Source organism: Humulus lupulus, chromosome 6, assembly GCF_963169125.1.
Source record: "Humulus lupulus chromosome 6, drHumLupu1.1, whole genome shotgun sequence".
Taxonomy (NCBI): Eukaryota; Viridiplantae; Streptophyta; class Magnoliopsida; order Rosales; family Cannabaceae; genus Humulus; species Humulus lupulus.
Genome location: NC_084798.1, coordinates 65,089,993 through 65,162,081, shown reverse-complemented (window position 1 = coordinate 65,162,081; position 72,089 = coordinate 65,089,993). Strand labels below are relative to the sequence as shown.

Here is a 72,089-nt window from a genome sequence, read left to right as displayed (position 1 = left end):
CTAGCATGCCACGTCTCTCATCTAACATGGCACTCTGGTCTAGCATGCCATGTCTCTCGTCTAACATGGCACACTGAGCTACTCCTAAGCCAAGTCACTTTATCACAACTCTGAGGAGCCAATATATTTATTGACTATTAATGTGTCTCTTACTCACCATGCACTGCCACTTGTCACCTCTATTGCCACGTCATCAATCTCCAATTTTTGGGGATAACATATGTATTATTCTATTCTGTCTGTAATCTCATTAACAGAAAAGAAAAGAGAGACTCTTCTCTCATAGAGATACATATTATATAGGAAGATCTAAACCCTCTATGCAATCTCCAACAATGGCATCAGGTTAGTGCTTCCGCTCTTGTGTTAATCTTCTTCTTTAATTAAGCAAATGATCTATAGAATTATGATTTAAGATTTCTCATATATGCATTTATAATGACATGATTTTGGATTATGTGTTGGAGATTATTATTTATTCATGTTATTTGAGTGTATTAGAAATTCTAACAGTTTGGACAGCCACTGTATAGGGCAAATGAATCCAATTTTTTCTAAATTTTTGTGGACATAGTCTTGGAATAACTTAGTATTCCACAGTAAAATTTTGTAACAAAATTCTAAACAGTTTGAGAGTTATTAAGTTCCAAATTTTGGTAAAAATAAGGACTTGAAAATAAGGTCATTTTTTTACCTCAATGTTTGGAAAATATTTTCACCAATAAAAAATACTCATTTTCACCTAAGATTTACAAAGACCTAAATGGAATACCAAATATGAAATTGAGAAATTTTGGTAGCAATTGGGTCAGTGAATTTCAAGTTATGACCTAACAAAGTATATAGTTAAAACTGTGAAAAATGAGGTTTTCACACTTAGTGTAAAAATGGGATTTTGGGAACTTAAGATAAAAGTGCATTTGTGCATATTGCAAGATAAAAACTTGGTAAGTCTTGAAAACATTTTTGACCTATAATACCACTTTGAGATTAGTGAGAATTATTTTTATTAAAGAATTTTTATTCTTTCTAAAAATTAAAGATTTAATTTATTATTAAGTTGATAAATTAAAAGAGGGTTTAAAAGCCATATATTTTGACAAACTAATTAACTAAATTATTTTTCTAGTAAGTAAACTTGATTAATTTTCTTAGGAGGATTGGCTAGTCAAGATAAGAAATTATTAATGATTTCTCCTAATTAAGTTAAAATTAGGCGATTTTCTTAAAACGGTTTTTAGAGATTAAAACCTTTAGAAAAATAAAAGGAAAATTAAGATGTTATTTTCTTGAAAAATAATTGAGGAATTTAATTAGTATTTTCTGGATATAATACCAGCTAAAATCTTTTATATATTTAAGCGCTTGTTGAAAGTACGAGTTAATAGTGGAACTTTTAAAGAATAAGATTTTTAGCAGATTGTGGGAAAATACTATTGCGATACCCGAGCCTAAGTATCGAGATCATGGGATAGGTCTCCCTGAGACTTAGGATTTAGTCTCAAAATTTTTAGTACGAAATTCTTGAATCGGTTTAAAACCAAATAAGGATCTTTAATCCTTACAAGTGATTTTTTTTAAATGACCAAACCGCCCAAAATAATAATAATGAATTATGAGTGTCATAATAAATCCGAGTATATTGTATGGATAACTACAGTATTGGCTAAGCGTAACTGGACTGTATGTTGGAGGGTGAAATCTTCCTGAGAGGTAAGGACTCCAAGTAAGTCAACTTATATTGTGTGGCTACAACATGAAACGAATATTGTATTATATGTTAGTATAGGGACACATGCACATATATACACTGTCGTAGAAAGTTTGCATAGAGACGTTAGTCTAGTGGGTGCTAATTTAGAAAATATGACCGGTAGATAATTGTCATATTCTGACGGCTGATACTACAAAAACGGGCTTTCTCGACAATTTTTAACTGTCGCTATTGAGCAATAACAACAGTCGACTAACTGTCGTATTTACCTATGTCGGTGTAGGGGTAGCTAGGCCGACAATAAATAAGTGTCTTCATTACTGGCTGTGCTGACAGTTAATAGGTGTCGTCGTTGCTGGCAACGCCGACAGTTAATACGTGTCGCTGTTGCTGGTAACGCCAACAGTTAATACGTGTCGCCGTTGCTGGCAACGCCGACAGTTAATCGCCGTTGCTGGCTACGCCGACAGTTAATAGGTGTCGCTGTAACATTAAATTTATATATATAAATAATAATTTTTTCGATATATATTTTAAAACTTTTAATTATATTTTTAACAATTGAAGTTTGATATAAATTTAAATAAAAAAATTACTCACATAATTAATTATTATTACTATAATTTGTAAAAAAAAATTATATTTATCATAATAAAAATTCATTTACATATAACATTTATTCATAAAATTGAAATGTAAATAATACATCAAATCCCCATGAGACTAAATAATTCTCAATAAAAATTCATTATTCTCAATGTAAATAATACATCAAATCCTCAGTGTACATAATTCTTACAAGCAAGAAAGAAAATAATGTCCAACAACTTGAAGAAGAATTTCTTGTTGCCTTGGTTCTCTTGGTTCTCTTAAATATCCAAGTAGAGTTTTAGCCTACAATATAGAATAAACACCATTAAAGTCAAACCAAAACTAAAATAAATAAAGAACTTGAGGTTGCAGAAGAAATAAAAAGAATAACTAGTTTTTAGTCACAACAATGTTTTTAGTCACAAAAATGATTTATATAAAAGTTGTATTTTTCTTATCAAACATAGCCTCTGGCCATGGAAGGAGTACATCGATCGTTGTGACTTATTGTAGCTATTGCCAGAGACCACTTCATCGGCTTAGACATGACTCAAACTATACGACTCTAAGCTACCTTGGGAGGCCATGGAAGGAGTACTCTAGGACTGTTTACATGCAATCATACATTGGGAGTTTGGTGTCATTGGTTGGGTGGTTGGAGTGGAATGGCACATTTGGATTGGATACCCTTTTTTATTTTATGGAGAGTTTGAGAATTATGGTCCAGGTTCTAATACTGGTATGAGGGTTGATTGGCCGGGTTTTGTTCTGATGAGGGAAACTTGGTTGCCTGACACTGATATACCTTTCTCCGAAGGATTACTAGAGTACAACTAGCTAGCCACTATAAGTATATCATCTTAATTTGTTCAATATTACTAATCATGGAATTGTGTTATTATAATAATTTTTTACAACTATTGTTATTAGTTTGTTACACATTCGAACATGTTATGGCCTCCATTTCAAAAAGAAAAGGAATTTGATGAGGGAGAAGGGCCAAAATCGTCCTATAGATATGTATCTTGGCCAAATGAAATATTAAATATCATTATCAATGAGGTATTAATAACCCAACATAGTGTACTTATTTTATTCAACATTGCTCATAATAATAATGAGTACATTGTTTATCATTTGTTCATTTGATCAACAAAGGACTATTGAAGTAAGCAATGATTTGCAAATTGACATTCTATGGTTTGGATGATTCGAAAGTTTGAATGATTTCACACAGCCATACTTGAAAATCCCAACGAGAACCTGATAACATCCTCATTCTCTTTTTTTGTTCTTATTCGTGACTTTTTTTTTTATCACTATGTTTATTAATAGATTCAATTTTATTTTATCCATAATAAAGTGGAGCTAAAAACCTACTTCCCAGCTGGATATTTCTCATGATCACCGGTGGTATTAACCAAATTTACCTTCTAACTATAGGAAATCGTGGCTATAGACTATAGTCAGGATAACTTGTTTTTTTATTATTATTTTAAAGTTATTAAAATATGTATTATTTTATTTGAATTTCTCAAACATTTAGATTTCTATGAGAGGTTGATTTTTTTTTTCTTTCTAGTGTTGTGATTAGTTTACAGACAAACTTACATAAATATATATATATATATATCAAGTAATAATACCAAATTATTTCAATTATTACTTTGCTCTTCACTAGTCGAAGTTCCTCAGAAACTGCAACCAGGATGATACACATGGTATTTAAAATTCTAACAGGGACTTGAAAATATACATCCCAAGAATTTTCCCATCTTATGTTAGCGCATTTAAATTATAAAAGAAACAAAATTAATAAATAATAATGGCATACCTTGGAGCCCCGGCTAAGTTTGCCAGCCAAAGAGTACTGGGTATTCATCCACAACGTAACTTTGGCCAAAGATTATGCCTTGCCGAGCAAACCCAGTTAATTTTAACTTAGCACAACACTTCAAAAAGAAAAACAAATTGGTAGGAATATTACCAATTTTGTGTTAGCTGTCAACAAAATTAACAAATTGGTAGGAATATTACCAATTTTGTGTTTAAACAAAATCAGAGGAAGGCGATTTCTGACAAACTCACTCACTACATGATCGTTCGGTCCATGACCATCAAAACTCCATCTCCTTCTCCCGCTCCAAAACCCTAACCAAACCAAAAATTCAGATTCAGATTCACAAAAAAAAAAAATTCAAATCTCAAAACTCGATAACATCAAATTTAGATTCACACAAAAATGGTAATGTGGAGGAGGCTTGGGGTAGTCGGAATCTTACAGGAAAGTACAGGAGGTGGATGGATTCTCACCGTTGGTTGATAGCCCTGGGCGGCGCATACTGTGGTGAGCTCGCAGGGGTCGACGTTTCGAGGGCCAGCGGTTCGACTGGGCTGGCGCGTGTACGGCTCCGGCGAATCATTCGGGCCTGGCTGAGGCAACACAGTAGTGAGAGAGAGATTCGGGGAAGATAGAGAATAGAGGGAAAGGGAGAGCTTTTTAAGTTTCAGACTTTTCATTTTATTTAAACTTTTCTTATTTATTTATTTATAAAAAAAATCTGACTTTTAATATATACATTCATATTTAATTAACACAGTTTTTTATTCAAATTAAAAGCATCTTGGTATTTATTTCCAATAATAATATACTAATGAGGTGTTCAAAATTTCTTTTATTTTGATTCTCATAATTTAAAATATAAATATTTTGTTCTTGATAAATCTCATTTATCAAATTTAAAGATTTCTTATTAATTATTTCTCAATAAATAATAATGAAATTCCGTTTTTAGTAATTACCAAATTAATTAAAGTGCAGAATGGTAATTAACTGTTTACACAGATTCCAGTTCTGCCGGGACAGGATCCGAACTTGTCACGACAGAAACTGAACACAACAAAAAGACATTGCAAAAACAATAAAGAACACAACGAATTTTTACAAGGTTCAGAAACTCTTTCGGATAACCTACTCCTTGGGGCCACGCCCAGAGAATAAAACCAATTAATAAAGAATCACAAGTACAAAATATTGACTTAAACAAAACAAGACTCCCTCTTGAGATTTGCCGCAACTTTGTTGTACTTCTCTTCACTAATCTGATCTTGATTGAAACGCTCAACCACTTGAACTCCCTTCAATGGTCAGCGAGTGCTTGCATCCTCCCGACGCAAGGCTTGTAAAAATATTCTCCGAAAGACTATAAATGTTGTGTTCAAATTACAATGTGTATTCACTCATGAACATGGTATAAACTCACCACTAAAAACTAAACACACATATTTCTACAAGATCACGTGAATACTTATGATCTTGAATACAAAGAGGAACTCCTAATAAAGTCAATTTTCGTGTTCATAAAGGCTGAGAAAGAATCTCCTAATAAAGGCAAGAATAATTGAAGATATTCTTGATTGATGAAGAGTTGCCTTTTTTAGAAGATGTTGATCCAACAGATACGGTTTTGGTGAGGACAGCTCAGACCTGTGTCGGATCAAAAACAAGCTCAAAAAGGAAACAACAATTAATGACTTAAGGATTCAGTTTCCTGTTTTTCAATTCTTGAGCTGCACGAAAATATATAAACAAATATTCCAGAAATGACTTTGGGTAAGTACTGAATATTTGCAAGATATAACTTCCCTTTATAAACAAATTGGGACAATATAAAGCTAAATAAGGAAGCTAATATAATCTGAAATTCACAAAAAGGGAAAGTGAATTTCCAAAAATGACAATAGAGGGAAACAACCAATTAATAAGAAGATATTTCTATAAAATATGTCAATTATAGGATTTACAAATAATATAATGTAACAAAAGTTAAACTTTTTAAATTCAATCTATCCTCCATTTCTAAATTTTAATGTCACTTACTAATTATTCCAATAAATAATACATAATTTGAGACATAAATCCATCTATTATCTCATTATATAATTAAATTTTAATTTTAATATCAAAATTATTATAAATACAACAGTTAATAATATGACAAAGTTAGAAAAAAAATTAATTTTAAAAGTGTTTAATAAATATATATAATTTTCATAAATATATATTTTAAAAAATTAGTTTATTTTTAAAATTAAACTATTTATTTATTATATTTTTAGATTTTTTATTTGAATTTCGACGACCATTTTATAACTGCCGGTATTGGATTTTTATTAACTGTCAGCGTTGAGGTCAATAACGATAATTTTTAACTGTCGGCATTGGTCTTGAATTAACTGTCGGTGTTGGGGTCAATAGCGACACCTTTCAACTGTCGGCATTGGTCTCAAACTAACTGTCGACGTTGGGGTCAATAACGACACATTTTAACTGTTGGCATTGGTCTCGAATTAACTATCAGCGTTGGGGTCAATAGCGACAGTCAAAAGAAACGGTGACAGTTATTAGTTGTCAACGTTGGTCTCTATACCTACAGTTTTTAACTGTTGGTGTAGAGTCCCGCTAAGCAATTACGACAGTCAACAGAGTTGACTGTTGTGGTTGGGTGTCGGGAAAGCCCAGTTTTGTAGTAGTGGTCACACTGCTTGATTTTATTATGTCCGGTTCATTACCGCGACAAGTGGCCAAGAGGTGAGGATTGCTGGTTTAAACCTAGGAGAGCCAAAATGAATGGGACCTAGGGGCCCTCATGCTTACTTAATCATTGAACGGTTAGAACCCGAGCAAGTGCTCTGATAAGTTATTCCCGGATAGTAGCCGTGAATATAGGCCATTCAGTGAGAGTGCCTAGAGATACTAGGGGTTGCCAAGTTTGAGTGAGGTTGAACACCCTAGGGGCAACTGCTCACCAGCACCACTGATTAACATAAAAATCTCTGTAAACCCGTGTACCTTCAATTACACTCTTGAATAGTAGCAATGCTCTAGGTGACTTGATGGTTACCCTTATGAGGGATTTACTCTTGGATAAGTAGCGATGCCCTAGGTAACTCGATAGTTACTCTTGATGGGGATATTTATTGGCTAGATCTTAGTGCTGAGACTCGATTCTCTCTTATAGATTAACATTTATGATGGAGGGCGTGTTTACGCCAGAATTGTTGGAAATTGTCGAGCGTTGGTCTCGAATTATATTGTGATATATTATACCTGCTTGCTCTGGGATTTTCTGATTGCATGGATTTATCTGTTTATCTATAATAGTTTTTCATTGGTTATCAGGCATGACCATAAGTTTGACAGGACGTGTTTGCGTTCTTAAATTGATTGTTTAGGATCCGGATGGATCTGGAACCCTAATTCTACTAAGATATTGTTACCAGTGGTCAGTGACCACTTGTCTTCTGTGCATGCTTTTGTTTTAAATTTGAACTTACTAAGCGTTTTCGCTTACCTAGTTATTTCCAGTTGTAGGTAAGAACAATGGCAAGGTAGAGCAGTGAGCGTTGGAGTCTACCTTGTGAATGTACATGTGGACCGACCTTTTGGGAAGCTGTTTTGTTTTTGGAAATGTGATTTTATTTTCATAAACTAAGCTCAGTTTACTCTTTATAAATTATGTTTGTATTAAATGTTAAGTATGGCCATACGACTTTTAAAAAGTTTTTTTATACGGGTTTTTGAGACATTTTGTTAAATGAAAACGTTTATATTTCTGCATTATCGAGTCTTGAAAATCTGGGTCGTTACAGTATGCATGTCGCATGCAAATACACTTTTACGTTTCAACCATATGATTTTTACTTAAAAACCATGCATGTAACATAGGTATAATTTGCATTATTCTTTTGGTGATTTTTATGTGTAATTATGGCTATTTGGAAATCATGAGTAGTTTTCACCATGTTTGCATGGTCCATGCACACATGGGGCATATGAGTTGGGCACAAGAAAGTATTATGTGATGCTAAATAATGCTATTTGATTATGGTTATAGACTCGTTGTGAGGTTTGTCAATTTTTGCTTTGCTTGGACCTGAGGTAAGGAAGTTAGATATAATTTTGTTTATTTATGTTGTGAACAGTAAGATTAGATTGTATGAATAAGAATGTTATGTACGATGATACGTTATGCGATATGAAGTATGAAATGATATTTTGTGATGATGTGACGATGTTGATAAATCATGAAATTTCCTTTGTGTTGATATGACTGGGATGTATGTGTTTGGATGATGTATGATATGTAATGGTTGTTAGCGTGACGAACGCGACACAACAAAGGGGTTGCTAAGGATATGAAGACGTAACCCGAGTTACTAAGGATGTGAAGATGTAACTCATAGGGTGGACGCGCCGAGGTTATTCAAGGACCAGATATCCTGTTTACCTCAAGATGTGACATGGACAAGTTAGTGGACCATGTTCATAAAGATATGATGATGATGCTTATGATGATAATGCTCATGATGATTTTGTATATGATGATGATGGTTATGATTATAATGATTATGTTTATGATAACGATGGTTATGATGTATAACGATGTATGAATATGAATATGTTTTTGTGTGTATACTTGTGTGTTATTTGTACTTCCTTACTAGGATTTTAGCTCACCCCCCTTACTTTCCCTTTAAGGTAGAAAATAGGTTTTCTCTGTGGCACGCATGGTGATGTGTGGAGTTCCAACGTCAGGGTGTGTATGGCATGGGGGCATCCTATGGATGAGAAAATGATCATTTTAATGCCAATTTCTAAAGAATAATGTTATGTTTATTTTTAACTTTTCAGAAATTGTCAGTGGACTTGAACTTTAATTATTTTTAAAACGTTGCATGAAAACTATTATTTTCTTTTTAAACTGTTGGGTCCAACTTGCATGTTTTAGCAAGACCCCATTTTCATATAATAAGTGGCTTTTCTTCTATAAGTTTATGAGCATGTAAAAGTTTTACAAAGTATTAGATTACACCGTTTTACAAAGGCAGGTCGCGGCGCGCCTGCAGAACAGCAAGCCCCTAGGGCCTTCTGGGGCACGCGGGCCGCGGCGCCCATGAACTGGGTCGCGGTGTACCCCCGTGAACCTAGAATTCTTTCGGTTTCTCCAGCACATTCCCAGCTCAATTTAACCAAAAATCACTTACAACCTTCAATTAAACCCAAAACCGAGTCTAGGACCCTTAACCACATAGTTTAGGCATAATAATTCACCCTAAAACCTACTTAAATTAACACCCCAAATCAGAACTCAATTAACATCCAACAACCAATCTGAACTCAACCTAACAGTCTAAATTCCCAACATAAACAAGATAGAATATTTACTTCAATTGATAGCCTTAATCCACATCAATTACTTGGCTAATCCCAGCTTAATTTCCCAGAATTCCTTGCTAAATCGCTTGCCTTTTCCTTCATAAATTCCCCCAGCATCAAAACATTCCAAAGGGAGAGAGAGTGAGAGAACGTGTAAAAGGGAGGGATAGAAAGTTTGAGAAATTTCCACCCAGTTCTGATTATTTCAGCCTAAGTATAACTCTTCCCATCTATATCTCTTTATTTAAAATGACCAAAATTCCCCTTATGCTAACCCAGCCTCCTATTTTCCCTTGGGGACAAAATGGTCATTAATTCCTATTCCCGCTAATTCCTCGAGTCATCCTACCAATTCCCAATTAATTCCGACATGTCAAACTAATTATCAAATACTTACCCATGACTCAATAAATCCCAAATATACATTAAAACTTTCCAAAATACCCCTAGGCTCACCCCGCTGTGACTATTCCGCTAATCCACTCACTAGGATCGCCTCGAGCCATATACAACAAATATATCAACATAATAATGTGATCTCAATCATTTACACACATATAATCACATTTATGCCCGCAACGGGCCAATATTACAGATATGCCTTTACTATCAAGAATGGGCCCACATGCATATTTAATACACATAAACATGCATTTAAATCCATATTATTGTATAAATCATGTATGCCACATAATCACACATTTAATCAATTAATTCAACATATATATATATCCCATAATGCCCTCCAGGCATGGTAATCTGGCACTTAGCCTTAATAGTAAATTCAAGTCGTTACACCTTGTTTTGAAAGATGTCTTTCGTATGTCCTCATTCTTGATCATCAGCTGGTGGTATCCTGTTCGAAGGTCAATTTTAGAAAATACCCTTGTCCCTTGAAGGTGGCCAAATAGATTATCAATCATCGACAATAGATACTTGTTCTTTATCGTCACCTTGGTGTCATCGACCATATTGACTACGTACCCTAAGCACCCATGTTACAACATCTCCTAAGCCTTCCTCGCTGGAATAATAGGAGTTCGAAGTTCCTTGCTTGTTCCCCTGAACTAAAATAGTTCCTTGCCTTCCAATGTAATGACCACCTTCTTCCTCTTGCGATTGACACTTCGTATTTTGTCACAAAGTCCATACCCAAAATTACATCAAAGTCAAATAGGTATAAAACAATTAAGTTTACAAACATTTTTCTACCATCTATCCATAAAGGAATAGCTCTCAGCCAATTTCTAGCAATTACAACCTCCCCAAATGGCAACATGGTCCCAAACTCCACATTAAACAATTCAATAGGTGCATTCATATGATTTACAATTTTACTAGCAATAAAAGAATGAAATGCACCCGAATCGAATAAAACTTTACATGTGGTATTGGCCTAAGCTTCTGCCTGAGTGATGGCATAGACTCTGCCCAGAATGAACTTATCATCTTTCTTTGGTTCATCTTTATTTCTGATATGCTCCCACAGTGGCCAATTGCATTTAATGTGCCCTTCTTTTCAACATTTGAAGCATGCCTTGGCTTGACACTCACCAACATGGTGTTTGGTACATTTAGAGCACTTTGGAATGCTCTTGCCATTACCTCCACTAGGACGGTGCTCGTTACCACATTTTGGGTCATTTGTCTTACTCGAACTACCTAGACTGTTCATGCCCGCTTTTCTTGTAAACATTGGAAGTTGTTGCCCCTCTTTTCTTTGGATTTCTCCTGGTGACATTCTCTTTCCATAGTTAGTCCTCACTTCTCTCAGCAGTAAGTGCCATTTCTATAACTTGGGCGTATGTCAACCCGCCCCTTAAGACAATTTTGACATCTCGAGCGATCATGGGTTTCAGACCTCTCAAGAATTAATTTGTCCGTACCTTATCATTAGGTACTAATTCTGGAGCAAACTTTGTCAATCGACCAAATTTTTGTGTGTATTCAGTAATGGTGAGACTCCCTTGAACCAATCTGGTGAATTCATCCATCTCTACCGCTAGGACTGCAGATTTATAATACTTGTCCTTGAATACTTGTCTAAACCCATCCCAATCTATTCATATCTTATGCTTGTTGCACCATTTCCCACCATATGCGTGTTAGGAACAGTTCCTAGTGCGCAGTGAAAATTGCGGTAATGGTAGTATTGTATACAACAATTTTTTTTCTTCATATAAACAACTTTATATGAGGATCTTTTAATATACAATATGTTAATCAATATATAATATGTATATAAAAAATAATAATAAACGATTTACCTCTTGTAGCCTATCAAGAATCCTTGAATCTTTTCCTACATATTTCGATCTTCCAATCCTCGCTAGAGTATTCACACCTAGATCCTCCAAGACGTTCTCTACACCTCAAGATGTGGGTGGGTACTTAGAGAACAAGGATCAATTTTGTGAATCAAAAGTATTCTCAACTCTTGATTGTAGGCTAGAGAAGAGTTTTTGTTTCATGAAAAAGATGATAGTTTTTCTTCTCTGTAGAAACTTGTTGTTTCTATTTTATATCATATAGAATATATAGACATTATTACCATAATAATAATAATAAAAATAAAAAATTAATCATCTTTTATAATAATAATAATAATAATGACAAAAGACAATGTCTAACATTCTATTTTAAAACTCTTTTTACAATATTTTATTAGTTAATTAAAAATAAAAATAAATAAAAAATCAATAATTGATTACATCATAAGTGCCTCATGCATAGAGCAGTCCATGCCCTATGCGTGTGGCATATCCCTGAAAATGGGATTTGATTTTTCATTTGTTTTTTTATTTTAATTAATTAATAATTAGAAATCCAAATAAAGTATCATCTTTTTAAGGAAAAGATAACAACTTAAATTTCAATATTCAAAATTCAAAATTTGAATTTCCATTATCATATTATTAATTAAATAAAAATAATAATCAAAACTAATTTTGATTATCCATATTTATCTATTCACACTTAAATAAAATAATTGATTAAAATCATTTTCTTCTATTTCTACACAATTTTAAAAATTACACAAATGCAATAATAAATTGTGCAACTTCAATTATCACATAATTGCACATTTATCCCAAAGAATAAATATTCTCTCAAATAGTTCATTCACACTTTAACCCTTGTATCGACTCTTGCCTTAATTAGTGTTGATAGAATCGCCCTGGTGACGTATGGACTAATAATTCCAAGCTCTAATAAATAAAATATTATTAACCAAAACTCTTTGATTCAATAATCATATTTATTAATCTCATGATTATTCCACTATAACTATGAGACTGAACTCTTGAAAATTAAATACATATATTTAATGAGTACTTTATTATAACCATAAAGTGTCCATTGATATAATCATTACATACAAATTAATCATCTATTGATGATTCATAATTAAGTGGGAATAAAATTACTGTTTTACTTTTTTAATTATATCTTGATTCCTAATGTACCATTGACTTTACTAGTGAAGGTTAATTCATAATTTGATTATGAATTTGACGTCAATAACTTTTTCAGTTCCAAAATCCAACCCAATAGGGAATCATCATTCAATCTATAAGAAGGTATAGATTTCATGTATGTTAAACTATATCCCCAGCCATATACATCATTGAGTCCCCAAAACAATAGTTCTTAGCTTGATCATTCTGACAAATTGAAACGCATGAATCAAATGATCAAATGACATATATAGGAGTTCATAGTAACTTCAGGATTAAGATCAGTTTGTATATGATCATCAATTGATGTGTTTTATAATACTATGAAACGGTATTTAAACAAGTATTATTAAATCACATATGGTCCAGTTCTACATACTCTCAGGATGTAAAGTACCTACACTAAAGTATCCTACTAGACTAGTAACCCGGATCTAGGTCACATGTATTCATAACACCAGTGGACCGTACTAGCAGTAATTAATCTAAAAATTCCATAACTTTATTTTACTGCGAACTATTTAAGTTCATTATCTCAATCCCGATCCTTTCACATTAATATGAGAATGAGACCACATAGATGAACTTGAGAATTTTATGATATTTACTTAATATTATTAGCAATAATATAGTACATAAGCTACATATATACAATAATTCAATTCATTTAGTTATTTCATTAAAACCATTGTCTACTAGATCTACTTTAAAGGCACAATTCCCAACAATGCAGGCATCCTTCCTTAGCATATAGGATGCGTACACCACTTTATCATTTCCTTGAACCCTCATCATGTTCAGTATGCTTTCTATGCGACTGATCCACTCCTCTGCCTCAACTAGACCGATGTTTCCCTCATATACAGGTGGGTGTTGTTTACAGAAGCTTTCAAACAAGGGCTTAATTATTTCCTCTACAGCAGGAACTACCACCATAGCTGGTGGTTGTCTATTCTGTGGCTCTGCCAGCCTTTCCTATGTTGGCGACACAGCTTGATGCCTCATTTGGTTGATATCTTCATTCTACCTTTGGATGATCTATTCCATTCTAGCGAAACATTCCTTACATTCTTGTGGCTGTGGTGGTAAAGCGTTGTTTCCCCCTCTACCCCTACCATGACCTGCTCTGGTTGACCTTCTAGGAGACATTTTCTAACTCTTGAACCATGCATACCAACTAAGCATAAGAAATGAATGTTTCGACGCTAAAAAGAAAAGAAAATAAGCATTCCAACAATAAACTTGATAAACTGAAGGGAAAAACTTAATCGCAAATTTTCTAAATATTCAAATCAGCTTCAACTTAATGTTATAAAATTGTTAGCTAGAGGATCAAACTTAGTTATCTAACATGCTTCTCAACCCAAAACTATTATGTGCATAAACTTAAAAGATAAAATTCACATAAGTAAGATTTACCACATATAGTACAGTGGGTCGAGTTCATCTCTTAGTGATGAACTTTATATGTTAGGACTTACCACATACTATTTAGGACCTTATTTCTCTGATACAAAATTATAATGCCCTGATCTTCTGAGACATTACATATGAAAGTCCGTTGAAAATAATAAAGACTTAAAAAAACTCATTTATTGAAATAAACTGGGCATGAGATCTCATTATTTAAAATAAAAACGTTTTAACACTTAAAACCATGAATAACATAAGTATATTAAAAAAAATCCTTAACAAATTCATAATCGTAAACTTCAAAACTCCAAATCTTGTGATTCTTCCACTAACATGTAAAATATATGCCTTGAGTCTATCTTACTCACTATTTCGCTTTGCCTTTACCTGCATGAGCTAACATCCAATAAGAAGAGCCATCTGGGACATAACTCCCCCAACCAGATAACATAACATGTCATTATACAAAACCATATGGATATAAAAAAAAATACCACAATGTATAAACACAATGCACGCTATGCTCATACACATATAATCAGTGTTTCATATCGCACATTATACTCTCATACGATAGTAAAATATACACTCATGTTGATCATACATGAGATGTGAATCGCCCTGCCTCGTGCTATTCTCACACATGGCATCCAACAGGGAATTTCCTTACCATGAATTGTACTCACCCATGGTTCTATTAGAATATCCCTACAAGTGTTATGCTCACACAAGCAGCAAAGAATAAAATAACCCAACAAACCCTAACACATATATTAATCAACAAACATATATGCTAACAAGCCAGCCAACCCTAGCACTATTCTCATGCTAACAAACACTATCTCATAATCACCAAATACAACTTAGAAGTTCACATACTAACAAACCAAACAAGATTGTATATTTTCACATACATTCGGTGCACAGATGTCCACTCTTCTTACCTTAGTTGATGATAACTTATTTTTGCTTCCTCGAACCCGTTGAGCTCCTTTATTGAGGTCAAGACCCTAGACACTAAACAATATAACGACGCAGTCAAAATACATTCAAGTAGGAAAATTAAGGTTTTAAACACACATAAACCCTAATTTAAAACCATAGGCCGAAAACACTACACAATTCCCATCTTACTTTGCATGGCATACTAAACCTAAGCATATATATCATAATAATTCACGTCATGCTCATGCATGCACTCATGTAAACACTTTTTACATAAAACTTTACTTAAATACCCATTTTAAGTATATAATTAAGGGTATATAACTATTTGGTACCATGTGTTTTATCGAAATACACACTTGGTACCTTATGTTTTCAATAATGCTCATCTGGTACCATGTAATTTAAAATTGTACATATTTGGTACCATGAACTCAAATTTGAATAGTAAATTTTTTCAATATGACAAAATTGCCTTCAATTATATGTAATTAAGTAATTAAATTTGAGTTTGAAACTTATATAACTGAGGATAGTTTGGTCATATTAACAAAATTTTATTTATCAAATTTAAGTACATGGTACCAAATATATACGATTTCAAATTACAGGATACTAGAAGAACATTATTGAAAATATGGGGTACCAAGTAGAGTAATTGATGAAAATGACCTCTTTTTTTAAGTCATTTTGCACTCTAACATAGTTTTGATAAAAAAATTTTGCAAAATAGCCTCTGTCTAAAATTTCGACTAGCTGTCTGGAGTGTCGGATGTCATTTTGCAAGAAATTATCAAAACTAAGCAAAAGTGAAAAATGTCTTCAAAAAATAGGTCATTTTGCCAAGGGATCCGTAACAAGTATGTATTTTGATAAAATACAGGATACCAAATGAGTATTTACCATATAGCTAATTATAACCAAATAATTCGTGCATGTGAATACAATTAATTCAAACAACCTCTAAGTTTATTTTATTCCCATAAACTCATATTAAAACATAATTTTAATATAACCATAGATTTTCTAATAATTTTTATCAAATTAATCATAAATCAACATAATAATTCAATACACATTATAATTACCAAACTAAACTCTAACATGCTTTCTGACAGTTTCAAAACATATTGAACTTCAAGATAAAACACTTTTATTATACATGCAATTTATCATTTTAATTCATGCATAAAATCCAACTTTTAAATGCATAAAATTGCCAAATGATTATACAATTATTAAGTAATGCTCTATCATGTATCTAAATCGATTACAAACATTTTAATACTATTTTTAAGTCATAAAAATAACATTGAAACCGTAAGTAACACCCAATTACAAATTAATTATTTAAACTCTATCTATATAATAAATTTTCAACAATTAATTAAAATATAATACAATTAACACCCAAGCATTCATTCTCAGTTACTAAAATAACTTTAAATTAGTAAATAATACATCAAAAATATCATTGTTGTTAAATTCTCATACATTTATAAACTCATAAATATGTAAAATGACAAAAAATACACTCAGTGGTTAAAATTACGAAACTACCATTTCCGATAAAGCAGGTATTACAATTGGCCGATGTCATTATTTTTGTTAAAAAAATTAGGGAGACTGATTAAAGGGAAAAATTTGTAGAGGACAAGTATATAATTAATATTTAACATTTTAGTACTCGGATGTCAAATGTTAAAAAAAAATATCATTCTTTGTTTGAAGCTTTGAAAATAAATTCAATGTACATATGTACAACCACAAGAAAACAACACCGAGTAATTAAAGCTTAACCCACAAAACTTGATCGAGTTTCCTCAGTAGTCTTTAGAGAGTTCAATCCAAAATAAAAAAGTATAATTATATAAGTTGTAATATCATTATTGATTCATGCAAAATTCATACACTACTACAAAACTGGGCTTTCCCGACACCCAACCACGATAGTCAACTCTGTTGACTGTCGTAATTGCTTAGCAGAACTTTACGCCGACAGTTAAAAACTGTAGGCATAGAGACCAACGCCGACAGCTAATATCTGTCACCGTTGCTTTTGACTGTCGTTATTGACCCCAACGCCGACCGTTAATTCGAGACCAATGCCGACAATTAAAATGTGTCGTTATTGACCTCAACGTCGACAGTTAGTTCGAGACCAATGTCAACAGTTAAAAGGTGTTGCTATTGACCCCAACGCCGACAGTTAATAAAAATTCAATGCCGACTGTTAAAATGTGTCGCTATTGACCCAACACCGACAGTTAATTCGAGACCAATGCTGGCAGTTAAAATGTGTCGCTATTGACTCTAACGCCGACAGTTAATAAAAGTCTAATGCCGACAGTCATAAAATGTCACCAAAATTCAAATAAAAATCTAAAATTGTAATTAATGAATAGTATAATATTAAAAATAAACTAAATTATGTAAATATATATTTATAAAAATTATGTATTTATTAAAAACTTTTAAAACTTGATTTTGTTGTTTCTAAAATTTTCATATTATTAAATTTTTATTTATTTATAATAATCTTTATATCAAAATTTAAATTTATTATTCTTTAACATATTTATAAAAAATTTATTAATTAAAAAAAGTTATTTATTAATTGGAAAAATATTGTAAAAAAATTAATGAATAGTATAATTTTAAAAATAAATGAAATTATGTAAATATATATATTTATAAAAATGATGTATTTGTTAAAAACTAGAATAAATTTGTTTCTGAATTTTTAATATTATTAATTTTTTTATTTATTAAATTTTTTATATTAAAATTTAAATTAGTTATGATATAAAGAATAATATACTTAATTTTAATTTAATTATATGATTCTTTATGATATTTATAAAATTAGTATTAATTGAAAATAAGTTATTTTATTGATTTTTTAAATATTGTAAAATAAATTAAAAAAATTTATAAATTTATTAGTTGTAATTTTTTTTATTTTATATTTTATAAATTAACAATAGAAAAATTAAGGATTAAAAAAAATTTCCCAAATCAAAAAGTACCTAAGCTCATCATTTTGGGATAACCCAATTTTTCCGTCTCAAACCCAATTTTTCCCTCTCAAACCCTCACCTCACGGCTCATCTTTCACTCAGCCGCACACACTCACTCACTTTCTCTCTCGAGAACACCTGAGAAGTTTTGTGATAAAAACAATTTGGGGATTCGAATTGGGACTCTAGGGTTCATTTCTCATCAGCCACAAAATTGAAGAAGAAGAAAAGTAAGGAGAGAGAGGCGTGCAGCTGAAGAGCTCCTGTCGATGGCGCAGCGGGGTTGGGCGGGCTCCTGTTCTCAGCCATCTCTCTTTCTCGTTGGGGTTCAACGGAGCGAGGCTTGGTATATATGGCTGAGCTCGTCTTCCTAGTGAGGCTCTGTGAAGGGTGATGCATGGACGACTTTTGTTGGGGTTTAGAGAAACAAAGCTCAACACTTGGTTGGTTTTCTTTTAATCTTTGAAATTATATCATCTTGTTCTAAATCCTAAATATGCTTCTCTGGTATTGATTATTGTTTGAGGCTTTTTTTGGGTGAAATGGGTAGTTTAAGATTTCAAATGATACTTTTGTAATTTCGGTTAAAGCTGTGCAACTATTTCACTCGTATGATTGAATGACATGCTCTTCAATATTCTTGCATGCCATTTGTTTGATGAATTTCCTGACTTATAATCATAACTTTTTTCCTTATAATCCTTAAAAAAGATTCTAAAATCTATGAAGTTTGCTTGGAGTTATTGTTTGATTCATGATTCTATTCAAAAGAGTCTATATTATGTGACTAAAATATAGTCCCTCACCATCTCATATAAAGCTTTGAGCTATTTTATAATTAGTTTAGAAGAGAAACCATTTCTATATGATTTTAACATGCCCTTGGAGTGCCATTGGTATATTTGTGCAAAACAATTCTGTTTTCTATTCAGTATAACTTGTCATATGATGTTGTGTGTGTATATATTGTAATAAGCATCATGATGTAATTGATCACCATCAAATACAATGAAACTCATTGCACAAATCTGAGTTTCTTAAAGCACTTACATAAATAGGTAACTGGTTTTTTTTTATTCATTTATAAGTTAAGATTGTCTCTTTCTAGTGTTTTTTGATTACTGTTAATCATTGTCCTTGGTTTCATTATTTTAATATATATTTATATATATATGTGTGTGTGGGAATGTTTCTATATTGCTGTGTTGGTATAGTGGTATCTGAGTTGTGCCTTATTTTTTGGTGAAGTTTATGGGAATTTGGCAGTTGCAAACTTCAAGTTTTGATATTCTTCATTTATTGGACCGATATGTGTATATATATTTTGAAGTGAGTAGATATTTAACTCTAGTATATAACTAATTTATTATTTATACACACAAATATGATCACTACACCAAATATCTTTTTTTACAACACATGAGTATAAGACTTAGAAAAATATTATAATAACTAATCTAAAAGTTGGTAAGAACTTATGTATTATAGGACTCTAAATTTCTCTTCTCATGTCCGAAATTTCTTTGTTCCATATTGGTAAGAACTTATAAATATTTATATATTAGTTTCCAGTTATATATATATACATATATTGCATTTGTGTTGTTGTCTTGTTTGGTTACTAAATTATGCTTTATTATATAAAGTTGGTTTTATATCATGAGACGAATGCTATAACTTTTTTTTATTTACTGAAATGCCTAATTTTTACTATTGTTTGGGATCTTTGATATGTGATCGGATCTCTTGGCATACCGATGTATAAGTTTGTCATCTGTATCATATTATTATATTAATTCTCTCATAAAGTAAAGTTGTAATTTTCTGACCTCTGCCTTCGTTGGAGCTTGAAGTTTGTAGTCACCTACTTTTTTCTATATCATCATCCCTCTGTAATGAGAAAATTGTAGGCATGACTATGCTACTTTGCTTATGTGATATATATATATTTATATATGTATGTTAAAGTTCATTTCAACCAATATTATTTGAAAGCATCAAATTTGAGCATAATTAATTGATAGTAAAAATGGCCTATATTGAATTGTTCAGGAGAGATGAGAATTGCTTCCATGGCCACTACTTCAACTTTTTCAATATCACCGCTTTTTGGTATGTCTTCCTTTATTTCCACTGTATTGTTTTTTCTTTTGGCTGGTCAAATTGTTCTTGAGATATATATTTAATTGATTGGATTTGAATTAGATAAGAGGAGATTCACTAGTCGCAATATAAAAATTCCTCAGATTGCTTTTAAAGATCTTGTTTTTAGCGTATGGTTATGGAGTCCATCATGAACTTTGTTTATCTAATTCAACCATGTATGTTTATTTTTTAATTTTCATTATTTTCTTTGTCTTTCTGGGGTTTCTCTTGTTTTTATTATAGAGTTTGATTTCAATTTTATGAAACTAAGCTTCTATGAATATAGTTTGATTTCAATTTTAATTTTCATTCTTTTCTTGTCTTTTTGGTGTCTGTCTTGTTTTGTTATAGAGTTTGAATTCAATTTTATGAAACGAAGTTTCTAGGAATGTAGTTAATTTACCACTGTTTTTTTTTTTTGCTAGATCCATTTACGATTGATCTTTGTAATTCTGAGACTTTTTTGGCTGGGTAGTTAGTATTTTATTTCTCATGCACTCAAGGTGTTTGAAAAAAATTGCCTAATAGAAAGACAAGAATCCGTGAGAGGCTATAGTACTAATGCTGCTATGCAGTCCATTTGTAATAATAATAAATAAGTTGAAGGAAGAAAATTATTACATATTTTAGATAAAAAAAAATGGAAACAGGGTAGAAGAAGATGTTGACTGATGCATCTCTCTATAGAACCAAAGCTTGAAATAACGAAATAAGAGTTCATTCCTTTAGAACTCTATCACGTCATTGAGTATATCACATATACACATTTGAGTTCACTCCTAGGTTCAGTAGCTATTGTCTCAACTCTCAAACTGGTATCTTTCCTCTATATGTGGAACTCTATTTTGGCTCTATATATGTTGATGGTAACATATTCTATGTGTCTTAATACTTCATAAATAATAGTGTATTTACTAAATTCATGTCAAGCTCTTTATCGGAAGAAGTTCAATAAATCCAAATTTTGTTAGAACAAGATATGTATTGGAGAAATGTAACTCAAATCCAATCCATTACAAAAGCTGAATTTGCTTTCTCTTTTCATGGACAAACTAAATAAAATTTGACTGGTTTTGGTGATGGTAATGTCTATGTTTGGAGCATTAGAAGTGGGAAAGAAGTAATTCTAAATCATCTGTTAAGAATTTACTAATCTTGAATCTGTATATACATAAATATATGTACTTATTATATTTTTTTGTTTAAATGATAATTTGACTGATATATTTTACCATTTAGACTAAGGTTTGTTGCCTGGTAATTTTAGTTAACTGTTTTATATTGATTAGTTGTCATTGTATTTATTGATATTCAGGTGGTTGTTCTAGATTTTTCAAAGGTGAATATTATACAACTTATGCATAATAAATTCATGAACCAATTACAGGTGTGTCTAGATTATATATACGTTTTCCATTATGATTTTAATAGAATTTGGACTTGAAATGTTTTTAATTATAGGTCTCATTTGGATTGTGTTTCCTCTTAATATGGACATTTATTTGACTTGTGAACTTGGGTCTAGGGAGATGCAGATAAGTAATGTTGTCATCATTAAATAATACTTAAGTCTATTCTTGGATTAGTTTTGGACTAGTTGACTCTCTTATACCGAATATTAAGAATAATGCACTTCAGGCGTACTGCTAAAAGAACTCTTATTATATATGTTTATTTGTACCATATTTGTGGTTGTGGTATGTATGCATTGTCTCTTATTAGGTCCATTATTATTGGCTTTTACACTATTGGAGAGCAAACTTATTAGGCTTGGCTTTGTATTCTCTTTTCTTATTTGTAGCTTTAGTATGAATTAAGGAGTTGTAATGGTTTGGTATTTGTTTATTTTTTAAAAATCAGAGACCAATCACAGCTGGTTACAAGGCATTTATGTGATTGTTCAAGTGTTTATCTGTTTATTTTGTTGGAACGTCTCGGTCTCTTTTATTGGCAAGTTAGACATGATACCTAGTTGCGTGAGGATTAACATTTGATCATTTTAAAATGTTAAAATTTGCAGGAAAATACAAGCATGGCTAGCTCTCTTGGAACATATTTCTTATCCCAAAATTCCTTGATCTTTTTAGATGTGCTTATAGTCTACAGGTATAACTAGTAATTGATTGATTGTTTCTAAAGTCCTTTTTATTTCTTGTGCAACCTCAAGTTCTCTATTTATTTTAGTTTTTTATTTTAGTTTTTGTTTGACTTTAATGGTGTTTATTATGTATTGTAGGCTAAAACTCTACTTAAAGGATATTTAAGAGAACCAAGATAATTATATAAGAGAACCAAGGTAACAAGAAATTATTCTTCAAGTTGTTGGGTATTATTTTCGTGCTTGCTTGTAAGCATTATGTACATTAGGGGTTTGATGTATTATTTACATTAAGAATAATGAATTTTTATTGAGAATTATTTAGTCTCACGAGGATTTGATGTATTATATACATTTTAATTGTATGAATAAATGTTGTATGTATATGAATTTTTATTATGATAAATATAATTTTGTTTACAAGTTATGTTAATAATAATTAATTATGTGAGTAATTTTTTTATTTAAATTTATATCAAACTTCAATTGTTAAAAATATAATTAAAAGTTTTAAAAAATATATATCGACAAATTATTATATATATATAAATTTAATGTTACGGCGACACCTATTAACTGTCGGTGTTGCCAGTAATGGCGACATGTATTAACTGTCAGCGTTGCCAGCAACGGCGACACCTATTAACTGTCGGCGTTGCCAGCAACGACGACACCTATTAACTGTCGGCGTTGCCAGCAATAGTGACACCTATTAACTGTCGGCGTAGCCAGCAACAATGACACTTATTAACTGTTGGCGTAGCTACTCCTACGCTGACATAGGCAAATACGACAGTTAGTCAACTGTCGTCATTGCTCAATAGCGACAGTTAAAAACTGTCGGGAACGCTCATTTTTGTAGTAGTGATAATAAACTTGTAGCAATGGCATAACAGATCAGTTTTATTTATCACCATCATCATCTGATCCTTATTATTTTTATTTACATAAGAATAGGATTATCAATCAATTCTAAAACACGTTTTTTTGATAAATTATCCTGAGAAGCATGTCCATCTCCATACTGATAGATAAATAGAGACGTTCTAGTAAGACTTTTGCAAATCTGAAGAAATATTTTTGAGAAATGAGAATTATATTCATTTTGATGATTCATCTCCTTCCATGTTTTACTTATCAAAAGCTTGATGTGGTCGCGAGCTTGATCTTCAGAAGCACCAGTATCATGCATGTAACACTGAATTGATTTAGGAACATCACCTCTTTTCAATTCATTCTGGTTAATAAGATACAAGAAGTTAAATTTATTAGTATTATATATTATACATTGAGTACTAAAATAAAAAAGCATATCATACACAATAAAAGAAATTAAAAGAAAAGTACGTAATGATGATATTAATTACCGATAAGGTTGCTAGATCATCTGCAAATCGTAAAATCATAGCTGCTTGGCGAATTATGGTGGGATAACCCTCTTCCAAGCATTCCAAAGCCTCTTTCGTGATGGGATTTGTAAAAGCCAAATAAGCATGCAAGAGAATAAGTGGTGTTCCTATTGAAATCCAGGAATTCTCAATATATTCTTGCAACGTTGGTTTGTATCCACTATAGAACCATTTTGCCTCTTGTAAATAACTTCTACACAACTCTGCCCACTGCATAATGTATACTTTTTTGTTAGAAAAATATTAGTGTATATATCAATGCAATATTAGTTATAATATATATTTTTGAAATACAAGAGCATAAAAAGAGAGTTAATGCATGCATACCGAATTCTTGAGGTATTCGATGGTGACGAAATTATTGTTCTCTCCTAACACATCAAACGTCATCTCATTTATGGTATTAAATAAAACAAAGAAAAGCATCTTCATGTAATCTGGTAGCCTTTTTATGGCTTTCACGTCCCATCTACAAAACCAATTTAGTTTCTACACAAATTAAAATCATATAAATACTATCGATCGATCAAAGGTGTATATTTTCTTATGATTTATAGCCCTCATTTTACAATGATCAACTTATCATATAAGTATACTACTTATCCAAACCTACAAAACTAAATTCAATAGATATACTTACCTCTCAACAGCATTGCTGAAAAGCTCTAGTTCCTCCAATGTTCCATAAACATCATATATATCATCAATTACTGTTATGAGAACATATAATCTTGCAGAAATTCTCCTGTAGTAGCTGAATTCTGCCTCGAATGTTACTCCCAACTTCCATAAGAAACACTCCATCAATCTGTCTCTAGCGAAATTCAATTTCTCTCCAAGTTTAGTATGCTTCCACCACCTTATTTATCCATTTATATAAATATATATATGTATAAACAATTTCATCAGTAAAAAATATAATATAATATTATATTTAATTATAAAGTAATGTTAGGCACACAACTATAATGGACAATACTGTTGGGGTTTTATGCCCTAATTAAAACCAAAATTCTTTGTAATCTCATTTTATTATCAATAAAAGAATAGAAATCATTTTTTGACTTGGTCAATCACGTTGCTCACATGTTTTATTTTCATGATTATTTATTTAATATAAACTTCTATTAAATCCCGAGCATATAGCTAATCTTATTTATAGTGATGTAATCACAGTGGAATATAAATATGATTATATGTTCAAAAATAAGTTAGTCCTAAGATTAGTCAGTGCACCGGATTTACACTGACTTGCCAATCTACGATATGATCTACTTACACATTACAGTGTTATGTTCTTTCCAGAACATTAGCAAAGTAGATAAGATCGGATGTATTTGTTACATCGGACAGGACCGATATTGACAGTTGATAAGATAAGTAAACATACCGTTATTATCTATTATAGTCATATCATATAGTTGACCATAGGTCAATTCAATCTCAATTCTGAGTGGTTAGTATTCTAACTGATTGTATTATTTGAGTTCTTTGACTTGTTCGTTACCAGCTTACCCTACGGACTAGCCCATACTTACATCTTGGGAACTCGGTAGTATAATTGAGTGGGAGTGTTAATCATAGATATGAACATCTATAGCTTTGATGAAGAAGTGAAACGATGGTTTCCTTTTAGTTTGGTTCAATGTGTTAAATGATAGAGATCTCATTTCAGTAATTAAATTAGTTTACTGAAATATCATTTACAAGGAACTAAGTGTTTTAAGGATAAAATGCAATGAGGGGTAAAACGGTATTTTAGTCCTATCTCATTGTAGACCGTCTATAGAGGATTGAGTGACAATTATGGTTGTAACAATGGATAATTAATAGCGTATCTATATTTGTTATAGAGCGTTCTATGAATTCAAGAGTGCAATTCCAAGTCTATAGTGGAGTCACGAGGAATTAATAAGTTAGTAAATTTATTTGTTAGATTTATGATAACTTATTGGAGCTTGATTTCATAGGCCCATGGTCCCCATTGTACCTTGGATAAAATCATCTAGATAATCTCAATTAATTGATTTAATTATCACTTAGAATTATCAAAGTTGACCAGGTCAATTTTGGATAGTTTCACAGAGTTGTGTAATTTTGAGAAGAAAAGAGAAATTATGGCAGATTTATTAATTAAGATAAATTGGTATCTAAATTAATAAATAAGTTTAAATCAAGGTTCAAATTATAAATAATTAATTTGATAAAGGATTTAAATAATTATTTAATTAATTAAATCAATAGAAAATAATACAGGTCTTGATTTTAAGTCCAATGGGCTTATAATCAAATGAGAAATTTCACGGGCCTATAGCCCATGATAATTTCGACCTAGGGCTTCAAAATGGCTGTTATTTTATTGATTTTTTAATTAAATTAAATAGCCTAATTGAGTCTATAAAAGGAGTGCTTAGAGAGAAGATTTTAGAGACGACAGATAAGTCACTACAGGAAAACAAGCTATTACCGGCGGAGAAAACCGCCGGCAATAGTCAGAAAAACCGCCGGTAATACTTTTGCCGGCGGTCTCCGCCGGCAAAAATCCGCCGGTAAAAACCGGTCGGTAAAAGCCGTTATTACCGGCGGAATTAGCCTCCTGCCGGTAATAATATTATTACCGGCGGATCCCGCCGGCAATAATTTGGTCAGAATTCACGTCTGACACATTATTACCAGCGGTTTCCGCCGGTAATAATCCGCCGGTAATTGTAAAATATATTTAAAAAAAAATAATTAATTTTTATAAATTATAATATAATTAATATTAAATAACTAAATTTATAATTAAAAAAATTTAGAAATAAAATCAATATTATTTAAATTAATATCCAAATTAAAAATACAACTTTAAAATACTAAAATTGTTTTTTCAAAATAAAAAAACATACACTTAAATTTAATAATAAATAATAAAACCTAAACTAATTATTATTGTCTTCATCAAAAGTTTCATTTAGAAAATCTTCGACATTCGTGCTTCGACTCAAACCTTCATGAGACTGTGGTGCTGGTGGCGAAGGATAATATGGCCGAGGCTGTGGGCGAATCAAAGGAGACTGCTGCTGTTGTTGATTCGGAGAAGTGTAGTACTGCTGATTATAAACGGGCTGCTATGTCGATCCTCCATAATGAGGATATACCGGCTGCTGCTGCATGAACGGCCCAAATTGACCATACATAGGTTGTTGTTGCTGTTGCTGCTGCTGCGGTAATCCTCCAAACTGACTTCCCATAGGTTGTGTCTGAGGAAACTGGGAAGAAAGTCCAAACATATAATTAAAAAGTGGCGACTGAGAGGAACCACCAGATATGTTTGGAGAATTTTGTTGTGGTTGCTGTGGCATCGACGACATCCCCGGGCTTTGATTAGATGTACTACCTTGTTGTTAAGAAGGTAAGAACTGCTGCAATAAACTTTCATAGCGTGGGTCATGGAGGGAAGAATCAGTCTGCAAATTTCCTGACTCGACCTTATCACGCATCTTAACCCACATCTCAGCCAAAACTCCCATCATCTCTGGAGTCACATTAGTAGGAACTTGTGACTGAGTTTGGCTTGAACTTTGACTTGTGGAGCTAGATGCTGATTTCTTCCCTTTGTCTCTAGGCCTGTATCCCACTCCTATTTGATAATCAGACCTCGAGCCAAGGACTTTATCCATAACCTGATACTGTAGTAGAACCTTCACTAGAAGCAGATTCCGAACCTGACCGACTACTTTGAATATTTTGCCTCTCCATCTCTTGGGTCATTTGTTCCTGCCAAAAGAAAATGTTAAAAAACCAATATTACTATAATTTAAGATCAATAAAGAAAGAAAAAACTTTAACTTACATGTAGTTCTTTGCAAGTTTCGCTAACCCAAGTCTTCGTAGATTTTTTTATATGAGTATCTCTCCAAGCATCAATAGCATGATCATCAGGTTCATCCTACATAATAATTGTGTTAGTTTAATTAATAATATAATAATATCAAATAAAGTTAAGTATTTTACTTACATATTCGTTACGGATTGCTGCCATTGATTTAGAGCCTTGCGTCGATAAATACTTCATTTCCTTTCCATTTTTCTTGTTCTGCGTGGATCGCGCTACAAACTTTGGGCTCAGAAACAAATCGACGATTTCTTTCCAGCTCTCCTTTGAGCACAAGTCAGGAATAGCATTGAGAGCACTATCCAAATCATTCGGATTTCCAGAATAATATTTTTGGAAATGAGAATGCCTAATATTCTTTCTCTCTGAATATCTTTTGCGCATCTCCGTATACAGAGGTCCCATAACTCTTTCAAGTTCTGGATGCCCATCGATATTATAGTAATACTAAAAAAAAAAAAATTGTTAGTTTAAATTTTTATAGACTAAAATGTATAATATAAAAAAATTATATATTTTTTTTTACCTTCATCTTTTGAACGACCTGGTCTTTATATTGCTGAGGAACATCTTTAAAATCTAAATAATGTCCCGGCAATAGTAATGTAACTTCAGTACTCAATTGACGAACAAAAGCTTGGTGCTCAGTACCAACCACTTTGTCTGTCGCCGGATCAAGTTGCAATTCAAGTGGTTTGCCAGCATCCCGCCTTCGTTTTTCAATATTAACATTACTGGCAGGGCCATGTCCCCTCCTTCTTGCAGGACGATCTATTAATTTGTTTAATACATAAAAATAAAAATATTAGTAAATCTTAAACATTTAAACATATTGCGATTATAATATATCCCATAACTAAAATTTAGATATTAACCTGACTCGCAAGTTGAGGGTATCCTGCTAGGATCTGTGGGGTCTTGACCACCACCATCTCCACCGTGATGGGATACTATATCAGCTGACATATCTCTTGTATTCATAAATATTTAAGATTTAATAATAAGAATAGAAATCAAATTTAAGATTTAATATCATCAAATTTAATTAAGTAATGAAATAACATTAAACAAAATCAATATCAGCATAAATTGGAAAATACAAATCAAATTCAAATTTTTGTGTTTGTTACAAAGGTAATCATTACATAAAACTAATAATCACTATCGCTTCCATCATTAACTAAATTAGCATTAACATCATCTTCACAAAAATCAATTAATAAATCATCTTCTTCATCTGCTTCTTCATCGCCTAACTCGTGATCCTCTTGACTAACATTTAAATTTTGTACTGTACTAATGTCAATCGAATTTTGAGTAGGTAGCATAACCAACTCGCCAAGATCCACAGTCAACACAAAATTTGATGAGCTAATATCATGTACCACATCAATGTCTGAATTAGCTTCACAGTTCTCGACGTCCCAAATTTGTCGATGGTTTACACCCTCAACAACTTTCCACTGATTTCCTCTAAGTAAATCATCGAGATAAAATACTTGCTTCGCTTGATTTGCAAGTATATATGGGTCATCCTTGTACCATTCCCCGCTAGTGTTTATACTAGTAATATTATTCTCTATAATTATTTTCTTCCTTCTTGGATCTGTATTAAACCACTTACACTTGAACAATGTCACAGAATATGTGCCAGTAAATGTTAACTTTAATACTTCTTCAAGTATTCCATAATAGTTAAAATCTTCTGTTCCAGCAACAAATACTCCACTGTTTTGAGTGCTCCTCTTTAAATCTCGTTTGGTTGACATAAATCGAACACCATTCACTATACAACCTTCGTAATAAGCTCCTAAATGATCTGATCCAGATGCTAAAGCTAGCAACTCGTCACCATTATCTAACGATCCAAGCTTTTGTAAGTCGTATATCTAAAAGAATGAATAAAATTATTATAGAATTGAAAAAAATACTTAAAAGGATGAAAGAATATAGGGTAGGGTTTTTTTTCACCTTCTTGTGAAACCATCGCTGAAAATATTTCTTATGTAAAATGTTATGATCTCCATCCTGATATTTGTGTTTGATTTCTTCTAAGTGTTCACTATAAATAAGAACAAAAATTTTGAATCAGTTGAAAGCATTTTCAATGAAATAAAAGCAACTTTTGGGAAGAAACTTACTCCAAATATTTCTGAATTTTAGGTGAATTGTTGTATATGTACCACTCTGCTTGTTCACGAGTCGCACGATCAAGAGGCTTTAGAGTTTCTTTTGTTATAGGTCGACATTGCGATTGAAATACAAAAAGATTTCTTGGTGTCACCTCATCTTCATTGCGATCAAGACGATTAAATCTTATTTCAACACCTTTGAAATACATCGAACAAAATGTCAAAGCCTTATCTGCAACATAACCCTCGGCTATCGACCCTTCAGGACGAGCTTTATTTCCAACGTAATTCTTTAATTTTTTCATGTATCTTTCAAAAGGATACATCCAACGCATAAATACCGGTCCACCCAGAATTGCTTCTTCAGGCAAATGTAAAATCAAATGCACCATTATATCAAAAAAGGCTGGAGGAAATATGAGTTCTATTTTACATAATATTAGAATAAGATCTTTTTGTGCTTCCTCCATATCGCTAACCTTTATAGTTCTTGCACAAATTTGCCTGAAGAAGTTACATAACTCAGAAATGGTAGTCGATATACTCTTTGAAAGAAACTTGCGAACACCCACTGATAGTAATCGTTGCATTATTACATGATTGTCGTGGGACTTTAAACTGCTAATATTTGTTAAATCAGCATTTACTTTCTTCTTTAAATTGGAACAAAAATTATCTGGAAATTTCACATCTCGAATAAATTTACAAAACTGCATTCTTTGATCAGATGTGAGAACATAAGGGGCATGAGGCTTCATTAACTTTCCGCTGTCATCTTCATATATCCACAACGATTCCCTTACTCCAAACTTTTTCAAATCATGTCTTGCATTAGTGGTGTCTTTGGATTTATCATTATCCAAGATAGTGCCTAACAAACTATCACACACATTCTTCTCCACATGCATGACATCAATGTTGTGTTTTAAAGTGTTCGAAGACCAATAATCAAGCTCATAAAATATGCTTTTCTTCCTCCAATTTTGATCTTCTGCAATACGCCTACGTTTGACACCTCCAAACATCTCGTGTTTTCCAGGAACTTGTGGTACAAGTTTGTTTACTTGTTCTAATATTTCGTCACAAGTAAAACGTCTTGGTGGACGTCTTCTCTCGATTTGTCTGTCAAACTGAGTGTCTCTTCTCATTCGATGGTTACTTGGAAGGAATCTTCTGTGACCAATGTAGGATGTCTTACCGATTACTCGAACAGAAGTTGTGTCTTCATTACACGTCGGACAAGCTTTGTATCTCTGACCACTCCATCCAGATAAATAGCTACGAGCAGGAAAATCGTTAACTGTCCCCAATAAGGTTGCACGCAACTTGAACATAGTGTTGGTTATACTATCTCTTGTATCGACACCATTAACCCACAACTCATTTAACTCATCCACCAATGGTCTCAAGAATATATCCATGTCCTTTCTCGGTGATTTTGGTCCAGGAATAAGAATGGATAATATGAAATTATTATCTTTCATACACATCCAAGGTGGAAGATTGTAGTTAGCCAACACCACAGGCCACATACTATATGCTTGACTCATGTTGCCAAACGGATTGAAACCATCTGCAGCTAAAACTAAACGAACATTTCGAGGTTCACTAGCAAAATCAGGATGTTTGGCATCGAAATCCTTCCACGCTAACCCATCCACTGGGTGTCTCATTATCCCATCGTCTTTTGATTTCCAAGTATAGTGCCATAACATTTGCTTCGCTGTAAGTCTTGAACTGTACAGTCTTTTTAATCGCGGAGTCAATGGAAAGTAACGCATCACCTTATGTGGTACCTTTTTTCCATCCGTTTTTTCAGGAGAAATCCATCTACTACTTCCGCAAATTGGACAAGTCTCTTTAGTTGAATGCTCTTTGTAAAACAAACAACAGTCATGTTCACATACATGAATTGACTCGTACCCTAACCCTAATTTATGTAATCTTTTTTTAGCCTCGTAGTAGGTTGATGGAATTTTATTTCCCTTCGGAAATGCAAGCTTTAGTAATTTCAGTAATTCATCGAAGATTTTATTCGGAATCTTGCCTCTAACTTTCAAATGCAATAATTTTGCTAAAAAGTTAAGAGAAGATATCCAATTACAACTAGGATATAACTCAGCCTCTATCTCGTCAAACAGATCGTCATAAAATTGTCCCGCCGCAGGATTATTTTCAACTTCTTCGGTTGTAGGTAGAAGGAAGTCTTCGACCATCGGAATCATCTCATCAACATCATCATCGTTGGCGTCCACCACATTGGCAACATCTGCTTCTGCTTCACCGTGATATATCCACTTCTCGTAACCTTGATGAAAACCCCAATCGAATACGTGTGCTTTCACCATAGGTAAAGTTTCAAGCCTATTGTTTATGCATCTAACACACGGACACCTAATTCTACCAGAGGAATCCTTATATTCCGACGCCATCGTCAAGAAAGCTTGTTGACCGTTCCAATATTCTCGACAAGCACGATTTCTCAATGTCGTCCAAGTCTTGTCAATCGCCATCTAAAGTGTTATAAAAGTATATAAGTTTACGATATGTGAATAGTCTTATATTTTAAAGTGTTACAAAATGTTTATAATAGTCTATTATAAACATTTAATAGTTTTATGCTATTTTATGTTTTGTCATCATATTTTATGCTATTTTATCTAATTTATCCTAATATTATTTATTTATTTATTTATTATTATCTAATGTTTACTAAAAAATTAATTAGTTAATTATTATCTAATTTTTCCTTTATTTAAATAAATTATTATTATCTAATGTTTACTAATTATTTAATTTATACTTAATTAATTAATTAATTATTTATTTTTTTAATTAGTTATCTATTATCTAATTTTTCCTTTACTTAAAATAAATTATTTAATTAATACTTAATTATTTATTTATTTATCAAATTATTAAACATATTATTAATTTAAATGTTTACTTATTATTTAATTAATTAGTTAATTATTATCTAATTTTTCCTTTATTTAAATAACTTATTATTATCTAATGTTTACTAATTATTTAATTTATACTTAATTAATTAATTAATTGTCTATTATCTAATTTTCCATTTACTAAAAAATTATTTATTTAATTAATACTTAATTATTTATTTATTTAATATTCATTTAATTATTTATTTATCATATTATTAATTTAAATATTTCCTAATTATTTAATTAATTATTAATTAATAATAATTAAATTAATTAATTACTAAATTAATTATTTATTTATTTAATTATTTATCTATTATCTAATTTTTCCTTTACTTAAAATAAATTATTTAATTAATACTTAATTATTTATTTATTTAATTATTTATTTATCATATTATTAATTTAAATCTTTCCTAATTATTTAATTAATTATTAATTATTAATAATTAAATTAATTAATTACTAAATTAATTAATTATTTAATTATTTATCTATTATCTAATTTTTCCTTTACTTAAAATAAATTATTTAATTAATACTTAATTATTTATTTATTTAATATTCATTTAATTATTTATTTATCATATTATTAATTTAAATCTTTCCTAATTATTTAATTAATTATTAATTAATAATAATTAAATTAATTAATTACTAAATTAATTAATTAATTATTTATTTATTTATCTATTATCTAATTTTTCCTTTACTTAAAATAAATTATTTAATTAATACTTAATTATTTATTTATTTAATTATTTATTTATCATATTATTAATTTAAATCTTTCCTAATTATTTAATTAATTAGTTAATTATTATCTAATTTTGTTTTATTTAAATAAATTATTATTATCTAATTTTTACTAATTATTTAATTTATACTTAATTAATTAATTATTTATTTATTTAATTAGTTATCTATTATATAATTTTTCCGTTATTTAAATAACTTATTATTATCTAATGTTTACTAATTATTTAATTTATACTTAATTAATTAATTAATTAATTAATTATCTATTATCTAATTTTTCATTTACTAAAAATTTATTTATTTAATTAATACTTAATTATTTATTTATTTAATATTCATTTAATTAATAATAAATAAATTAATCATTTATTTATTCCACATATTTAATTATAACTATTTTAAAAGCTGAATAATTAATATGTAATTAATTGAAATTATTTTTATTTAATTAATTATATAACTACTCTTTTATATAATTACTTAATAATTGTTTACATATATTATTTAATACTTACTTTTTAATAAATACATTTTTAATTATTTAATTTTTATTATTCTCATATCAATTCCTATCTAAGTTATTAAAATAACTTTTTTCTATAATTTAATATTTATTATATTATTTTTAATATTTTATTTATCTACCATTAAACTATTTTTTTAACAATAACAATTTATTAATAACAAATTTATTAAAATCTAAACTTCATAATATTAAAATAATTTTAATTAAACTATAACAAAAATACATTATAACATTCTAACAATATAATAACAATTTAACAATAATAAAAAATTATCTATTAATAATATCTAACAATATTTTAATATTCTTTAAAACTAAATAAACAAAATAAAAATGTATGAAATACAAAATTACTTACCTGTAGTCCAACAATAGCAAGATTTAATACTCCCAATGAAGCCCTGAAATATAAACATATATATATATATTAGTTGTAAGTTAATGGAATATTTAAATTCAATATATATAATTAAGAAAATTGTTCATAACCAAATATTAACCCAAACTTTTTATTATATATGTATTTGATTAAAAATACAATCAGCCAAAAAAAATATAAAAATATAAACATGATATTAGAATAACAGAAAATTGTAATTATAACCCAACTCAAAAATAACTCAAACAACATCAGAAAAATATAATAGATTACAACAAAAAACATATAACTACATACCCAGACCGATTGTGATGAAATAATGCTGAATACAATCCCAAAAAGCTTTTGAAAATGGTGGATATTGCCACTGGTATGCGTTCGGATATGTGGAGAGTTTTTGAGAATTTTTGACACTCGGACGAACGGAGGCGAAGAAGACGGATGGCCAGAATATATAGAATATTATTGCCGGCGGAGGTCCGCCGGCAATAATAGTCCCGCCGTAATAGTATTTAACGGTAATATTTTTATTATTATTACCGGCGGAGCCCGCCGGTAATAATCCGCCGGCAATAAGCGAAAATTAAATTGGGCGGCAGGTTTACCGCGTGAATAAAATCGGATTATTGCCGGCGGATTATCCGCCGGTAATAATTAAATAATTTAAAAAATAAAAACAAAATTAAAAAACATGATTAATACCGACGGACTCAGTTTTCCGCCGGTAAAGATAGTATTATTACCGGCGGACTGACTCCGCCGGTATACCACGTTTTTGTTGTAGTGAGTCTCAAGTCAGATTTTCTGATAGTTTTATATTCTCTCTAAACACAAGTCCTTTTCTAAGTCACTTTGTTATTTTCTCTTATTCTCTCTATATCTATCTCATGTGTTGAGAATTGCCCACACTAGTCTAGGTGGTTCTAAGGATACATTGGAAGATCGTGAAGAAAATAGAAGATCGGTTCAGTTTCTTGATAATACTCTGCGACAGAGAGGATACAAGAGTTAGAGAAACTGAAGGAAGGACTCTTAATTCCGCTGCCTATACTGTAAGTATTATATAATTTGTTTCTCTTTGAATTCAATTTTAGAAACATGTTTTAGGATATCTTGTATTAATTTGTTTAATATTAGATATACATGAAAATAAATAAAGATCATGTATAAGTTTTTCCAACAACTGGCCTCAGAGCCTTTGGTAATCTTTATTTTCATGCATGAACATGTTTAAAATTGGATTATTTGATATGTTTGAATAATTGGATGGTTTTTCATGTTTTTATGAACATATTGATTTTATGTGAATTTTAGCAATTTTTAGGTTATTTTGTTGTATTTTCTATGCTATTAATTTTTATATATGCTTTATTTTGTGTAAAACATGGTAAAAATTAATTAGAAAATTGTTTTGGTTTGAAAAATTGCTCAAAAAAAATTTTGGAATATTTTTGGCCTGGCTGCCCATGCGCGTGCGCACGCCCGCGTGAACAGTACCGTGGGTACTATTCATCCAAAAAAAAATTTTGAAATTTTTTTTTTTTAAAATTTTGTGGAAATAAATTATTTATAATCAAAACTAAAAATATCTTTTTTTTTTATCATTTAATTTTTTTAAAAAAAAATAAGATATTTTTGTTAGTTGAGATTTAAATAATTAGATATTTTCTACAAAGATTCAAATTCAAATTTAAAATTAGACTAACAACTTAATTTTAAATCTTTTAATATATTAAAATATTAGAATTATGATATCAGATATTTAAGATATTTTCATTTAAATTCTTGATATTTTTATTAAATCTTTATTTGAAAATATAAATATCTTTTTATTCTATAGTTTTTAATATTTAAATTATTTGAAATTTAATATTGTTAGTTAGATATTTTTATGGATATTTGAATTTGTTTAACTATTTGAGATATTTTAGGCTTGTTATAACTATTTCTATTTTATTATTTTAAATGGTTAAAATATTATATAATAGTTGTAACAACACAAGATATATTTTTTAAAATAGTTTAGATATTGATTTTAAAATTTAAAATTTGTTAAATTTTGAAAAATATCATTTTTTTCAGCCAATAAATAAAATATATTTTTTTAATAAATGGGATTTAAATTAACTTTGGTTAATTGTTGATAAATCCTATTTAAATTAAATTAATATTTTTTTTTTCAAATTAACCTAAAACCAAGTTGATTGTTGATAAATGAAATTTAAATTAACTATTGTTAATTGTTGATAAATTTCATTTAAATTGACTTATTTTTGTAACAATTTAATTAATTTGAATTTTTTTTATAAATTCTAGATAATTAATTGTGGTATTTTTGCATAAATTCATAGAATTGCTCATATAGTAACATGATTAGGCCCATCCAATTATAACATGTCTGTTTGCACTATATGTTGTATTTTTGCAATTGGTCTTAGATGCATATAGTGGCCCATATGTTTGTTAGATATATGGTATTTTGCCAAATAAAATATTCATAAAAATGATAGGTTTTATTTGGGCCTATTAGAAAATGTAAAGTTTAAATTCCTCTCTTGTGGGTGATTCCACTTGTGAAGGCCCATTTGCTTTGCATGACTATAGTGGGCCTAATCAATTAATAACTATTAATAAAACGAAGGTTTTGTTATACCCAGATTTCGAGCCATAGTAAATATGACCTCGAAAGTTGAGTTCGCAGCAAATGGTCTCGTGAGGATTAGAGTGATCTAGGATTGTAAGTCGAGCCTGTAAAGTATGATATATGATCTCGAATGTGGTGATCTCGAAATGATTTCGATCTCGAAAGGTAGCTCCGAGAACACCTTCATCTTCAGGAACTTCGGAGCATGGGTCTTGAGCTCGATATCCCATCTCGAAAGCAACGTTAGCTCGGGAGATGTCAGTGGCTCGCACAATGACATGAAACCTGAAATGCTGGAGCCTTGAAGATACGTTATAACCACCTTGAATATCTACAAGTATTATAACTATGAGATGTAACCCTCATTAATTGATGTAAATCCCCAAGAATTGTGGGATATTATTTATTTAGTTATACGCCCCCTGATCTTTGGGGGACGTTTCCTTTTATATCTGATTATTGGCATTTAAAGCCATTTATTTTTATTCACAAAAGAGTAACTACCCAAAATATGTGGGATAGTATTCTGCATCCTTCTCTATAAATAGAGAAGCCATGCACCATTGTAAAGGACCGAAATTCTGATCCTTAAGAGAAAACTCTGGAGAATTCATGCTAAAGAATTGTTCAGAGATAATCTTGAGGTTAATAACAGAGACTCGTGGACTAGGCAGATTTAACTGCTGAACCACGTAAAAAACCGTGTGTTTGATTCGTTTGTGTCTTTTGGCCATTGTCTTTAATTGTTTACGTGCTCTCTTCTTTTATCTGTTGACGAAAAACGGCGTCAACAGTTTAGTGCTTTCATTGAGAGCCTCAAGCATCCATCCCTGAGAGATTCATGGCTGCAAACAATCAGAACACTCCTGAAGAAAATTACCCAAGGCGTCCTGAAAAACAGCCAATGGAGAACCCGGACGCTGATGAAAGGAGTGGGTCCTCTGATTCCCGGGGACCACCTCCACAACCAAGGGATGAGGACATGTACTATAATCCTGAATGTTATGTCCCTATTGTAGAATTGGAGAATCGGCAGTTGAAACAGTTGTTGGCAGAAGCCAACAAATGTAACGAGGAGTTGGCCAGGATAGCCGCAGAGGCGCAGGTGGCTCAGCCCCCGCCTCCGCGCGAAAACCAAGTCCCTCCTCCAAGGGACGTGCACGTTCCTCCCCGGAGGCGTCCACAAAAAAATGCTGCCACAAGGAGGCCGGCACAACCTCCAGCACCAGCAGAGCCATCTGCTCCTTCTAGGCCTCAGAGGAGTACACAAGCTCGGGTCCCGCCTAATCCACCTGTGGAAGTGCCTGCAGGAACTGAGAACAACCGAGCTCCTGCCGAGGCTCGGACTCAGGTTCCTGGTAGTGCACCGAACGAAACTGGCCCATCTCGGGCAAATTCTGGACCCTCAAGGCCGAGGCAAGGACGACAACCACCTTCACCTATACGGTTCCCTCCGTCTCCCATAAGATATCCTTCACCTCCCCGCAGAAACGCTCAACCTGTTCGAGATCAGGATCAAGGGCGTGCAGGGGAAAGACAAGAAAACAGGGAGACGTTCCAGGAGCGGAGAGGCGCGCCATCTGAGAGAAGTCAGACGTCTCGATCTCGCACTGCGGAGACAAGACGACGTAGAAAGGATCCACCATGAAATGACCGATCAATGAGTTTCACCAGTGATGAGTCCGGAGAAACTAGGTCCGTCAGTAAACACGACCGGGGTCGTAAAAATACTGGAAATCACAAGAGTCATCCTGACCTGCGAAATCATCTGAATCAGAGCAGGGGGAAAGGAGATCAGACAAATCCGGACCTAAGGAATCATCTGAATGGGCGTAGAGATCCCTCACGGAGACGCGAACCTGGGATCGCGATTAATGACTATCGATTCCAGGCACCACCTAAGGACCCAGTCCAAGAAAGGATTGATCAGCTCGAAAAAGCCTTTAGGCTTTTGAAGAATGAACGAGGGAGTGGTCGATACGAGGACTCTGATGAGGAGCTCGAGCCGTTTGCTCCCAATATTTCTAACACTTAGTTTCCTCACGTCCCAGCGTTTGAAGGAAAAACCGACCCATGTAGCCACCTAAGTACATTCAACACTATTATGAGAGCCAGCAACGTAGGTTACGAGCTCAGGTGCATGTTGTTTCCGACATCATTGGCCGGACCTGCCAAGAGTTGGTTCGAGAAGTACAAGAGACACTCGATAACTTCGTGGGATCAATTGTCTAGAGACTTCAAGAAGCAGTTCCGGGCTATGTGGGAGTCAGACCAGAGGCGTCCACTTTGACTAACGTCCGGCAACAGCCGGGTGAAACACTAAAAAGCTACCTGACAAGATTTAATCTAGAGGTCGCCCGAGCACGAGATGTGGACGACAGTGGGCATTTGATGGCTATCCGAGCTGGTGTGTTGCCTGGAAGTGCCCTTTGGGATGACATGCAAGGGAAACCGGTGAGGTCAATAACCGAGTTTAACAAGCGGGCGCAGAGATTTGTCAATGTAGAGGAGGCGAGGTCAACGCTAAAAGCAACCTCGCAAACCGAAACTACAACGATAAACATTAACTCCGCCTCAACCTCGGCTGATCTAGTAACTTCACATCCTACCTCAGAGAATCCCTCTAAGAGGAAAAAGAGCGAGGGAAATAACCCCGAGGCTGAAGGGGGAAAGAAAAAGAAAGGAGAAAGGTATTACTCCGTATATAAAGTACACACCGAGCTCAACGAGTCTCGGGAAAATATCTACCTGGCTAATGAAAACCAGGTCCCTTTCAGGCGTCCGGACCCTATGAGGAATCAAAAGTCCAAGAGGGATTCCAGTAAGTATTGCCGGTTTCATAGGGACACCGGACACACAACTGATGAGTGCCGACAGCTGAAGGATGAGATCGAAGGGTTGATCTCGAGAGGTTATTTCCGGCAGTATGTCAAAAACCAGAATACTGGACAGAATACTGCCAGCCAGAGAGTAGCCGCGCTTCCAGCAGCACAGAATAATAACTCCCAATCTCGGGAAGAAGACAGGCCTCCGCCGATAGATGGAGAGAATGTAATAACCATCTCGGGAGGTCCTCATCTCGCAGGAGGGGGTAGAAATGCTCAAAAGCGATATGTGAATGAGCTGAAGACAGGGGACGAGTCTCCTTATGAACCCGAACCAAGGGCACCAAAAAGCCAAAGGGTTGAAACTCAGCCTATAACCTTCACCGAGGAAGATGCCTCCCATGTCCAGTTCCCTCATCATGATCCACTTGTCATCACCCTGCAGCTTGCCAACAAAAGAGTGCGCCGAGTTCTCATAGACAATGGGAGCTCAGTTAACATTCTTTATAAAGCAACACTAGAGAAAATGGGACTCTCCCTTCGCGACCTGAAGGCTTGTGCAACCACTTTGTACGGCTTTTCTGGAGAAGGAACCGCCTGTATGGGGTCCATCGAACTCCCTGTGACCTTGGGAGACTATCCAGTCTCAGTGACCAAGATGATGGAGTTCGTGGTAGTAGAGTTACCATCTGCCTACAATGTATTGCTCGGGAGACCCGCCCTGGTCGGGCTGGGGGCAGTTTCATCTGTAAGGCATCTAGCCCTTAAGTTCCCAACTCCGAGCGGGGTCGGAACATTGAAAGGAGATCAATTGGCAGGAAGGGAGTGCTACAGCATTTCCTTGAGGGGAAAGAAACAAACGAGCGCTCAAGCACTCGTTGTCATACAAAATAAAGATGGGACAGTTTTAGAAATTGATGAGGAGATCGATCCGAGGATTGAGGAAAAGGTTGACCTCCAACCTTTGGAAGAGCTCGAAGAGGTTCAGCTCGAGGAAGCTGATCCCTCAAAGAAGGTGAAGGTCGGGAAACACCTCCAAGACGAATCAAAATAGCAATTAATTTGCATTCTGAAGAAAAACCAGGATGTCTTCGCGTGGTCACACTCTGACATGGTGGGAATAAGCCCTAATGTAGCGAGCCATGCATTGAATATAGACAAAAGCTTTCCCCCGAAGCAGCAAAAGCGAAGGCAGCTGGATGAAGACAGAAAGAAAGCACTAAAGGAGGAAGTGGACAGGCTGAAAGAAAATAATTTCATAAGGGACGCTTTTTACCCTGACTGGGTGTCCAATCCAGTGTTGGTCCCGAAGCCTAATGGGACGTGGAGAACGTGCATTGACTACTCGGACCTCAACAAGGCCTGCCCAAAAGACTGTTTTCCCCTACCGAGAATTGACCAGCTCGTAGACGCCACGGCGGGACATGGTCTGATGTCGTTCATGGATGCCTATTCTGGATATAACCAGATTCCCATGCACGCCCCCGACCAAGAGCATACGAGCTTCATCACAGATAAAGGGCTCTACTGCTACAATGTCATGCCATTCGGACTCAAGAATGCCGGAGCCACGTACCAGCGACTCGTAAACATGATGTTCTCAGAGCAAATAGGGAACAACATGGAAGTTTATGTTGATGACATGCTTGTAAAGTCTCAACTTAACAAGAACCATGTTGATGACCTCGAAGAGTGCTTTGGCGTGCTCAGAAAGTACAACATGAAGTTGAATCCTCAGAAGTGCACTTTTGGGGTGTCTTCAGGAAAATTTCTGGGTTTCATTGTCAATTCTCGTGGGATCGAGGCTAATCCCGACAAAATAAAGGCCCTGATCGATATGCCTTCACCTCGGAAGCATAAAGATGTTCAAAGCTTGACTGGCAGGATGGCAGCTCTGAGCAGGTTCATCTCGAAGTCAACGGACCGCGGTCTCCCATTCTTCAACTTATTAAAAGGAAGTAAGAAGTTCGAATGGACAGATGAGTGCGAGCTAGCCTTTCAGGAGCTCAAAAAGCACTTAGCCGAACCGCCCATCCTATCGAAGCCTGAGACGGGAGAAGTACTATTCCTATACCTCTCAACTACCGAACACGCGATAAGCGCGGTGCTCGTTCGAGAAGAAGAGAAAATACAGAAACCCGTCTACTATATCAGTAAAAGATTACTGGGGGCAGAGTCAAGTTATCCACTGATGGAGAAGCTCGCCCTCAGTCTGATCCACTCATCTCGCAAGCTCCGCCCTTACTTTCAGGCACATCCTATCCATGTACTAACAGATCAACCATTAAGGCAAGTCTTGTCTAAACCAGAGGCGTCTGGTCGACTCCTAAAGTGGGCTGTTGAGCTCGGACAGTTCGAGATCACCTACCATCCGAGAACGACCATTAAGGCACAAGCGTTGGCAGATTTCATAGTGGAGTGCACCGGTATCACCGACGACGAGGTAGCAACCACGGCCCACGAGCTGTGGAAACTTTACGTCGACGGGTCGTCAAATGAAAATGGAGCGGGGGCAGGAGTTATTCTGATCACTCCTGCAGGGAGCAAATTTCACTCTGCGTTAAGGTTCGGCTTTAAAGCATCTAATAATGAAGCTGAGTACGAGGCTTTACTTGCGGGACTACGAATAGCAAAAGAGCTCAAGGCCAAGGCTATACATTGCTACAGCGACTCCCAGCTCGTGGTTAATCAAATCTTGGGAGAATACCAGGCTCGTGGCACAAAAATGGTAGCTTATCTAGAGAAGGCAAAGTCCGCATTAGAGTTTTTTGAGTTTTATGCAATCGAACAGGTTCCCCGAGAACAAAACTCAAATGCAGATGTCTTAGCTCGGCTCGCCACCTCCGCCGAAAATGAGGAGCTGAATGTTGTACCCGTAGAACACCTGTCAGCACCCAGTATTACTGAGCCTGATGAGGAAGATGTGTGTATGATCGAGACAGAGCCGACCTGGATGAGCCCGATAGTTGAGTATCTCGAAAATGGAATTCTTCCAAAAGATCGAAATCAGGCTCGGAAACTAATGTATCAACTTCCTCGTTACACCATCCTGGACGGAAGGCTATACAGAAGGGGGTATTCCATGCCATTGCTCAGATGTGTAACTCCTCCCGAGGCAAAGAAGATTATTGAAGAAATTCATGAAGGGTTCTGCGGAGACCATACCGGGGGGCATAGCCTATCCAAGAAAATTATACGCCAAGGATATTTCTGGCCAACCATTAAAACGGACTCTTTCGAGTACGTGAAAAAGTGCGACAAATGCCAGAGATTCGCCACGATACCCCGAGCTCCACCTTCCGAACTGACCATGTTGACATCCCCATGGACTTTTGCGGTATGGGGCATCGACCTCATAGGCTCGCTCCCAACTGGCAAAGGAGGAGTAAAGTATGCTGTGGTCGCAGTTGATTACTTCACAAAATGGACGGAGGCTGAACCATTGGCGACCATAACTTCGAAGAAGATCCTAGATTTCGTGGTAAAGAACATCGTATGCCGATATGGAGTGCCAAGAAAGATTGTGTCTGACAACGGAACCCAGTTTGATTGCGACTTATTTACCAACTTTTGTAACAAGAACGGCATAATAAAGAGCTTTTCGTCAGTGGCTCACCCTCAGGCGAATGGTCAGGTCAAAGCCGTTAATAAAACTCTCAAAAGTTCTTTGAAGAAAAAGTTGGAAGAAGCAAAGGGACGATGGCCTGAGGAATTACCTCAAGTCCTTTGGGGATATAGAACTACAGCTCGGACATCAACTGGACATACCCCATTTTCTCTAGCATACGGCTGCGAGGCAATGTTGCCCATTGAGGTCGAAATTCCAATGATTCGAACTCAGATTTACGACCAAAGTTCCAATCATACTCAGCTCGAAGAAACCCTAGACTTGATCGAAGAAAAAAGGGAGGAGGCTCAGCTGAGAAATGCTGCTTACCAGCAACGAACCACAAGATATTTCAATAAAAGGGTTCGAAATCGAAAGTTCGGAGTAGGAGATCTGGTATTGAGACGCGTATTCTTAGCAACCCGAGATCCAGCAGCAGGAGTACTCGGGCCAAACTGGGAAGGACCATACCAGATAGAATCAGTCATCCGCCCTGGCGTATACAAACTTGCGAGATTAGATGGGAGCCTCATACCACGAGCATGGAATGGCGAACACCTTAGACCTTATTATCAATAGTATAGGAAAAGTGTTGCCTGTAACCATGATTTTCTATCTATGTTAGTTTGTTTTTGAATTTCATCAAATAACATGTCTACTTTGTTTTGCATGTAATTTATTTTTATTTTTGCAATCTCTCTTAATTTAATAACCTATGGTCACACTCATAGGATATTAAGGGGGCATCATTGGTATACATAACCAGCTTAAAAAATATATAAAGTATTTGGATATAACCAAGTACGCGATCTTAGGTAGTTCGGATATAACCGAATTATCAAAAACAAAGTATTTGGACATGACCAAATACGCGAGCTTAGATAGTATGCGAGCTTAGATAGTTCGGATATAACCGAATTATCAAAAACAAAGTATTTGGACATGACCAAATACGCGAGCTTAGATAGTATGCGAGCTTAGATAGTTTGGATATAACCGAACCATCAAAAAACCTAAATATTTGGAGTTAACCAGATGTGCAAACACAACAGGTTTGGAACAAACCAGCCAAATTATCGATTGATGATAAATGGGAGCCTAAACCTATTGCGAGATAAGTCAAAGTCGAGGCTGGAATATCTTAGAAATATAGTTTCGAACTCTTAACCTCGGAGCCAAAATACTGAGGATGAGGAAAAGTAACTAAAAAAAGATTAACCAAATCATTCATATTACATGCCATATAAGTACTTTTCAGTTCATGGTTAAAGTAATGTCCGACCTTGATAAATAACGAGGTTGGAAATGGATAATTCGGATAAACTATGCATGAATGCATCGAATTTCGAGCCTAAATCCAAACTATGTTTGTACGAATTAAATAAACATAACCAGTTCATCAATATAGAATATGCAAAATATTTCGAGCCAAGAAATGTAAAGCATATAAAAGAATAGTTAAAGAAATTGTGTCAGCCCCGTGGGCACAAATTTAAATAACTACAGAAATAAGGGGATGCAGCCCCGATAACTGATTTCTTCGAGATCAGATTTAAGGAAGAGGAGTATCCTTGGCCTTCTCAGCATCAGCATCAGCATCACCAGACCCTTCAGGACGAATAGCATGACTATCCTGCGGGGCCGCCTCTCGAGCAGCTACACTTGCCAAAAGACGGGCATTCCACCGCTCAACATATGTGGCTTCGAGAGGACCCAGGAAGCTGGTGTCAAGCTCGGCATTGTCGGCCCAAAGCTTGTACATGGCCTGGTCGACCGCTTTCTCCCTTTGCTCCTTAGACTCATTCAGGAGGCGGGTCTTCTCGCTCTCCATGAAATCGAGGGTGGAAGACTTCTCCTCTTCGAGCTTGGCATTGGCCTTCTCGAGCTCAGCGTTTGACTTTTCAAGCTCCTCGAGACGGGTCTTCAATTTTTCAAGTTCAGACTTCGAGTCTTTGAGCTCGTCAGCCATCTTCAGCTCGAGATCCTTCGACTTCTGAGCCAGAGATAAGCTCGTTTGCACCTCGTTGGTCAGCTTGTAGTTGAGTTGTGCTGAAACAACAAGGGCCTGAAACACAAAGAACGAATCAGAATTGTAAATTGAGACATAAATACTCTAAATAGAGTTGAGAAGGCTACCGCGGCGGAGAGTTCGATACTCTTCTCATAAAGAGTGTTGCAGTCCGAGGCCTTGCGCACGAGGTCCCAGTGGTCGGCGCCAAAGTCAGAAAAGCTCTGACCCACCCGAGAAAGGACGTCCGAGCTGAGTACAGCCCCTTCTGTCCCAGCGGCGCCATCAAGTACATATTCCTCAGTATGAGTTCGGGCCGTTGGCAGCTGAACCGTTGAGGTAGAAGGTTTCTTCGGGGGCCGAACAACTATTAACCGGGTCTCGGTGGGAAGCTGCGAGATGGATGCAGTAGGGCCTAACCCATCAACCTAGGCAGTCGGTTCCTTGGAGGTGTTCGCAGTGATCTGGGCCGTGGGAGTCGTCTCGTGATGTTTAGGTACCTTGGACTGTCGGTCGGGCCTCTTTGGTATCCTCGGGCGTTTGCTCTTCTGGGCGCTAGCTCCCCCATCACTAAAGAGCACGGCGTCGAGGTCGGGATTCATGGCACCTGCATAATGATAGTGAGTTAAACAATGATAATAACTTTGGGAAAAGACGTAAACCAGTTGAAGCAAAAACCTAATTGAGACTCTCCCCCGAGCTCGAGCTTGGGGACCATGAAATTCCCCCGTCTTCAGAAGAGGCGGGGGGAGTGCCTTCCCTATAAGTTGATGATAACCTCGAAAGGTCCCTATAATCATTGGTCCCATACTGCACAGCTATCCCATTCCACACCTCGTCCGTGGTGTACATAGTGTCGTATTTCCCGAGCCCACTATCAAACCTATGGACACAGTCATCTACCCAACTCCATATGTAGAAGTGGTATCTATCCTGTGGGCACGAGACTAGTCTATTGGGCCTGTGTTTTAATAAAGTGGGGGACCACATTCGCGAAGTAGGAAGGGTTTTACCTCCACCGGAGTCCGAACTCGAGGCTTCGTCATTGGCCTCATTTCCCGACCGCGGACTTCTCGAGCGAAATGGGAGAGATGCTTTCCTTTCTCTCCTCGGAGGAAGGATGCCTGTGGGCAGTGGCACTTCCTCCCAGCGTTCATATTTTTTACTGGACCAGTCAGAGGTTGACTGGCCCTGTCCCAACAACCCACAAGCTCGTAGCTTGTCCTCATGTAATAGAAATGAGAGAGACCTCCTGCCGTAGGGGAGTCGGAGCAGGGCCTCTCTGTGCTCCTTCATTGTTTCGTCAGGGGTGGGACGCTGAAAGTTAGCTGAAAGACGAGGTACACTTCAACTAAATATGGATTTTAGGGCTAAAATTCCGAGCTTAAAAATAGAAAGTAACGAGAACACTTACGAATCCGCTTGAACGAACGGTGTCGAGACGGGGACAGACCGTCTGTCCAGAAAAAAGCCTTCTTGAAGTCAGGAGGGTGGTTTGGAAGATCTTCAAAGATCTTTGTCTCTTTGGGGTAGCTCGAAAGATAGTAAAAACCATCTCCTCCCCGAGCTCGGGAGGGATTACTCTTCAAACAAAAGAGATATAAAATCTCTTGGGGTGAAGGCCCTGTCCACCCCAGCTCGTGGAACAAGGACCTCAGGGCAGACAACACCCTGTATGAGTTGGTGTTGAGTTGGAATGGAGCCAACCCAACGAAATCAATGAAGTCTCTGAAAAAGGACTTCAGGGGCAGCAAAGCTCCTGCCCTTATATGTTCCTGGCTCCAGGCCGCGTATTTCACACTGGAATCGCGGCCCACAGGAGCGAAACAACTCCGTTCATGCCTTGTCGGAGCTCGACACTTCAGTGTGTCCAACGAACTAAGGCCATGGAGGGCCAAGATATCAGTTATTTGGTTGGTGGTGGTAACCGAGCTCTGGTAGAATTCGGCTTCAAACATCTCCCTCCTAGGCTGCGAAGACGAAGGCTCCGCCATTAAGGAAAACTGGAGTTCCCCTGGGTGGTATGCAACCGTGACTTTTAACGCTAGGTCGAGGGGAATTGGCCTAGGTCCTGGGTTGGGCTCCGGATAGATGGCTTCCCGAAGGACTCTTCTCTTCTTTTCAATGACCTCGTCTATCTGACGACGATAGTGGGCTCGAATGTCCTCCTGCTCGCACGCAAGCTCGTATTCTTTTATCCGACGTTGGTTCCGGGCAAAGACCGATTCCGGGCTCGGAGATTTGGGCTCGTAAGGGATTGCTCGTAATGACCCCCACCGTCTTTCCGGATTCTGTGACATCTAACGAGAAAGAAAAAATGGTGAGGGCCATGCATGCAAGAATCACGAGCTCGATGGGATGAGCTCGGAGATCTAAGGACAAGAAACTAAGTATTAAGACCCTCACTAAAGAGTCAGAGCGTGTGTTCCACAGGAAAGAAAAAAGAGCGTGGATGATTTTTTGAAAATCCCAAAATTCAAGGGAAAGAAAGGTGGCGGTTAGCCAGGAAAGGGCATTTTTGAGTTTCACGCAATTGTCAATAAAGGGTTTCTTACCCGAAAACTTATTGTACAAGAAACATGGCCTAGAATTTTCAAAACCCCAAAAGTTGAAACTTCGTTCAAAGGACAAAAACTGGGTATAAACCAGAGGCGAACATCCAGAAAGAAAATCCAGAAAACATAAAAGCCTCTCGATTCAAAACCTCCTATCGTATCATTCTAATAACGCAAACTAGCATACGCAACAAGTACGACATGGATGGAAAAAAAAAAAAAAAAAGAGCTAAAAACAAAATGGCATACTTACACAGTGATGGTGATTGCAGTGAAATCGTCGAGTGGAGAAGAGGTTGCAAGAAAGAACTCACTGACTCGAACAAACCAGGATTCCTTTGTTTCTTCAGCCTAGAAAACATGCACTGAGTGTAAACTGTGATAAGAAGTTTAGGGAGTGTTTTTCTTTTTTCTGGCTTGTGATGAACAAATGTGAAGAAGACGAAGAGGGGGTCTTGTATATATAGGTGGGAAAACTAAATTAATCAGGAGCGTTGATTAAAATCCTCAACAGATCGAATGGATGGGGATCGGTGACAAGATGGCGCCGAAAAGTTGTCAGACGGACGATCGTGGGCGTGTTCCCAAGGTACTCAAGTACCTAAAGTGAGCAATACCCATCTGGCACGTGTCCATTTTCAAGAGTGTGACGGTATGGTTCCCAGAAAGAGTAGTTCAAAAGTTTCCTTCTCTTAGGATTCGAACAAATACTTTTGAGGGGGCAAGATGTTATACCCAGATTTCGAGCCATAGTAAATAGGACCTCGAAAGCTGAGTTCCCAGCAAATGGTCTCATGAGGATTAAAGTGATCTAGGATTGTAAGTCGAGCCTGTAAAGTATGATATATGATCTCGAATGCGGTGATCTCGAAATGATTTCGATCTCGAAAGGTAGCTCCGAGAACACCTTCATCTTCAGGAACTTCGGAGCATGGGTCTTGAGCTCGATATCCCATCTCGAAAGCAACGTTAGCTCGGGAGATGTCAGTGGCTCGCACAATGACATGAAACCTGAAATGCTGGAGCCTTGAAGATACGTTATAACCACCTTGAATATCTACAAGTATTATAACTATGAGATGTAACCCTCATTAATTGATGTAAATCCCCAAGAATTGTGGGATATTATTTATTTAGTTATACGCCCCCTGATCTTTGGGGGACGTTTCCTTTTATATCTGATTATTGGCATTTAAAGTCATTTATTTTTATTCACAAAAGAGTAACTACCCAAAATATGTGGGATAGTATTCTGCATCCTTCTCTATAAATAGAGAAGCCATGCACCATTGTAAAGGACCGAAATTCTGATCCTTAAGAGAAAACTCTGGAGAATTCATGCTAAAGAATTGTTCAGAGATAATCTTGAGGTTAATAACAGAGACTCGTGGACTAGGCAGATTTAACTGCTGAACCACGTAAAAAACCGTGTGTTTGATTCGTTTGTGTCTTTTGGCCATTGTCTTTAATTGTTTACGTGCTCTCTTCTTTTATCTGTTGACGAAAAACAGCGTCAACAGGTTTAAATTCCTGTCTTTTGGACCTTGTATGGAAGATATGGGGCATTTGTAGTGGGAACGACATACTGGACCCAGCCCTCCTCCATACAAGCCCAATTGTTAAGGCCCATTTACCTGAGTTTGACTTAATTGTATAGGTTCATTATATTAGTTAAACCTAAATATTGATTAGCAACAAATTAATTCTAAATTAATTGAATTTGTTTCAATGTGACACTTTAGAATTAATAAGAAATTATAGGACTTTGGTTTTAAAAAATTTTAATCTGTTTAATTTTTTTGGGAAAACCATAGTCATTAATTTTCTAAAACTAAATAATAAAAATACTATTTTTAATTTTATAATGAGCTTATTTTAAAAATTTTATTCGATCTCCACCGTTGGTTTAACATAGTCAATAGCTTAATGGGGCCTCGAGGCGCTTTGATTCGTCCCCCTACGGAAGGTGTTCATTAGTTATTTTGACAAGGTTAGATTTCGAAAGATAGATAATTATAGGTCAAATTCTACTAGACTCACCCCTACGGTGACTACTAGGATTAAATCTATGATTATTGAAACCGTGGGTCTAGCTCATAAAATAAGAGATTTTGTTTTCTTATTTTGATCGAATAGTAGATTGTTAATAATGGTGTCCATTATTAAATGAGTTTACAACTCTATTTAACTAGTGGTATTTTTTACTCTCGCCAACCAGGACAAGGATATCATAGATTAGTTAAAAACCTAAAGAAATAGAGATATGATTGTTTTTGGTATTTTTTCTCATATCTTACATATTTTTGGTATATGTTGTGCTATTTCTTGAAATTTGTGTGAATAGAAGTTTTATTGAGCAAATGTGATTGATTTCTATTTTATTGATAATTTGTAGTTTTAAATGTCTGTGTATACTCCCATCCTTTCTTAACTTTCGATGGAGAAACTCACTAGAAAAAACTTCCTTAATTGGAAGCAGAATATCAACATAAAGTTGATTGGTGACAACTCCAAGTTCGTCATGATTGAGAAATCCCTAGAACGAGCATCGTGTCCGCACGTTAGTGATGGCACCGTCAATGTTCGTGATTATACCGTAAATGCTTGGATAACACCTTCTCCACACGTATGTGATGGCACCATGAATTCTCGGATGGCATCGTGTCTGCACGTTCGTTCTCAACTCAACTATGGTCTGACTCAGCTCATGAACGAGCTTCAGATTATTGAACCTGTCATGGGTGGACCTAGTAAAGGAGATAAAAATAAGACTACTGATGTTGCTGCTCATCTAGCTAAGGCTGAAGCTAACCAAGCTTCGTCTTCGAAAGCTAGAAACAAGAGGAAAGATGGACAAATAAACAACCCCAAGCTTGCAAAGGCTGCAAAGACGAGTGCAAAACCACGTGCACAGATGCCTAAGGGGAAGAACATGAAAAACAAGAAAGGTAAAGATAAATGTTTTCACTGCAAAGAGAAGGGGCATTGGAAACGAGATTGCCCCAAGCTTCTAGCAGCTAAAAACAAAGGTAATGATTATAGTTCATTTATCTTGGAAACATGTGTTTTAGAGAATGATAAATTCGTTTGGATTATTGATTCTGGATCTACCAACCATGTTTGTAACTGTTTACAGCTTCTTGAATCGTGGGAGGAAGTGGACGAAGGCGGCTTAAAGCTTAGAGTTGGGAATGGAGCGTTCGTTGCGGTCCAAGCTAGAGGAAGAACTCGTTTGAAGTTCGGAAATAAATACTTAATTTTAAAAGATGTATTTTTTATGCCGGATTTTAGTAGAAATTTAATTTCAGTTTCCATGTTGCAATTAGAACGATTTGTTATGACTTTCACAAGTTTTAATATATCTATTTCTTTCAATGGATCACAATTGTGTATTGCATGTTTGGAAAACGGGCTTTATATTCTGCGACCTAACGAACCCCTCGCTCTTAATAATGATTTATTCAAAGTAGCTAAACCTAGGACCAATAAATGTCAAAAGACCGATAACAAAAATATGACGTATTTATGGCACTTGAGACTAGGTCACATTGGCTATGATAGGATTCAAAGACTTACAAAGGACGGAGCTTTGAGGGAATTCACCTTAGGTGAATTACCTGTCTGTGAATCTTGTCTAGAAGGCAAACTGACCAAGCGTCCATTCTCTGCAAAGGGTGATAGGGCCAAAGAACCACTTGGTCTTGTGCATTCAGATGTTTGTGGACCTTTGAATATACAAGCCAGGGGTGGTTTTGAGTATTTCGTCACTTTCATTGACGATTACTTTAGATACTCATGTCTTTACCTAATGCATAGGGAATCAGAAACATTTTCAAAGTTTCAGGAATTCCTAGCAATGGCTCAGAACCAATTAGGTAAAAGGTTAAAGATCTTGCGATCTGATAGGGGTGGAGAATATTTGGATATGCAGTTCCAAGATCATTTAACTGAACTTGGGATTTTATCACAACTTACTGCCCCAGGTACTCCGCAACAAAATGGTGTAGCGGAACGCTGAAACAGAACTTTATTGGAAATGATTAGATGCATGCTTAGTTACTCAACTCTACCAACTTCGTTCTGGGGACATGCAATTGAAACCGCAAATGACATTCTCAATGTCGTGCCGTCAAAATCAATCCCCAAAACACCTTTAGAACGCTGGAATGGTCGTGAACCTAGTTTACGCCATTATAGAATCTGGGGGTGTCCCGTTCACGTCCTGAGAAAAAAGGAGGGAAAGCTAGAACCGCAAACTGAAGTTTGCATGTTTGTTGGCTATCCTAAAGGTACTCGGGGTGGACTTTTCTACAGTCATTCAGAAAAGAAAGTGTTTACTTCTACAAATGCTACTTTTAGGGAAAATGACTATGTCCAGAACTTTAAACCTCGCAGCAAAGTAGTTTTAGAGGAGATGGTTAAAGAATTGACTCCAACCAATGTTCCATCGTCATCAACGCGTGTTGCTGATGAAATTCCCACTCTTCTTGTACAACCGACGCAAGTCGATTTAAATGAAGAAAGTACCACTGTTCCTGAGCAAACAGTCACGGAGCCTCATCAGAGTGGGAGGGTTTCTAGGAACCCAGTTCGCTATGGTTTGGATGGTGAAACTGTTCGAAAAACTTATACAGGATCTTTATTTATTTTCATGTATATCTGATATTAAACAAATTAATATGAGATAGCCTAAAACATGTTTTAAAATTGAATTCAAAGAGAAACAAACAATATAATACTTACAGTATACGCAGCGGAATTAAGAGTCCTTCCTTCAGTTTCTCTAACTCTTGTATCCTTTCTGTCGCAGAGTATTATCAAGGAACTGAACCGATTTTCTATTTTCTTCACGATCTTCCAATGTATCCTTAGAACCACCTAGACTAGTGTGGGCAATTGTCAACACATGAGATAGATATAGAGAGAAGAAGAGAAAATAAGAAAGTGGCTTAGAAAAAGGACTTGTGTTTAGAGAGAATATAAAACTATCAGAAAATCTGACTTATCAAAAACCCTTCTTTTGACTTCTCTATAAGCACTCATTTTATATACTCAATTAGGCCATTTAATTTAATTAAAAAATCAATAAAATAGCAGCCATTTTGAAGCCCTAGGTCGAAATTATCATGGGCTATAGGCCCGTGAAATTTCCCATTTGATTATAAGCCCATTGGACTTAAAATCAAGGCCTGTGTTATTTTCTATTGATTTAATTAATTAAATAATTATTTAAATCCCTTATCAAATTAATTATTTATAATTTGAACCTTGATTTAAATTTATTTATTAATTTAGATACCAATTTATCTTAATTAATAAATCTGCCATAATTTCTCTTTTCTTCTCAAAATTACACAACTCTGTGAAACTATCCAAAATTGACCTGGTCAACTTTGATAATTCTAATTGATGATTAAATCAATTAATTGAGACTGTCTAGATGATTTTATCCAAGGTACATTGGGGACCATGGGCCTATGAAATCAAGCTCCAATAAGTTATCATAAATCTAACAAATAAATTTACTAACTTATTAATTCCTCGTGACTCCACTATAGACTTGGAATTGCACTCTTGAATTCATAGAACGCTCTATAACAAATATAGATACGCTATTAATTATCCATTGTTACAACCATAATTGTCACTCAATCCTCTATAGACGGTCTACAATGAGATAGGACTAAAATACTGTTTTACCCCTCATTGTATTTTATCCTTAAAACACTTAGTTCCTTGTAAATGATATTTCAGTAAACTAATTTAATTACTGAAATGAGATCTCTATCATTTAACACCTTGAACCAAACTAAAAGGAAACCATCGTTTCACTTCTTCATCAGAAGCTATAGATGTTCATATCTATGATTAACACTCCCACTCAATTATACTACCGAGTTCCCAAGATGTAAGTATGGGCTAGTCCGTAGGGTAAGCTGGTAACGAACAAGTCAAAGAACTCAAATAATACAATCAGTTAGAATACTAACCACTCAGAATTGAGATTGAATTGACCTATGGTCAACTATATGATATGACTAGAATAGATAATAACGGTATGTTTACTTATCTTATCAACTGTCAATATCGGTCCTGTCCGATGTAACAAATACATCCGATCTTATCTACTTTGCTAATGTTCTGGAAAGAACATAACACTGTAATGTGTAAGTAGATCATATCGTAGATTGGCAAGTCAGTGTAAATCTGGTGCACTGACTAATCTTAGGACTAACTTATTTTTGAACATATAATCATATTTATATTCCACTGTGATTACGTCACTATAAATAAGATTAGCTATATGCTCGGGATTTAATAGAAGTTTTTATTAAACAAATAATCATGAAAATAAAACATGTGAGCAAAGTGATTGACCAAGTCAAAAAATGATTTCTATTCTTTTATTGATAATAAAAATGAGATTACAAAGAATTTGGGTTTTAATTAGGGCATAAAACCCCAACAGAAACCAATATGGTTGTTGGTGACACTAGTGATGATGATCCATTGTCTTTCAAATAGGCAATGTCAAGCCTTGAAAAGGAACTATGGCTCGAAGCCATGAAACAGGAAATGGAGTCCATGTACTCAAATTCCGTTTGGGATCTTATGGAAGCACCTAGTGACTTTAGGGCCATTGGGTGCAAGTGGATCTACAAGAAGAAACGAGGTGTTGATGGAAATATCGAGACTTATAAAGCTCGATTAGTGGCAAAGGGTTATACCCAAAGAGAAGGCGTGGACTATGAGGAAACTTTTAGTCCGGTAGCCATGCTCAAATCCATTCGCATCCTCCTATCCATAGCAGCCGCTCTCGACTATGAGATTTGGCAAATGGACGTCAAGACATATTTTCTTAATGGAAAGCTTGACGAGATCATTTATAGGATCAACCAGAAGGATTTAAAGTATCTGGACAAGAAGGAAAAGTTTGTAAGTTAAATAGGTCCATCTATGGACTTAAGCAAGCTTCTCGTTCCTGGAATCTTAGGTTTGATGAAATAATCAAAACCTATGGCTTTGAACAAAATATTGATGAACCCTGTGTTTACCAACTGAAGGCAAATCAAATAGTAGCATTCCTAGTTCTTTATGTAGATGATATCTTACTCATTGGAAACAATGTTAAGAAATTATCAGATGTGAAGAATTGGCTGAGCACTCAATTCCAGATGAAGGATTTGGGTGAAGCAAGTTATGTTCTAGGTATCCAGATCATCAGGGATAGAAAGAACAAACTTTTAGCTCTATCTCAAGCAGCTTACATTGATAAAGTGCTTGAACATTTCTCAATGACAAATTCAAAGAAAGGGCGTCTACCGTCCCGCCATGGAATTCATCTTTCAAAGAAGCAATCTCCCCAGACTCCTGAAGAGGAAGATGCAATGAGAAAAGTTCCTTACGCATCTGCAGTTGGAAGTCTGATGTATGCCATGTTGTGTACTAGACCAGATATCTGCTATGCAGTGGGAGTAGTGAGCATGTATCAGTCAAACCCAGGACCGGAACATTGGATAGCAATTAAGCATATCCTGAAGTATTTGAGACGGACTAGGGATTATATGTGAGTCTACAAGGGTGGTGTTCTGAACCCTGTAGGCTACACCGATTCAGATTTTCAGACTGATGTTGATGACAGAAAGTCTACTTCTGGAATGGTGTTTACTCTTGGGGGTGGAGCTGTGATTTGGAGAAGCGTAAAGCAGTCTGCAATCTCAGATTCCACCATGGAGGCTGAGTACATAGCTGCGTCAGAAGCAGCTAAGGAAATAGTCTGGCTAAAGAAGTTCTATTCGGATCTTGGTGTTATTCCAGAAATGGATAAACCTCTTGTGTTGTTTTGTGACAATACAGGAGCGATAGCCAACTCAAAAGAACCTCGAAGTCACAAGAGGAGTAAGCATATAGAAAGGAAGTATCACATTATTCGAGAATATGTGGCCAGGGGAGATGTGAAGGTTATGAAGATTGCAACTGAAGACAATCTTGCGGATCTGTTTACAAAGACACTACCAGAAGCTACATTTGATAAGCATATCAAGGAGATGGGATTAGTAGAATTAAGGCATTAGTTTCAATTAGTGCAAGTGGGAGTTTGTTGGGGTTTTATGCCCTATTTAAAACCCAAATTCTTTGTAATCTCATTTTATTATCAATAAAAGAATAGAAATCATTTTTTGACTTGGTCAATCACTTTGCTCACATGTTTTATTTTCATGATTATTTATTTAATATAAACTTCTATTAAATCCTGAGCATATAGCTAATCTTATTTATAGTGACGTAATCACAGTGGAATATAAATATGATTATATGTTCAAAAATAAGTTAGTCCTAAGATTAGTCAGTGCACCAGATTTACACTGACTTGCCAATCTACGATATGATCTACTTACACATTACAGTGTTATGTTCTTTCCAGAACATTAGCAAAGTAGATAAGATCGGATGTATTTGTTACATCGGACAGGACCGATATTGACAGTTGATAAGATAAGTAAACATACCGTTATTATCTATTCTAGTCATATCATATAGTTGACCATAGGTCAATTCAATCTCAATTCTGAGTGGTTAGTATTCTAACTGATTGTATTATTTGAGTTCTTTGACTTGTTCGTTACCAGCTTACCCTACGGACTAGCCCATACTTACATCTTGGGAACTCGGTAGTATAATTGAGTGGGAGTGTTAATCATAGATATGAACATCTATAGCTTCTGATGAAGAAGTGAAACGATGGTTTCCTTTTAGTTTGGTTCAAGGTGTTAAATGATAGAGATCTCATTTCAGTAATTAAATTAGTTTACTGAAATATCATTTACAAGGAACTAAGTGTTTTAAGGATAAAATGCAATGAGGGGTAAAACGGTATTTTAATCCTATCTCATTGTAGACCGTCTATAGAGGATTGAGTGACAATTATGGTTGTGACAATGGATAATAAATGGCGTATCTATATTTGTTATAGAGCGTTCTATGAATTCAAGAGTGCAATTCCAAGTCTATAGTGGAGTCACGAGGAATTAATAAGTTAGTAAATTTATTTGTTAGATTTATGATAACTTATTGGAGCTTGATTTCATAGGCCCATGGTCCCCATTGTACCTTGGATAAAATCATCTAGATAATCTCAATTAATTGATTTAATTATCAATTAGAATTATCAAAGTTGACCAGGTCAATTTTGGATAGTTTCACAGAGTTGTGTAATTTTGAGAAGAAAAGAGAAATTATGGCAGATTTATTAATTAAGATAAATTGGAATCTAAATTAATAAATAAGTTTAAATCAATGTTCAAATTATAAATAATTAATTTGATAAAGGATTTAAATAATTATTTAATTAATTAAATCAATAGAAAATAATACAGGCCTTGATTTTAAGTCCAATGGGCTTATAATCAAATGGGAAATTTCACGGGCCTATAGCCCATGATAATTTCGACCTAGGGCTTCAAAATGGCTGTTATTTTATTGATTTTTTAATTAAATTAAATGGCCTAATTGAGTCTATAAAAGGAGTGCTTAGAGAGAAGATTTTAGAGACGACAGATAAGTCTCAAGTCAGATTTTCTGATAGTTTTATATTCTCTCTAAACACAAGTCCTTTTCTAAGCCACTTTGTTATTTTCTCTTATTCTCTCTATATCTATCTCATGTGTTGAGAATTGCCCACACTAGTCTAGGTGGTTCTAAGGATACATTGGAAGATCGTGAAGAAAATAGAAGATCGGTTCAGTTTCTTGATAATACTCTGCGACAGAGAGGATACAAGAGTTAGAGAAACTGAAGGAAGGACTCTTAATTCCGCTGCGTGTACTGTAAGTATTATATAATTTGTTTCTCTTTGAATTCAATTTTAGAAACATGTTTTAGGCTATCTTGTATTAATTTGTTTAATATTAGATATACATGAAAATAAATAAAGATCCTGTATAAGCTTTTCCAACAAATACTTCCACATCTACATTAAGGTTTATTTAATTAAGTTAAGGCAATTAATAATTTCAAGTGTGGGCTCACATCTATTTTAAATATCCGATCCTACCATTACTCTCAATTATATAAAAGAAAAATAATTAAGAATTTTTTTATAATATTTTATCTAATGAGATCTTTTTTCATATACGGTACTATATTTCTTTTTCCAAAATTATAATGACATATATTTTTTCAAAAATACATTTTTTAGTCATGATTTGGTTGCTTTGATTTTCTCATCATTTATATATATATATGATTCATCAATCTGCTTATCTTATTTTATTGTTTCTTATTTTTGTTCACTCAATAAACTCCCAAAATTGATGAAAAGGTCTTTGATGATGAACTTAGCTAAGAATAAGACCGATCGAAACCACAATATGTTTTTCTTATTTATTTTCTTATAATGATATAAACTTATTATAATAATCATGAAATGCAAGCTGAGAAAAGCCAACAAAGTGGCGCCGTCTTCCTGCCGCAGCGATAAGTGGTCAGGTGGTGATTGGTGCATCTCCACACACAACCACCACCACCACCACCACCTGCTGGCCATGACACCGAGTTTCGATTATTCCGGCAATTCTCAAAATTTGCTTCACGACAGTACAACTCTAGTTTACTTCACAGAATTAATGTTGCTATGCAACATCATATATATATATATATAATATATATATATATATAAATGTTCAAATTATGAGACAATCCAAATTATTTCGTTTCAAAAAATAACAAAATCATCCAAAATCCCATTTTATTTTATAAAATCTACCTAGTAGCATAGCGTTTTTTTTTCCTTAAAGAAAAGGCCATGTTTATTTATAGAACTTATCAATTATATTTATTAAATTTATATCATTTTTATATAAATTTTATATAAATAAATAATATATATAAAAGAATCACATAAACATATTAAATAAAAAATTAAACTAAATATTGTTTATAATTTTTTTAAAATATATATAATATGATAATTACCTTATTTTAATATAAATAATAATTTTTTTAATAAAAATTAAGATTATGTATTATATATTAATATAATTATTAAATATTTTGTATTATATATTATTATAATAATGATAAATAATAACATTTAAAATTGAATTTATATTAATATAATTATTATATATGTAGTTTTATATTTTATAATATTTTAATTTACATTAATATAATTAATACATATTTTTTTAGTTAGTTTTAAAGGTATATTCATTTAAAGTTAACAAAACAAATTGATAAAATCAAGAATTTTATTTATTTACATTTTTTTTTATAGAGAAGGGATACTTATATTAGATGGATCTTGATATGCTTTGATTGCACCACACATATACATATATCATATATTAATTATTAATTTTCAAAGATGCAAAGATGAAATACCTGGACAGATGTTTTAGATCTTCCTGATGTGTTGATTGTACCATGTTGAAATCAAGTTTGGCAAACTCAAGCAAAGTAGAATTCTTGCCTTCTCTTTTCTCGTATACATCAATAAACCACCTAGCCTCCATCCTTGTGGTTCTCCAATGAAGTGGAATCTCCAAGGCATGGCTAATTAATATGATATTATCTTCTGACAATTTGTTTTGTTCCATCACCACCACGTAGTTTTTGAGACACTCGGTTGTGAAAATCCTTGCTTCCTCCAAAATACTTTCATCTTTTTTCTCATAGAATGAAGCTTCGTATAAGGCCAATACTCCCATAATATTATCATTTATTCTTGCCTTATTGAACTTTCCTGTCTCGTCCTTAAAAGCACTGAAAATTTCTGTAATAACATTGCTAGACTTTATTAATTAGTATGATATTATATCATGTACTTAGTAGTACGTAGGTGAGTTTATATATAAATATATATATATATCTATTCTATATAATAAGTGTCTAGATAACGGAAATTTTTGGTTTTAACGGTTTTTTATTTTTTTAATGTTAACTTTAACGGAATATTCTTATATTTAACAGAATATTCTTATATCTAACTGTAGTTTGTAAATAGTTTTACTTAAATAAAATAAAATAATTAAAAAAAGATAATTTTGCGATATTTTACAATGATAATTTTTTTAAAATAATAAATAATTAAACAAATTAAAATATGATATTTTTTTTAAATATTTTACAATGATAATTATTTAAAAATAATACATAATTAAACAAATTAAAATAGAATATTTTTGAGATATTTTATAATGATAATTATTTAAAAATAATAAAATTATTTTATAACTTAAATAAAATTTAATTAAACTTAAACTCACTTATTAGAATAATATCATATTAAATATATAATATAATCTACTATCAATTAGTAACAAATTGATTTTTTTTTTTAAAAATCTAGCAAGAAATTTTAATTTAAAATACATGTATAATATTTAATATTATATTAAATATATAATATATAATTGTCATTCCCAAATTTAAAAACTAGAACAAACATAAACTTAAATAAAAATAAATAAATTATTTAATTAAAATATAATATTTATTTAAAATTTATAAAACATTAATATAAATTTAATAAAAATAATTAATAAATTCTATAAATAAAACTAAACAAACGTGCATATTGCACGCGCTGCTTATATCTAGTATATATATATACTCTGGACTTATAAATCTAGAGTCCCCAACTATAGAAAATAAAAAATAAAAAATAAAAAGAAAATTGTAATTATATAATTTTAATAAAATTTATAAATTTATTAGAGCTCAATATATATGAGGACCGACGACCATGTATATATACCTTGAGCTACTGCATATCCATGTTGGCGTAGAAGCCTAAATTCGAGAGCAATGGCGTATAAATTATAATTGGGATCGTTGATATGATCATTGTTAATACTGGTGTACTTTTTCTTCAGAATAGTGTTTATTTCATTCTCAAAATGGTAAGATATTCCAAGCCTTTGCATTAAATCAATCAACTCAAGTTGAGCTAGAGAGTTTTCCGTCTCAACTAGGATCCTTTTCACATCGCCCTCTAGCTTATTCAGTTGACTCGTATAGGGTTCTCCCTGCATGCAATATACTATACATTGCGTACATACACAAGAATATTAATTATATCTATTATATATAAAAAGTACGTAGATAACGGAAATTTTTTGTTTTAACGGTTTTTTATTTTTTTAATGTTAACTTTAGCGGAATATTCTTATATTTAACAGAATATTCTTATATTTAACTGTAGTTTGTAAACACTTAAACTTAAATAAAATAAATAATTAAAAAAATTAAAATAAGATATTTTTGAGATATTTTACAATAATAATTATTTAAAAATAATAAATAATTAAACAAATTAAAATATGATATTTTTGAGATATTTTACAATGCTTATTATTTAAAAATAATAAATATTTAAACAAATTAAAATAGGATCTTTTGAGTTATGTTACAATGATAATTATTTAAAAATAATAAAATCATACGTTTTATAATTTAAATAAAATTTAATTAAATTTAAACTCACATATTAGAATAATATCATATTAAACCTATAATATAATCTACTATCAATTAGCAACAACTTAAAAAAAAAAAAAACTAGCAAGAAACTTAAATTTAAAATCAACGTATAATATTTAATATTACATTAAACATATAATATATAATCTCTTATTATCAAATTAAAAAATTAGAACAAACATAAACTTAAACAAAAATAAATAAATTATTTAATTAAAATAAAATATTTATTTAAAATTTATATAATATTAATATAAATTTTATAAAAAAATAAAACTAAACAAACGTGCATATTGCACGTTATTTGTATCTAGTATATATATATATATATATATATATAAACCTACTATACCAGAGAAAAAAGTTTGTTCATAAATATATATACATATATATATATATCGTCATACATTATAAATGTGAATGTGACTTTCATCAAAATTATTATTTTTTATTAAATTTAACACTTCTATTTTTATTGTTTTCGAATACTGTTAGTTTTAAAGTAATCTAAATAAGATAAATAAATTTAAAAAAATAAAAATCATAAATGAGTCAATAATTTCTCATTATATATTTTAAAATTTCATATTAAAATATTTAAATTACTCTATCAATTATATTTTCAAAATTTTAATAGGAAAATATTTATTTGCTTAAATTTATTATTTTCTTTCTTTTATTAATTATTTATTTTGTCATTTAACATATTTTGTTAATCTGAACATGTATATAATAGTAAAATAAGGTATAAATATACATATTTTTTTCATTTAATTTTTTTTAGAAATTACTTATTTTAATTGTTTTAGCAATTAATTAAATAATATAAATTTATAAATAATTTTTGTTGGCTTTAAATTTTTTTTAAATTAAATAATAAAAATTTGATCAAATAACCTGTATAAATTCATATTTTTAATTTAGATGTTTTTAATATTTTATTATATTGAAATTCATAAGTATTTTTTTAAAGAAAATTAAAAAAAAAAGTATTTAATATTAAAGCTAGAAGGAAAACTACTGTTTTGGCCCGGTGTGTTTTTTCCGAATATGTAATCGGTCATTGTGTTTTGTTAAATTACAATTCAGACCATGTGTTTTACAATATGGATTAAAATACTATCCTATACCTGATTTTGGTCAAAATATTTTCAATTATAAGATCAATTCTTGTGTCGTTGGCAATGTGATGAGTTTAGAGAAACGAAGATGATAGTCGAGGAACTGAGAAATAAAGATTATATATTTTAAAATATTTTGACCAAAATCGAGTTTAGGAGTGCTATATATTTTTATCAATTTTGTAAACATAAGTCTGAATTGTCATTTAATTAAAACACAAGGGTTGATCATGTATTTAGAAGAAAAAAAATAGGAGTCAAACTAGTATAATAAATTAATATATTTTTTAAATAAAATTAAGTAAACGTGCATTATATCTTGTTTTTACTTGGTATACATAAAAAGTCTATCCAATGAAAATTCTTGTTTTTTTTTTATTAAAAAATGTTAACACCTCTTCTTCCACTCCAAAAAAAAACCACTAATTCTTGTTTTCTAACATCGTTTTCCTAAAATAGTTAACATACCAATATATAACCTTTCCCGCTTCAAATTGTAATAAAAAACATTGAGATTTAAGACTATCATATTACAAGAAAATTGTGACATCATATATATATAAATTAATTTATATGAAATAACTCACCTTATATTGGGTTGTAAGAGATTGAATGTAATCAAAAGACCAAATGGGGGGTTCGTAGTTGGCTGATCTTCTTGGGCTATTGACCACAGTACATTTGATAGGGTAACAAGTACTTGATCTTGAAGTAATAGTAGTAATAGTAGATGTTTTTGTAGCAATAAGTCTACCAAAACTACTACTGCAAATAGGGACTAATGAAGTGAATTGGTGATGAATCGCCATGTACTGCATTTTTTTTCCTTTCAAATAGGGTCTAAAGTAACAATAACCATTTTGGGATGAATGCATTGGTTTGGTTTGCCTTCTATTTATAGTCAGAGAGATCTTTGAAAAGATGAGTACGTATGCATCCACTACATTCATTAATAGACATATTTATAATTCAACATGGCGTTGTTTATATAAAATTTAATTTATTTGCTTTCATAAAGAATAGGGAGAATACTATATAGTGCTAAAATATAGTATTAAATTTTCACTTGTTATATCAAAGAAATATTGGGCCTGTTTGACATTATTTTATGTTTTTTGTTTTCAAAATTTTGTTATCAGAAATGAGAACAGAAAACTGTTTTTGTAGTTTTCAAAAAACAAGAAGTGTTTGGTTAATGTTTTCTAAAAATAATTTTTTAAGTTTTATTTTTTTTAAATCTTTAATAAAAAAAAATTAACAAATATATTTGCAAAGAGAAAAATATTTTAAAAATTTGTAATAAATAATAAGATAAAATAATTTAAAAGAAAAAATGATAAAATATAAAAAGCGAGAAAGTTAGAAAAGAAAATTTGAGAACAACAAAAAATAACTTTTTGTTGTTCTCAAAATTTTCTAACTTTTGTAATTTTGTTTTTAAAAATTATTTTCTAAAAACAATACCAAACATCTCAATTTATTTTCAAAAAATAATTTTTTAGTTAAAGAGTGAAAAATTCTCGTTTCTATTTCACAGTCTCACATTGTATATATATGTATATGTATGTATATATATGTATGTAAATATGAAAAATAAAAATAATAATTGACGCGGAACCTTTGCCGACATTCACTGTTTAACTCCTATCTCTCATTACTTCTTTTTTTTTCCTTCAAACAGCAATATACAGAAAGCAACCCATTCATTAATTACAACTTTTATAAGATCCAGTACAATCAAATATTATTAAAACAATTCCAATACAATCAAAACTGTCACCAATTTTCTTCAAAAAAAAAAAAAGTTTGCCCCACTTTTCATTTTACAAGTAAATTACCTCATTGCTATTAGTCAGCCAAGTGTCATTTAATTTATCAAGGAAAGCATATGCTAACTTTAATAATTATAGGCAAAAGTATATTTTTATTATTATTAATTGGGATGAAATTTCCCTTTTCATTTTTAAAAGAAATCTGCTCTCAAATTTTCTATCTCCTCAATATCCCACTAATTATTTTAAGACACATTATTTATTTATTTAATATATATTTAAATTATTTATAACTTTTTATTTTTCCAACTATATTAACACTATAAAAAACTGAGGTGTCTTAAAATAATTGGTGAGATATGGAGGGGAGAGGAAATTGGGGACAACATATTTTTTTTCTTTCATTTTCGCCTCTCTCACACACACCCAAGCACACCACCTCTATGGACTCGGTCTATCGCCTGTGGCAACGAAACTTCAATGATTCGCCATTAATGCTATTATTGGGTTTACTCTGTTATGGCTTTCCTATCATTATATTTAGTGTATTTCAGTTGTATTTGTCTGTTATTTTTGTTTCTTTATTAGTTAGGAGAGTTTGTTATTTTCTGGTTGTATTTGCCTATATAAGACATTCTGTAGCTTTGTTTTATTTCATAATAGATCAATAATATTCTCATTCTTTTCTTTCTTTCTTTCATCTGTAATATGGTATCACAGCCAGAAGCTTAGAGCTTCCACACGATCCTTCTCCGGCGTCTTCTTCGGCATCTTCTCTGGCGTCTTCTTCGGCCTTTTCTCCGACATCCTCTGGTTTATACCTCTGACTGCTGCTCCAATTCCAGCATCCACCGACGTTTCTTCTTTCCCAGTGATTGCTGTGTTCTTCCACTCTTCTTCTGTAATTTTTTTTCACCATGTCTACTGGTGGAACTCCTCCTTCCTCTGATTCTCCGATTGATGACTCCCCAAATACTACTCCATCACCCGATTCTTCTGCAGTTCATCCTTCTCCTCATTCAACATCCACAAATACTACTCCATCATCTCAGTTGCCCAATTCCAAACATCCACTTGAAGATCCAGCACATCCTTACTATCTTCATCATGGAGATAACCCCGACAATATCTTGGTCACACAACTTCTCACCGGCCAAGACAATTACCCTTCATGGAGTCGGGCAATGCGGCTTGCTATTTCTGTCAAAAACAAGATAGGCTTTCTTGATGGTTCTATCACTAAACCTTCTATATCTGATACTTTCTTATACAATGCTTGGTTTAGAAATAATAATATTGTGATTTCTTGGATACTTAACTCGGTTTCGAAAGAAATTTCAGCAAACATTTTATATGATGAATCCGCTTCTGAGATTTGGACAGATCTTCGGATTCGATTTCAGCGTCGAAATGGTCCACATATTTTCAATCTTCGCAAGGACCTAATGAATCTTAAACAAGATATGATGTCAGTTAGCATGTACTACACTCGGCTCAAAACGATTTGGGGGGAGCTCACCAATTATCGCCCAACATGTACATGTAACAATTGTACATGTGGAGGAGTCAAGAAATTGCAAGAACACTACCATATGGAGTATATCATGTCTTTTCTTATGGGACTCAAAGACTCATACTCTCAAGTTCGAGGTAACGTTCTCCTTATGGATCCTTTGCCCGAGCTTAATCGTGTTTTTCATTTGGTCATTCAGAAAGAAAATCAACATGGTACTCCCGATCCTACTGCCCCTTCTATGGCCTTTGCTGTTAACCGTGACAAATCTATCTCTCAAAGATATAATTCTGCTGTACCAAGATCATCCAATCAAAGAAGAACCCGTCCCTTCTGTACTCATTGTAATGGCCTTGGTCATACAATTGAAAAATGTTATAAACTCCATGGGTATCCTCCAGGATTTACCACAACCAAACCAACTACTAGTACCATTCTTCCTACACGGGTACCTAAGGAAGCTGCTGTGAATCAAGCCCAAACAGATGAGGATCTCTCTAAGTCATCCACTACCAATAGTACCATTCTCCCTCAACTTACTTCAACTCAATATCAACAATTACTTAATCTTTTAGCCTCTCAAAATTCTGGTATGCACTCTTCAGCCACCTCTTCTTCTCATGGTATTGAAGGTATTGTTCTCTCCACTAATTCACACTTACCTCTTCTTACTTCTTGGATTCTAGACTCAGGTGCTACTAGACACATATGCTCTAATATTAATTCTTTTCAATTTCTTTGTCCTATTCAGCCCACTAAACTTGTCCTTCCTAATAATCACACTTTATTAGTTCATTCTAGTGGATCTATTAATCTTTGTCAAAATCTTATTCTTACTGATGTTCTTTATGTACCTAGTTTTCATTATAATATCATTTCAGTTAGTGCTCTAACTTTTTCCAATTGTTTTTCGATTACTTTCAAGGCTGACCAATTCTTTATCCAGGACAACCTCAACAAGAGGATGATTGGCACAAGTAAAGCAATCAATGGACTCTACTTATTGGATTCTACTCCTACTGCACATAGTGTTTTCTCTATTACATCTGATACTTGGCATTCTCGATTGGGCCATTTATCCAATAAAAGATTAGCTTTGCTTCGAAATGTCTTACATTGTAACACTTCTTTACTACATAAAAAGACACCTTGTTATATTTGTCCTCAAGCAAAGCAAAAGAAGTTATCTTTTCCAAATAATAATAAATTTTCATCTCATATTTTTGATCTTGTGCACTGTGATATATGGGGTCCTTATTATATACCATCCTATTCTAATCATAAATTTTTTCTTACCCTTGTTGATGATTGTTCTAAATTTACTTGGATTTATTTGCTCAAGCACAAATCTGATGCTTTACTTGTCATTCCTGAGTTTCTTTCTTTTATTCAAACTCAATTTAATTGTTCCCTCAAGAGTTTTCGATCTGACAATGCCCCAGAACTTGCCTTTACTAGTTTATTTGCTTCCAAAGGCATTGAGCATCAATTTTCTTGTGTTGAGACTCCTGAGTAGAACTCTATAGCCGAAAGAAAGCATCAACATCTTTTGAATGTTGCACGAGCTTTATTTTTTCAAGCTAAATTACCAATTAAATTTTGGACTGATTGTATTCTTACTGCAGCTTATATAATCAACCGAATTCCTACTCCTATTTTGCAACATAAAACTCCATTTGAGGTCCTTTACAACAAACCACCTAAATACGCCCATATGCGCACTTTTGGATGTTTGGTTTTTGCCTCCACTCTCACAGCTCATCGAACTAAGTTTGCTCCGCGTGCAAAGCCATGTGCCTTTATGGGGTACCCCCGTGGTATTAAAGGATATCGTTTGTATGATTTAAACGATCATACATTTTTTATTTCTCGAAATGTTATCTTTCATGAACATATATTTCCATTTCATACACTTAATGAATCTATCACTGCTGACCCTTTTTCTAACATGGTTCTTCCTTCTCTTGAGCTATCTAACACACCGGTTGCAGAATATAATATGGACAGCAGTACTGCTTCAATTGATCCGGCTTCGTTTTCCACTTCTCCTTCCGCAAATCTTGATTCCCGCCGTGACGTCGAACCTCCAGTCATATCACCTACATTACCCCAGTCCGATTCTTCAACTACAATTGCTACTCCAGCCCCTATATTGAGACGTTCCAGCCGTGTCTCCAAACCTCCAATTTATTTACAAGATTTTGAATGCAACTCCATCATTCAAACCAAATCAACTTCTCTCTATCCTATTCAAAATTTTCTTTCTTTTTCAAAACTTTCAGCTCATCATCAATCTTTTATTAATGCAGTTTCTGTTCATTCCGAACCTCAGACATACCAGCAAGCCATTTTACAACCACAATGGATCCAAGCCATGCATAGTGAACCCGATGCCTTGCAACAAAACCACACCTGGACCATTGTTTCTCTTCCTCCTAGGAAGAAAGCTATTGGCTGCCGCTGGATATACAAACTAAAATTTAATAGTAATGGCTCTATTGAACAGTACAAAGCCCGTTTAGTGGCTCAAGGATTCTTGCAACAAGAAGGATTAGATTTTTTCGACACCTTCTCTCCAGTAGCTAAGATGGTCACATTCAGATTATTATTGGCTATCTCTACCATCAAACGATGGCCTATGCTTCAACTTGATATAAATAATGCATTCCTCAATGGCGATTTACATGATGAAGTGTACATGACTCTTCCTAAAGGTCTTATTGTTCCTTCTTCTACATGTGCAGGACCTCTTGTTTGCAAATTGCACAAGTCCATCTACGGCCTCAAGCAATCCTCGCGCCAATGGTACAGAATATTGTCAGATGCTCTCATTGCCGAAGGCTTCACCCAATCCCAAGCTGATTATACACTCTTCACTCGTGGCAACGATCAACATTTCATCGCCCTTTTGGTCTATGTTGATGATATTATCATCACTGGCCCAAATATTCAAAATCTACAACACCTTCAAGCCTCACTTCACAAGCAATTCAAGCTGAAAGCTCTTGGCACATTGAAATACTTTCTCGGCTTCGAAATTGCCCGTTCCACAGCTGGTTTGTTTCTATCACAGCGACAGTACACTCTACAACTTCTTGAAGATACTGGATACCTTGGAAGCAAGCCATCTTGCACACCAATGGATCCAAGATTAAAACTCTCTGCTGAAACCGGTGAGCTTCTTACCGATCCTACACAATATCGGAGACTCATTGGTAGGCTTCTCTATTTGACTCTATCAAGGCCGGATATCACATACTCTGTTCATTGTCTAAGTCAATTTATGAAAGCCCCTCGAACTCCTCATCTTCAAGCTGTTCATCACCTCCTTCGGTATCTCAAAGGAACTCCTGGCCAAGGACTTCTTTACTCACCTACTTCTTCTCTCCATCTTCGTGGGTTCTCCGATTCGGACTGGGCTTCCTGTCCCAATACCAGACGTTCTACTACTGGTTTTTGCATCTTCATTGGTGATTCCTTAGTTTCTTGGCGCACTAAGAAACAACCAACTATCTCTCGAAGTTCGGCTGAAGCAGAGTATCAGGCTCTTGCAGCCATGGCCAGTGAAATAACATGGCTTCAATACTTACTTCGTGACCTTCATGTTCTTAATAATACCCCGGCTTTCATCTTCTGTGACCACTCCTCTGCTATTCACATCGCTAACAACCCGACATTTCATGAGCGAACCAAACACATCGAGCTCGACTGCCATTTTATTAGAGACAAAATCAGAGATTCTTTAATTCGTCTCATTCCTATTAGTAGTCACTTACAGCTGGCAGATGCATTCACTAAGGCTCTTCCTTCCACAACTCTAAATTCTCACATAAGCAAGATGATTGTACATAATATATATAGTCCATCTTGAAGGGGGGTATTGGGTTTACTCTGTTATGGTTTTCCCATCATTATATTTAGTGTATTTCAGTTGTATTTGTCTGTTATTTTTGTTTCTTTATTAGTTAGGAGAGTTTGTTATTTTCTAGTTGTATTTGCCTATATAAGGCATTCTGTTGCTTTGTTTTATTTCATAATAGATCAATAATATTCTCATTCTTTTCTTTCTTTCTTTCATCCATAATAGCTATTAATCACGATTTTTTTTATGATTAAAAATCCATTTCAAATATTAAACTCAGAAAAAATTCACTCAAAACATTAATTTATAGGTTTTTCAAACGTATCTAAACATAATATGTTAATTGATTGCAAGATGCAAAAACAATGCAATTTTAAAATTTTGATTTTAGAGACAAAAAAATGATGCACAAATAATGCAATTTTAATAGTCTCATGAAAACTTGATTTTATATGTAAAATTAATGCGATTTCGATGGTTTTATCGAAATCAAACAACAATTAAGTTGGATTTAGAGTCAATCTCTTGTGGAGGAAGAAGCGAGACTCCGTCTAGAACTTTCAAAGCTTTGGACTCAACAAAAGAGCATATGAAGGCAGAGATCACGGGAAACTTGGTTGATCAAAGTGTTTGGCATGGTGCTCTTTAAGCATATATTTTTTATATAATTAATATATATTATTTGTAAAATATTATTTAAATAAACATTTGAAGATTCATAATTCATTAATGTATCGTGTATAAGTACGAGACGATTAAGATTATAGATAATAAATTAAAGTTTATATATTAAAGTTATAGAATCTTTAATTAAACAATGCTGCTAGTATGATCCACTAGTATTATAATTATGAATACATGTGATCAAAATTTATATTATTAGTAATCTTGGAGATGTTTTATATAATAAGATATGTAATTAACTCTTTAATAAATACCGCTTAGAAATGGATTGATGGAGCTAGAAGTATCATTAGTAGAGGTAGCTATAGTGTCATTTGTCGAGGAACCAAGATTAATATATGGAAGTACATTGAGTTTAGGTAGTAATACCCAGTATAATTTTTTTATTTAATTAATAATTGTAAAATCCTTTATTGGCATATTTGACAATAATGACAAAATTAATTAAAAGGGTATTTTCGAAATTAGTAGTTTCCTGTTTTGTAATATTTTGGTACATTTCGAAAATAGTTAGTTTCCTGTTTTGTGTGATATAATTTAGATTATTCTATATATGATTATAAAATAAATATATAATTTCCTATAAAAGAATATCTTTTCTTGAAATTGGTTTATATGGAAATTATTAGTATTTATTTTCATTTATCTGATTTGGTTGCCCAGAAATCGTGTTCAGCTTGCAATAATAAATGATATATTGTTTCCTTATTTATTTAAGGAAACTGGGTTGAAAAACTGTCCAGGTTCAATGAATCTGTTTGAACGGGTTGCCAGTCTGTTTGAACAGATTCTGACTTTCCTGTTTTGGAAGATTTTCCATTTATTGGCTGTTTGATTTCTGATTTGTTTTCCACGACCTAAAGGGATTCTAAAATGTATATAATCTTCCTTAGGTCGTTGGTTTTTAATTATCTCTCTTGGTGTATTATTTTCCAAATATTTTTCAAGTTTTAGAGAGACTTTTTATTTTGTGAAGAACTTGAGTCCAGCAAGTTCTTAGTGGTTTATTACAGTGTACTTCTGTATTATTTTCTTTGTGTTAATTGTGCAGGTTGAACACACTTGGACATTGGTCATCAAGCTTTGGGAGAAGTCTTGTTCGTGAGTCACTTTTCGGGAGGAAAAGTGCAAGTGTTATGATTTGAAGGGAGTTCAAGATCTTAGCACTTCAGAAATTTGATTAGGAGTTTAGATTACAACAGTTGCGACAAATTCAAGAGGGAGTCTTTATTTGTATAAGTCAATTTGGTTTTGTAATCGTTTAGATATTCTTCTAATAAATTTCATTCTCTGGGCGTGGCCTCGTGGACTAGTAGCAATCTGCAAAGATTGCTGATACCACGTAAAAATTCGTGTGTTCTTTACTTTATGTTCGTTTTTTTCTTC

At 33.6% G+C, this 72,089-nt stretch overlaps 1 protein-coding gene and 2 long non-coding RNA genes across 3 annotated transcripts; 1 reads left to right on the top strand and 2 right to left on the bottom strand.

Moving 5' to 3' along the window:
- Window positions 1-2,434: 2,434 nt before the first annotated feature.
- LOC133782233 (uncharacterized) lies at window positions 2,435-4,834 on the bottom strand. Its single transcript, XR_009870386.1, has 4 exons — window positions 4,588-4,834; window positions 4,398-4,456; window positions 4,140-4,257; window positions 2,435-2,608 (listed from the first exon to the last, which is right to left on the bottom strand). It is a non-coding gene; the product is annotated as an uncharacterized LOC133782233 (long non-coding RNA).
- Window positions 4,835-18,385: 13,551 nt separating this feature from the next.
- LOC133782232 (uncharacterized) lies at window positions 18,386-23,026 on the top strand. Its single transcript, XR_009870385.1, has 4 exons — window positions 18,386-18,803; window positions 20,413-20,472; window positions 22,526-22,611; window positions 22,742-23,026. It is a non-coding gene; the product is annotated as an uncharacterized LOC133782232 (long non-coding RNA).
- A 520-nt stretch (window positions 23,027-23,546) lies between these two features.
- LOC133784058 (myrcene synthase, chloroplastic-like) lies at window positions 23,547-63,690 on the bottom strand. The gene is made up of 7 exons (XM_062223583.1): window positions 63,460-63,690; window positions 61,027-61,297; window positions 59,652-60,042; window positions 24,653-24,871; window positions 24,340-24,481; window positions 23,971-24,222; window positions 23,547-23,840 (listed from the first exon to the last, which is right to left on the bottom strand). The coding sequence occupies exons 1-7, from the start codon at window positions 63,688-63,690 to the stop codon at window positions 23,547-23,549; spliced, it is 1,800 nt and encodes a 599-aa protein (XP_062079567.1).
- Window positions 63,691-72,089: the final 8,399 nt, after the last annotated feature.

What these genes read in the sequence shown, in the direction of transcription:
- LOC133784058 (XM_062223583.1), bottom strand. Translation starts at nt 63,690, where the DNA reads ATGCAGTACATGGCGATTCATCACCAATTCACTTCATTAGTCCCTATT. An exon ending in CTCTTACAACCCAATATAAG is followed by an intron (nt 61,298 to 63,459) that starts GTGAGTTATTTC and finishes TATTGCATGCAG; the next exon opens with GGAGAACCCTATACGAGTCA. An exon ending in TCGAATACCTCAAGAATTCG is followed by an intron (nt 24,223 to 24,339) that starts GTATGCATGCAT and finishes TACATTATGCAG; the next exon opens with TGGGCAGAGTTGTGTAGAAG.